At 33.1% G+C, this 72,089-nt stretch overlaps 6 protein-coding genes across 13 annotated transcripts; 3 read left to right on the forward strand and 3 right to left on the reverse strand.

The window, feature by feature from the left end:
* The first annotated feature begins 8,360 nt into the window (after positions 1–8,360).
* Positions 8,361–45,590, forward strand: LOC132947133 (uncharacterized). Of its 8 annotated transcripts, none has more exons than XR_009664838.1 (13): positions 8,361–8,527; positions 9,749–9,775; positions 17,199–17,237; positions 17,787–17,837; positions 18,482–18,544; positions 22,576–22,626; positions 23,137–23,196; positions 23,690–23,722; positions 23,893–23,940; positions 24,119–24,178; positions 24,247–24,287; positions 24,630–24,676; positions 30,100–30,257. XR_009664838.1 is itself a non-coding variant. In XM_061017334.1 (12 exons), exons 1-11 carry the CDS (start codon positions 8,434–8,436, stop codon positions 24,258–24,260), a joined length of 540 nt encoding a protein of 179 aa, XP_060873317.1. In that variant the 5' UTR covers positions 8,361–8,433; the 3' UTR covers positions 24,261–24,287; positions 45,580–45,590. The 8 variants fall into 8 exon arrangements, 4 of the variants coding, with proteins under 4 accessions (XP_060873317.1, XP_060873318.1, XP_060873316.1 ...); XR_009664835.1 differs by lacking the exon at positions 24,630–24,676 and adding an exon at positions 25,711–25,762; XR_009664836.1 differs by having other exon boundaries at positions 24,247–24,283.
* LOC132947633 (uncharacterized) lies at positions 21,474–22,472 on the forward strand. Its single transcript, XM_061017912.1, has 2 exons — positions 21,474–22,086; positions 22,153–22,472. Exons 1-2 carry the CDS (start codon positions 21,792–21,794, stop codon positions 22,221–22,223), a joined length of 366 nt encoding a protein of 121 aa, XP_060873895.1. The 5' UTR covers positions 21,474–21,791; the 3' UTR covers positions 22,224–22,472.
* On the forward strand, positions 38,109–39,583 carry LOC132947907 (uncharacterized). Its single transcript, XM_061018167.1, has 3 exons — positions 38,109–39,266; positions 39,330–39,392; positions 39,449–39,583. Exons 1-3 carry the CDS (start codon positions 38,565–38,567, stop codon positions 39,533–39,535), a joined length of 852 nt encoding a protein of 283 aa, XP_060874150.1. The 5' UTR covers positions 38,109–38,564; the 3' UTR covers positions 39,536–39,583.
* Positions 39,705–40,952, reverse strand: LOC132947789 (uncharacterized). The gene has a single exon (XM_061018021.1). It carries the CDS (start codon positions 40,950–40,952, stop codon positions 39,705–39,707), a length of 1,248 nt encoding a protein of 415 aa, XP_060874004.1.
* On the reverse strand, positions 45,581–49,885 carry LOC132947132 (uncharacterized). The gene is made up of 7 exons (XM_061017331.1): positions 48,157–49,885; positions 47,981–48,091; positions 47,612–47,922; positions 47,249–47,558; positions 47,067–47,171; positions 46,536–47,010; positions 45,581–46,473 (listed from the first exon to the last, which is right to left on the reverse strand). The coding sequence occupies exons 1-7, from the start codon at positions 49,178–49,180 to the stop codon at positions 46,404–46,406; spliced, it is 2,406 nt and encodes an 801-aa protein (XP_060873314.1). The 5' UTR covers positions 49,181–49,885; the 3' UTR covers positions 45,581–46,403.
* A 17,498-nt stretch (positions 49,886–67,383) lies between these two features.
* LOC132946651 (uncharacterized) lies at positions 67,384–70,992 on the reverse strand. The gene is made up of 7 exons (XM_061016696.1): positions 69,264–70,992; positions 69,088–69,198; positions 68,719–69,029; positions 68,356–68,665; positions 68,174–68,278; positions 67,643–68,117; positions 67,384–67,580 (listed from the first exon to the last, which is right to left on the reverse strand). The coding sequence occupies exons 1-7, from the start codon at positions 70,285–70,287 to the stop codon at positions 67,511–67,513; spliced, it is 2,406 nt and encodes an 801-aa protein (XP_060872679.1). The 5' UTR covers positions 70,288–70,992; the 3' UTR covers positions 67,384–67,510.
* Between the last annotated feature and the right edge of the window lie 1,097 nt (positions 70,993–72,089).

A 72,089-nucleotide genomic window follows, 5' to 3' on the forward strand; every position in this document is an offset into this window, starting at 1 on the left:
ATCATTAAACCTCAAATTTAAAAAAAAAAACATTTAAATAGGTAGTAAGAAATATATTTTTATTAGTTTTTAAATCGTTATACTGTATTATGCACAGTTGAAACGAAAATCGAAAACCTGTACCTATTTGAATAACAAACAAAAAACGTTATAGTGTATACGCTTCGGTGAGCGGTTGTTTGGATACGTGTTATAACTGCACAACTACGACAAGTATTCACTTCTGTACATTTGTTATCGCTTTATATAGGGTGTATCTTATGTCGTTGTACGCGGGGGTTTTTAACAATAATGGATCGATGACATAGAATTTCGTTAAAACGAAAAAATACGCGTTTCTTTATTTTTAACAGGTAATTTTTTTTATAAAATGTTCAAAATTTATAAACACGCAGTCGTACCAATAGCAAAATCAAATTTATTTTTTCAAACGGTAACTACTATATATTTTAACGGGTTCTGGTAATTTTTTTTTTTCTGAAAATGTTGATAGTCCAATCATCAATTTTGGTTCGCTAGTTTATTAACTATGGTCCTTTGAAGTTTAGTAAAATATGCATTAATACTTTTAATTGAAATAATTGATATAGGTTTAATTTACAAGAGCAAAATAATTTTTTTTTTCTATTAAAACTAATTGTTTATTATTTTTAATTTATTTTAATTTTTAAGCGCCTACACTAGAACAATTCTAATTAAACATAATATGGAAATATGGAGGACCTAACTGATTTATCTGCAGTGTTCATCGTTTTCTTTTTCAAATTTGTAAATATTATTCGCGACATTATTTTTCTTATTCCTATCAAATATATTTTGTCGCCAGTAGTAAAAATCTGCTCGTTGCCACCTTTTCTTATATAGATCATTCATTCATTTGAATAGGTACTGCAAAAAAAAAATGTAAGCAAAAGTAGCGACTTACTTGTTTGTTTAGTTAGCTGTTAAATGTTTTTTATGATTTACAATAACTCACAGTTATTGTAATATACAATTAATTGTTCTTACAGCAATGTAATAATACCAAAAATCTAATTTATTGATTATGAGCGGCACTATGAAATGAATTTCCAATGATGTGTTTTTTTAAATTTTTTTAAACTTTTTCTGTCCGTGCACACAATAAGTAGTCAAAGTAAGGGTTTGAATTTCAACTTCAGTATTTCGTTCCATCGGAAAGTGAATCTAGTTGGTGCATTGGAGAGGTCAAAATCGTCAACCAACTCTATTGAACTTTTTCCCATAGATTTGTTCCAAATACTTTCCGGAGTGTCACCACGTCGTTTTAATTTGTTTGTCTGGGAGGGGTGGAGAGGGGGTGTATTATTTTTAAGTTTTACAGTTTTTTAGCGTGTCATCTTAACGATTTCTTCACAGATTTGTTCAAATACTCCTCCGAGTGATCTGTTACTGCCAATTGTATTGTTACTTAAAAAGATGAAAATCCTGTTGTTTAAGAAGCCGCGATTTTACTCGTCATTTAGTAACTGAACTGTAATCCTTTTTTATGTTTAAATTTTGTACCTTTATAGGATTTAAAATTTAAAATTAGCTTTTTCATCAATAATTCAATGTGTATGCTTTGTTTATTTAATTCTTATTTAGCACATTGATTCAAATGATAACTGTTATTAGATAATATATGGTTTATTTTATTCAAACAGTTTACGAAAAAAGTTTATTATTATTTATGGTAAATTATTATGAAAAAGCAATTTTTTATTTCATAAGTCATTGTACCTAAGATTCCAAACGTGACATTATTTTTTTTATTAAACTATATTCATATTGTGTCATTGTGATGTCTGATGATATATTTTTACTTTAATATGGAACAAATCGGCATATTTCAGCACCTAAATATCTAGATTTGCTAATGTATTTACTTTAATTCCTTATTCGTGACTCATGTGTAATAATTTATGAAGAATTAAAACATTTTTAAAATTGTTGACATTTAGACACATTGAGCCATTTTGAATTAGACATTTTTAAATTCCATAGCCGTCATTATTCTCAATAAAATTATTCTTAAATTTATTTAAAAGTCATTGTTCATTTGTACCTATCTAGGATTTCAAATTTCAAATTAGCTTTTTCATTACAATTTTATGTGTATTCTTAATTTCCTACATTTTGAAATGTGACATATTTTTTGTTATTAAATCATACACTCCTTATTTATATTTTAATGAAAAGTGAAACATATCAGAATATTTTAGATACATATATCTAGATTTGCTATTTTGCTAATGTGTTAAACATTATTTTGACTCATGAGTAATCATTTCATAGAATTAAATAATTTACTTAGTAAATATATTTTGCATGTATGGTTTTTTGTTGGTTAATTATATTTTAGAATTCATAACTTTTTGACTTTAAAACTTTAATGCAGTAATATTTTACAAGGTTATTCATTCAAAAGCAACTATTTTGAGGGCTTACGAATGCCTTATAATTATTTTCTACTAATTTGTTTGAACATTAGTCGCATTTAATAGTGTAATAAATATAGAAACCAATACAATGTAGAAGACGATTGAGCTCATTTAAACCTCTGGCATGGATCAAAATTCTGCAAGTCTAAAATGGCAGTCATAATCATATTGTGTTGAGAGTATATAACTTGTTGCAAATAAAAGAATTGGGCCGCAGAAAAAAGTACCGAGGGCCGCGGGTTGCCGGTGCCTGGCATACACGATAAGTAGCTGACATGGTTTGGTTTTCATATTATCTGGTTGGAAATTGAATCCAAATAGTACTCTTGATAGGTATTCTAATGGGTTAAACACACAGTATACCCGACACTTACCTGAGTTATAGGAAGGGTTATATGAAACAGTTAGGTATTGGGATTTTTGATGATTGTTGTTTTAGGATTACCATGACATGAGCACATACGATAATTAGTAACAATGGTTACACCTTTGCAGGGTGCCACAATCTCATGATAATTATAACAATATAATGTTTGAAACGTCTCTTTCAAACTCCTAAAATATTACAGGGTCACAACAATTTCACGGTTCTAGCTATATAATATGAATATGACATATACATTTGAAGAGGAAACTTGACAACACAATCATCAGCTCTTATCACGCGAACAGCTTTCACAGATTTACAAATGTAACACATTATCAGATGAACACCAAATGATTTTTGAAACTTTTGGTTTACGATATCCCAATAGTTCAAAAACGTTTGTTTTGAGTTACTGCGAATATTCAAGATAAGAATAGGATTGAAACGGAAAAAAAAAGTTTTTTTTTTAAACGAGCTTGCAAACAAAATATCTTTACAAGTAAAATTCAATCGATATCATTAAACCTCAAATTTAAAAAAAAAAACATTTAAATAGGTAGTAAGAAATATATTTTTATTAGTTTTTAAATCGTTATACTGTATTATGCACAGTTGAAACGAAAATCGAAAACCTGTACCTATTTGAATAACAAACAAAAAACGTTATAGTGTATACGCTTCGGTGAGCGGTTGTTTGGATACGTGTTATAACTGCACAACTACGACAAGTATTCACTTCTGTACATTTGTTATCGCTTTATATAGGGTGTATCTTATGTCGTTGTACGCGGGGGTTTTTAACAATAATGGATCGATGACATAGAATTTCGTTAAAACGAAAAAATACGCGTTTCTTTATTTTTAACAGGTAATTTTTTTTATAAAATGTTCAAAATTTATAAACACGCAGTCGTACCAATAGCAAAATCAAATTTATTTTTTCAAACGGTAACTACTATATATTTTAACGGGTTCTGGTAATTTTTTTTTTTCTGAAAATGTTGATAGTCCAATCATCAATTTTGGTTCGCTAGTTTATTAACTATGGTCCTTTGAAGTTTAGTAAAATATGCATTAATACTTTTAATTGAAATAATTGATATAGGTTTAATTTACAAGAGCAAAATAATTTTTTTTTTCTATTAAAACTAATTGTTTATTATTTTTAATTTATTTTAATTTTTAAGCGCCTACACTAGAACAATTCTAATTAAACATAATATGGAAATATGGAGGACCTAACTGATTTATCTGCAGTGTTCATCGTTTTCTTTTTCAAATTTGTAAATATTATTCGCGACATTATTTTTCTTATTCCTATCAAATATATTTTGTCGCCAGTAGTAAAAATCTGCTCGTTGCCACCTTTTCTTATATAGATCATTCATTCATTTGAATAGGTACTGCAAAAAAAAAATGTAAGCAAAAGTAGCGACTTACTTGTTTGTTTAGTTAGCTGTTAAATGTTTTTTATGATTTACAATAACTCACAGTTATTGTAATATACAATTAATTGTTCTTACAGCAATGTAATAATACCAAAAATCTAATTTATTGATTATGAGCGGCACTATGAAATGAATTTCCAATGATGTGTTTTTTTAAATTTTTTTAAACTTTTTCTGTCCGTGCACACAATAAGTAGTCAAAGTAAGGGTTTGAATTTCAACTTCAGTATTTCGTTCCATCGGAAAGTGAATCTAGTTGGTGCATTGGAGAGGTCAAAATCGTCAACCAACTCTATTGAACTTTTTCCCATAGATTTGTTCCAAATACTTTCCGGAGTGTCACCACGTCGTTTTAATTTGTTTGTCTGGGAGGGGTGGAGAGGGGGTGTATTATTTTTAAGTTTTACAGTTTTTTAGCGTGTCATCTTAACGATTTCTTCACAGATTTGTTCAAATACTCCTCCGAGTGATCTGTTACTGCCAATTGTATTGTTACTTAAAAAGATGAAAATCCTGTTGTTTAAGAAGCCGCGATTTTACTCGTCATTTAGTAACTGAACTGTAATCCTTTTTTATGTTTAAATTTTGTACCTTTATAGGATTTAAAATTTAAAATTAGCTTTTTCATCAATAATTCAATGTGTATGCTTTGTTTATTTAATTCTTATTTAGCACATTGATTCAAATTATAACTGTTATTAGATAATATATGGTTTATTTTATTCAAACAGTTTACGAAAAAAGTTTATTATTATTTATGGTAAATTATTATGAAAAAGCAATTTTTTATTTCATAAGTCATTGTACCTAAGATTCCAAACGTGACATTATTTTTTTTATTAAACTATATTCATATTGTGTCATTGTGATGTCTGATGATATATTTTTACTTTAATATGGAACAAATCGGCATATTTCAGCACCTAAATATCTAGATTTGCTAATGTATTTACTTTAATTCCTTATTCGTGACTCATGTGTAATAATTTATGAAGAATTTAAACATTTTTAAAATTGTTGACATTTAGACACATTGAGCCATTTTGAATTAGACATTTTTAAATTCCATAGCCGTCATTATTCTCAATAAAATTATTCTTAAATTTATTTAAAAGTCATTGTTCATTTGTACCTATCTAGGATTTCAAATTTCAAATTAGCTTTTTCATTACAATTTTATGTGTATTCTTAATTTCCTACATTTTGAAATGTGACATATTTTTTGTTATTAAATCATACACTCCTTATTTATATTTTAATGAAAAGTGAAACATATCAGAATATTTTAGATACATATATCTAGATTTGCTATTTTGCTTATGTGTTATATAATGAGTAAAATAAGTATATAATAAGTATATAACTTGTTGCAAATAAAAGAATTGGGCCGCAGAAAAAAGTACCGAGGGCCGCGGGTTGCCGGTGCCTGGCATACACGATAAGTAGCTGACATGGTTTTGTTTTCATATTATCTGGTTGGAAATTGAATCTATATAGTACTTTTGATAGGTATTTTAATGGGTTAAACACACAGTATACCCTACACTTACCTGAGTTATAGGAACGGTTATATGAAACAGTTAGGTATTGGGATTTTTGGAAATTCCTGTTGTTTAAGATGCCGTGATTTTACTCGTGATTTTAGTAAAATGAACTGTTATCCGTTTTTATGTTTTAAATATACCTGTAATTTCTGGTATTTGCGAGAAATGTACATGCATCGATTATAATTTAATTGCTTACACACTATGTCGTAAGTAAATGTCGACCAAAATTATAAACTACAGACTTATATACATTTTGTTACGTACAAAGTTTTAATATTAAATACATGAGAGTTGTCTGGAAAACACAGATCACTTTGATTTTATACTACGAGTCACGATTTGCTAAATTATTTAAATTGCGTCATCGAAAAATTTAGTTTAAACTTTTACATTACTATAACGATTAGTTAAATGCATCCACTGTGCACCATCCCTAATCAAAACTTTACAAACACGTTTTAAAAGCATGTAGGTATAAAGATTAAGAAAAAAAAATTGGAAAAATGATCGACACGTTATGTTATTTTAATTTAAATACATATTTTGGCTCACTTTTTTCAGTTTTGACTAATAACAACACATAAAAATCTTTGTACCTATTACATTTTCAAGTTTTACCACAGAGGGATATATTTTCATTACGTTACATACATAATATTATAAAATTTGGAATTATCTCGTACTTACAAATTGCTCAAAAATATTAAAAATATTTTGAAGACTATAAGGTGTTATGAGTATTTTAAAAAGTACATATTTTAACAAATAATTTACAATTTTAAAATACTAATTACTTGTTTTAAAATTGAAATATAAAAAAAACTCAGAGAGGATACTATTCTTACTTCTAGATATTTGATAATAAGTAAATTCACTCCAAATGTTAAATTAATGGTTCTACTGAGCGTAAAATTTGCTATGTTACGCACTTGTAAGACGAAGACAACACATACGATTGTGGCGTTCTCTTAATAGATACCATTTTAGTTACCAAATATGTACCAAATGTAAATAATAATATCATAGATGTGAATATTCTGTCTAACGAATATTAAATAGGTATCTTTCGAAGTGATGTCTAATTGTATAACTATGTACAACTGTACAATACAAGTACATTCATACCAGCCATATATTGGTCATACACCATTAAGGTAAATATTTGTATGTAGATTATATTCTTATAAATTGTAACGTCTACATCGTGAGACACGACTACAGGCCCGATGTTCGGGCGAAGTATCCGTCACCCACGTCAATATAGTCAGCAGCAGTCACGTCCATGTATCGTAATTATATTTTCCCCTTAGTCCCCCCTTTCAATGCACGATGTAGAGGCGTCGCAAGACGTGGGTCCTTTTTTTTTTATCCCCATTCGCCTTAGTATGAAACATCCCGTTTGTAACAAGCCTCCACACACACATTTTCCCGGTAACCCCATGAGGACACACCATGAAAATTATGGTGTGCCGCCTCCAGTGGGCCGGACAAAATGTGCTGAAAATTCTTATACTTATTGTAATTGCCATTTGCCATCTTATACTTATATTATATTTGCCATGTGCCATCTTATACTTATATTATATTTGCCATGTGCCACCTTATACTGTATTTTGTAACGAAAGTCTGAAAATGTCATTATTAAATTATTTATTATTTAACTTATGTAAAATACACCCACTTGATTACCTTAAAATTATAACTTATTATATTTTTATTCATCCACCCATTCCCCAAAATAAATCTTGGAGTTTCAATACACCATGTATGACCAAGCCTGTGAGTTCCACCAACTTGACCCTCGGGTCTTACGCGGCGCGGCTCACAGGTCACGAGGAAAGTGTTCCCCTTTCTTCGTGGGTAGTTTTTGTGGAACTAAAAAGCCCAAATCCTTACAAAATAATATTGTAATGTTGTTGGAAATCAAAAACTATTGTCATTATTATTATTACTGTATAACTTCGTACTATTATTGTTTTACTGTATTAATTTTCATTTCGACCAAAGAATTTAAAAAAAAAAATCGTTTTGGTCTAAATTATAATTATATTGATATCCAATTTTTACCAGTTTCAATTTTGAATTTAATACTGGTTTTAAATTATTTTCGGTCTCGATTCTGAGTTTTTATACTAAAATATTTACTATTTTTTTTTTTTGTTTTGGTTTGAAATTATAATACCTAATGGTATCCTATTTTTTTCGGTTTCGGTTTTGATTTTGTTTTTGATTTCGGTTTTTAACGGTTTATACGAGTTTTAAAACCTGGTTTGTTTTAGTCACAACCAAAAAACAAAACATATTTAGCCAAAAACCGGGTTTAATTATTTTTCTTTCGTTTCGACATTTTACAATATCGATCACCGTCTACAAGTTACACTTCTTAGCTACGACGAACGGTCGACTTCTACACAACTGTACTGTGCATATTATGTAAACAACAAAATATTATTTGTTTGCCATTATTTTACAAAATGTTTTATTCTGTTGCATTCTACAAAATACACATTTTTGTTTCGTATTTGCAGAAAAACCCTTTATATATCGTTGTTGGATAACTATAATATCATTTGTATTTTGTGTTATTCACCGCTAACGTTATTATCCAATTATTGTTGGTACCTACAAACATGGTCAAACATATTATTATTAAGCTAACTTTATGTTTTATGGTTTATATTATTGGAAATATAGATGCGGCAGGTGAAGAAGCTCGTAAAGCAAGTGAGTATATTATAATTTTTTTTATTACATAATATTGAGACGAATTCTGTGATAATCTGCTTATTCATATTTTCAAGCAGATAATTGCAATTTGAATTCATAAATATAGTGTTTTTTTAATGAAATAGTAATCAACACGTATTATCAAATAAAATACGATTTCTTATTACATTATACTTTTAACACAAAAAAAAAATCAATATCTATAAACATGCCCAATATTATACTTTTTTTTTACACTAAAATTAAGATTTAAATTGGCAGCTAGAAGCTATGAATTATGGCTTATGACCATTAGGCATTATAGTAGACATATTGTATTCAATTTGTTTAAATATGTAATTTATTATGATCCTAAATTATAAAAGTACCTCTATCATAGTATTGTGATAATTTCTCGATTAGAACAATTACCATTGTCATATTAATAATTAGGAGTATCTTTGCCATAACCATATGATCCCCCTTGTTTTACAAACGTAGATATATTTTAATGGCAAATTTATGTTCTACAGAACTATTTTTCTGTTTTTAATTTTGATTGACACAAAAACAAACTTAACGGTAAGAATATTATTCTGAAACAAATGCCTACCTATATATTGATATTTTAAATTTAAAGCAAGTAGTTAGGCTAATCAATAACTATGTTAATAATGAAAATAATTGTTATGTTAAAAACACAATAGGTATGTCTAGAGTGTACCACTCATATGCGTTTGTCAGCGGTTGTGAATTTCTCTTAGATGTAATTTATTTTCATTGTTGAGCCGGGATAAATATAGTTTATCTAGATAAAGATAACTAAATTATTTATTTATCTAGATAAAGATGAACAAAATTTATTTTTATCTCGATAAATTATCGGATAATTTTTTTATATTGGAGTATGGCACTTTCCGTAGACTCGTAGCAATATAGAATAACTTAATAGTACGTTATCGAAAATGTCGATAGTTATTAGTAAATACAACCTACTTAATAAATTATTTAACTGTCCACCCATAAATTATAATAAATAAAAGCCGTTTAATAAATTAAATCATCTGGATAAATTCATCTAGATAACGGTGGTTTTTATCTCAGATAACTGTTTAAATGAATAATATCTATTTATCTAGATAAGATAAAAGATAAAATAATATTTATCTAGATAATCTCAACACTAATTATCTTGCCCTCGTACCAAATACATTTTTTATATTATATTTACTTATTTAGAATTTTTACTTGCGGTCCAATGCAATAGTAAGTAATTTGATTTTACTTTACAATATACACAACATATTGCTCTTATAAATACATTAAGTTTCGCTTAACGAAATCATATTTCTACAGTATTTATTATAAAAGTTTGTTAGTCTGTAATTTTGATTTTAAAATAATATGTGTAATAAAAATTTGTGTTTTGAAACTCATTATGTGTGCAAAACCTTCTATATTTAACTATATTTAACTCCTAATTAAATGAAGATATTAACAATATTGAATTATACATTACACCACCCATGGGGATAAAAAGACCGGCGCCTTCTACATCAAACCTACCTCCCCTCTTCCTATTTCTCCGAATAACAAAACCTCAAACGTCTTCTCAATATCAAGATCATACCTCACAAGATATAAGTGAAAACGATAACTCAGATTGGATAGTAAAATCAACAAAAAAACAACAAAAAAAACGAAAGAGAACCCCTTCTCTAGAACATTTCATCGCTAGCCTGAATATAAGCCTAAAACCCGCAGAAAAAATTTTTGAAAGAAAAACACGTTCAATCTCATTCATTTAATTCAAAGATATGATTGAAAATGCACAACAATATAATTGAAACAGTCATACAATACTGTGATATACAAAATCCAATCACTATAATTGAAATAGTAAACACGGTATTTATAACGGACCGAATCCTAAAGATTCGCCTATGAAAATTACCAAAAAAATTAAAGACCCACCTCCAATCTTCCTAATAATTTCTCTAAACTCACATAAAGCTTATAACATATCAAACATGATAAATTAATTCAGTAATATAATGGAACCTAAATGGTTTTTACAGTAAAATAATTGACCTAAAACTTTTAGTAAATAATTTAAAACCTAGTATTATATGTCTCCAAGAAACAAATTTAAAACCTAACCACAATGCAACTGTGAAGAACTATCAAGGATATTTCAAGGAAAGACAAACAAACCCAAACCGCGATAGTGGGGTAGTAGCTATCCTAGTTAAAAATAATATAAAATCATCACCAATATCTATCAACTCAGAAGTTGAAGTAATTGCAACATGAATACAGCTACACCATGAAATAACCATATGCAATATATATTTACCTGCCAGTATAGTTTTTTCTTACCAACAAATTATTAATATAATAAAGCAACTACCCTCACCTTACATAATGGTCGGCGATTTTAACAGTTGAAATACAAATTGGGGATGTAATCACACCGATCCTAGAGGAAAAATTATTGAGAAAATCATAGATGATGAAAATATTACACTCCTCAACAATGGAACCTTTACTCGTCAAAATTCGTCCAAAGGAACCTTTTCAGCGATCGACCTATCCTTAGTCTCTTCGTCAATCTCCCCATACCTCTCTTGGGAAGTCAAGATAGAATTTTTTAATAGCGATCATTGGCCAATATTAATTAAAATACACCATAGAAATAACCGCCAGACCCCCTTCAACACAAACAAATGGAACCTAAGAAATCCAAACTGGACGCTCTATTCAGACATAATAGACAAAACTATGTCAGAAAACCAAATTCTTAACAACGAATTAAATACAGATGACATTGATGTAATTGTAAAACAATTCACTTCAATCATAACTGAAGCAGCCCATAAATCCATTAGAAAAACAATAATAAACCCCAAAAAAACTCCCGTCCGTTGGTGGTCCAAAGAATGTAATAATGCTATAAAAAACTACAAAGAAGCACTCAACAGATATAAAAAAACCAAAACAATCCCTGACCACATAAATTTAAAAAAAGCCAAAGCCCTATCAAGAAGAATTATAAAACATCAAAAAACTGAATCTTGGAAAAAACTTATAAATGATCTAACCCCCAATACACCTATTAAAGAAACATGGAAAAAATACGATAAATAGAAGGCATACAATTCAATGATACCCCCCAAACACTGACAAAAGGAGACAAAACATATTACTCCTCTCTAAAAAAAGCTGAAGCCCTTGCTGAAATCTTTGAAAAAAATAGCAGTGATGAAAATTATTCCCCTGAATTTAGAAACTCAAAATCAAAAAATTAAACAGATACTCCAATTACATTTTCAAAGGATGAAAACCATCAAATAAACATACCAATCAATGTACAGGAACTCTATGATGCACTCTGTAAATGCAATTCAAAAAACAGCACAGGCCATGATGAAATACCATACATATTTATTAAACAACTCCCTAACAGTGCCATCTCTATACTACTAAAAATCTTCAACTTAATATGGGAGAAGACGACTTTCCCTACTTCTTGGAAACTAGCCATTATTATACCAATACTTAAACCTAACAAAGATCGACACGAAGTTACATCTTACCGGCCAATATCTTTAATATGCACCCTAAGCAAATTGCTGGAAAAAATTTTTAGCAAAAGATTGTATTGGACTTTAAAACAAACAAATTTTATCAGCAACCAACAATTTGGTTTCCAAAGGAATAAGTCCACCATAAATGCTTTAACTATAATAACAGAAGACATATACTCATCCTTCAACATCAAACAATACGTACTATTAACTTTACTTGACATTGAAAAAGCCTACGATATGATTTGGTGCCATCGAATACTAGATATACTCCAAAGAAAATAAAATTAATGGCAATACACTCGCCTATATCTCAAATTTTCTATTAAAACGATCCGTCTCGGTGAAACTAAACAAAACCCATTCCAGTAACCATAATCTCCAAAACGGCATACCCCATGGATCAAGTTTAAGTGTCACCCTCTTTATAATAGCTATTAACGAACTTCCAAGTATAATACCTTCACCGTTCAAAACTATTATGTTTGCCGACGATAGTACTATTTACTGCAAATGATGAAATATAAACACATCAAAAACAATCATGGAAAACGCCATCAATGAAATCAGCAAATGGGAAAAATCTACGGGCTTCAAATTTGGCCCAGCAAAATCTAAAAGTATTCTATTCTCATACAAAACAAATATAACTCCACCTCAAATATACATGAACAATATTCTAATTCCACCCACAAACAACTTAATAATGTTAGGATTGAACCTAAACAATCAACTAAATTGGTCCAAACACATAAAATGTTTAAAAACTAAGTTAAAATTAAGACTAAATGTAATCAGAGCCATTTCCAATCGAGCATGGGGTACTAACAGCATCATCATAATGATAACATATATAAGTCTAGTACTATCCGTCATGGATTATGGTTCCATAATTTACGGAGCAGCCCCTGAATCAATTTTAAAATCATTAGATCCAATCCACAACCAAGGCATCTGACTGAGAATTGGCGCCTTTAAAACCAGCTCCATACCTAGCATCCTATGTGAAGCAAATACACCGCCACTCGAAATAAGACGAAACATGTTCATCCATAAATTTGCACTTAAAAGACTAGCCGATAAGGACAATGCTATATCACCATATCTTTTCAACACTTCACCTCCTCATTGCACCTAAAAAAAAATCAGCCAATATCTACACGAATTAAAAGATGGCTAGACACAACAAATACACCACTGCCTAAACTGCTATCTAGCGAAACCACATCCAAGGAGGTGAGGCTTGTGAGTTTCGCTGGGCGTCGTGGGGCTGACAGACCGCGGCGCTTGCCGAAGGCCAGGGCGTCCACGTCGCCGGCGGATGGATACTGACTTATAAAGTTTGCTAACACCGTGCCACCGTCCCATTTACGATTGATTACGTGAATCAACCGGTGACACGAGATCCAATCACGGCGTCTCTGACGAACGTCTCGCTGAAGTGCGTGAGATGAGAATCACAGAAGGCCGACGCTAGCTCCTATATGCTTAAGGCGTCGCGTCGGATGATTACTTCTCCGAAAATCTCTCATGAGTACCTTGACCGATAGATGGTTCGCATTAGCTATGAGCAAAGATGCGTTCCTGGCGGGAGAGATCAAACCGAGTGGATGGGAAGGCGTACTGGCGACCTGGTCGGTGGAGGGGCGGTGATCTGGATTCAGTCAATTGTTTGCAAATGACCCAGCTTTGGAGGGAGGACTCCGATGTTGTGCGCCGGAAACAACCTCGACGGCAGGGCGCCATCAGTGGCAAAACCTTGAACGCACCAGCCCCGCTGGGCCCGGCAAACACAGTTTGTCGTCAAAATAAGCACAATTTGTTACCGTAAGACTGAAACCACCGAAGAGTGGGCGGAGTCAGGAACCACATACCTGACCTACGGGCAGGTAACATCTTAGTAACGTTAGGCGAAAGCGAGGGAACGGGTGCTAAGGCCCATCGCTGCCGTACGAACGGCTAAAGAAACTGCGGTGACCGACCGACCGTTACAAACAACACGAGTCCACCAGAACTCTGAAGGCGGCAGAGCGAGGGCAGGTCTGGGGGACTGCTGGTTACACCGGGCCGGTGTTCCCGCGCCCTTACGGGTGAAGCGCCCGCCAGTCGGGGAGGGGCTGGCGGGCCCCTGGAGCGGTCTGACCTAGGTTGCTGAAAGGGCATCGAGGTAACCCCGTGAAGACTTACTGGCATGCTCACCCACCTGTCAAGGACGGCCCAACCGGGTCACGACGAGTCAGGCGGGTAGACTGACCAGTACAAGTACACACCTGCTACCGACCGCGCCAAGACGAGTCACGTTGAGAGACTGGCTGACTAATCTGGTCCGGGAAAGGGGCAGGCGGGGTACGGACTTAACGAAGCTAGCCCTAGAGCTTCGAGTTAACTGAACTGCAATCACAAGGGCTCGGGGCAGGTCATGCTTGGTGCTAGCGAAATGACCAAGGACCTCCGAGTTCCCTGGGCCACCTGTACCTTCCATGGTGGCAACCCGGTGGTTTAGAGCATGCTAAGTCACAAAAGGACTGAAATGGGTAGGAAAGCGGGGGGCGCCCGAACAAGGCTACACCCTCGAGCGCCCTCACGAAAAGCTTACTCATGATTGTGCAGAATCACGCGGAGCAAAAAAGAGCCGCGGGATTCAGACCGCGGCTGACGATGTCCTGCCTGGGTACAGGACTGGGTGGATGACAAACGGCCGGAAGGCGTCTTCGCACCCCCGGGTCACCTAAGGACCCCGTTCCGATCTCAACGCCAGTGGAGGGCGCATCTCCAAACCGAGCTTCCCGGGGTAATAGGAAGCGCCTGGAGGTGGTCTCAGAGACTTACCGGTGGTGACTCATCAGTGAAGGAAAAGAGGACTGGCTAGGCAGTTTTCAGCAGACCAGCCACTCCAACAGTATACCCCAGAGATGGGCAGCTTGCTAAACGCAGGTCCTCAAGGATCGCAGAGCATCTGCTTACACATACGACTGCCCGACCGTCAGCTACGAAAAAGCTCCGCGCTCAAGGTGCAAGCAATCGGAGCGGACTGAATCGCAGAGCGCGGACTCACGGAAAAAACCAATAACCGTGTTCCAGGGGTATTAACGCACTGAGGAAGGGAAGACCTGATAGGCACGTCAAAAGACCTCGACGTGGGTCCCCGAATAAGGACGACCGAGGTGATGGAGGGCACCTTCCTTTTTCACACAGGAACCATCTACCCAAGTGGGGGAACTATACCACCTGCGACAAACCAGTGGGCTTGGGCGAGAGGCGCCAGAGCATGACGAGTGAAGCAGACGCGGACCTCCGTGGGAGCGCTGGTGCTTCTAGCATGAACCTGACTGAGAGCACACGGGCCCGACCAACTCGTGTGCGAACACGTGCGAGGTGGAAGTCCGGCTGGGGGACACCCACAGACAAGCACTCAAACCCGAACATTCGGTACAGACACGGCACCCGGCAAAAGAAAACCGTACCACTCAAAAAAGGTCGCATCGCGTCAGCGTAAGAACTGTCCCGATGCCGATGCTAGTGGGAAAAGAGTCGTTGTGAGTACTCTGGATAACGGATCCATAAATCTCATTTCGTGGGTCGATGGGAGAGCCCTACTGAAAACCCGACTTAGCTAACGCCCGAACGGTATCAGTGCCCATCGAGCTTTGTGGCGTGCGTCCGGCCGACGCGCGCAGGTTCCTCGCGTGCTCGCGCTCGCTGGCCACGCGACCGTGACTTATGTGGATGGCCTCGCGAAGACTGTGGAAGTAGCGCTTTAGTAGAATGGGAGCTATTTGACTGGGTCGAATCCAGCGCTCGCCGACGCGGTTATACGAAACCCACCGATCTATCTCGAACGAGAGCAGCCGGTGGGGGACCGTCAGCCTGGCGCCAGGGCGCCCTGACGTAACCCGTCGGAGGGATGTTTCCGCGTCACCCAAAGGCGTGAAGGAGCCGCCCTCGCGACAGATGGCTAAAGGTGTAAAAACCCCCGAGAGAATGGTCTTATAACTCCCTGTCACACAGTGGTTAGAAATGCCTAAACTGCTCTCCCCTGTTCCCTATATTTACCCTCCTTGGAAAATGAACATAAACATCAACACCTCAATGATCCAAGAAATCCAAAACATAGAGCCGTTCGAAATCCCTAAACATTTTAATGACATTATACTATAGAATTTCTGTAATTACAAAATTAAATACACCGATGGATCAAAATCCAACGTCAAAACAGGACTAGCTATAATAATTACAGATGAAAAAACCTTCAAGTTCTCTTCACTGGAGATTAATTCTATTTTCACCATCTAACTGAACAAAATTGGAAAAATACAATAAATTGTTTTAATATGTCATATCATATTATAGGCGTATAATTAGAGTAATATATAAGATAGAGGCGTCTTCGGAGAAATTAAAAACAGGGCTTGAAATCAGTTTCAAAACCGATTTTATAAAACTGGTATAAACCGGTAAAAATTGAAAAAAAAAATATTGGATAACGGTATTAATTTTCAAACCGAAAATATAATTTAAAAAACATTATATTTTTTTGATAATATTTGTATCTTGAACATTTTGGAAAGTTTACTTTATACAAAAGACCAACACCCTTCATACTACAAGGAATCCATAGATATAACATTATTTAACTTCGGATGGACCGACATCCATTCTCCTCTTGACTTGGCCTGTTCAAAACGAAAAACATAAAATTAGTCAACAGGCACAGGCGTACGGATGAATTGTTTTTATAAAGATTAAACTAATATATTTGTAATCAAACGTATATTCCATATTTCTTTCAATTATAGTATTAATATAATATGTGACTAGTAGCAACAATTAAATTAAACCAAAAATAAAATTCATTTTTCGTAAGCTGAAAAAAATAACACGTGATCTACAAAATGGTAGGCTATAAACACCGTTCAAGTCACAAAGAACCTTTAGATATAATAACCTTTTATTTAACTTTGGGTGGACCAAGATCCATTTTCTTCCACCTGACTTCGCCGGTTCAAAATGAAAAACATAAATTTAGTCAATAGACACAGGCGTACGGATGAATTGTTTTATTTAAATTGTTTTGCTGTTATTTACAATCGAAACTTTTATAGAGCAATTGTTTGAAAACGGACTTATAAAAGGAATACCTGGTACGTTCATTTTTTAAACTAATACAAAGCACTAATTTATTATGACTAACTTTGTTAGAAAACTGTAAGTGTTGGCTGTATCTGTCCACCGTTACGGTATGGTACAGCCATCACTCGTCTCGACCAACTGATTGCACTTATTGCCCTCGATACAAAGACGACGCACACAATTAATATTATAAAATATATGAAGAGTTTGTACAAAAGAAGAATAGTATAATATTATCCTGTACGTTTGCCACTGGTTTTTTTGTATTTAACAAACAGTCCATACAATATACATCCACTTATACATAAAGGTACGCAAACATAATCAGTGATTCTTAAAAAACTATTTATATAATTTTCAAAGATCTTTTTTGAGATTTTACACATTAAAACATATCAATGACTTATCTAGACATTTGATAGCCATACTTAATTATACATATCTTTATGTTGTAATTGCGTTCACAAGTTTGTGTAGTTGATTAGAATGAAATAAAAAATAGTAACAATCTGAGATTAACATATGTGTATTGTGTAATATAATAATTTATCTTGTCATAGACTTGCAGAGATCGCCTAATAGTACATTTAAAGTAGTATTGACTCAATTTTGTAAGTATACATTAGGTATATTAGTTATTTATAATGTGATATTTAAATATTTTATAATGCATATGTTGACTGTTGATGAATAAGTATATTGAAAATTGAAATAGGTATTACAAACACGGCATTCCATTTTAGAGTAGGTACAGGTTCATCAGATTCATTTATATGATACAAATTTGGAAGGCTCCTGTAGCTAATCTTAATTCACTTTTGTTGACACTGTCTATTGGTTTTAGTCTACAATAGGAAGCTAATTAGTACACAATTGATTCATAGTTTAATTTCTATTTAGTAATTAATTTATGAACTTCTATTAGTATGGTTGAGTGTCCTGAACATGATGTGTACGATAATTTGTTTAGTATCTATAATAAGTGAATTGTTCAATGAGAATTTGATATAATATTGTATAATATGTATTACACATGCGAGTTAACTATTTAAAATAACATCCATAATTATAAGCAGATTTGTGTTGCCACTGACTACATATGTTTATATCACCGCTAAGAGATATTGAGTTATGATTCTTAAAAAAATGTTTCATTTAGATTGACTAATAATTAATTTTCAAACTTTGTTGAATATTATAAAAAAAATCAGTAACGAACCGAGATTTACGTGTAATATAATTTTTCCTTTTATAGATACATCATATGGAATCAATACCATAACAGCGACAAACAGAGAGATTTTACCAACTATTCACAGTAAGTATATATTACAAGTTACTTGCACCTAGTGTTATATTTAAATTTTTATAATGTATGATGTGCTTACATATATACGATAAATAATATTACAATAGGTAATAGGTACAAATAAAATACGTACTTATCATATATTAAAAACTGTATTAATGATACATAATACGTATAGCGATCCCTAAATTCATACCTATCTCCTATTACATAGTTCCTATTGTAATTGTTATATTATGACACTTGGGAAGTGTGGTAAACCATCGTACTGAAATTAACCTTGGCATAATACGTGAAATAATGTAACTCAAACGAAGTCGGAATATCATATTAATCATTATTTATTTGTTAGAATATTAATTTAATCACTTATAACAAATGTGCGTGAAATACAATATTATATGAGAGTCTAAAATAAAATGATAGAGGTTCTGTATGGAGTTTCTGCCCAATTACTTGTATTTACTTATCATTTACTCAAAAGACTTATATCACTTGATCCAAGTTTTTTCATTTATGTTTGTTCTGATATTGTTCATAATTCAACAAATAATTTTCAAACACAAGTGCAAGATAATAATCAAAATATTACCAAAGATTTACCTGTATCGCCACTTTTAATAACATAATTATATATAATAATATTCACCCTATACATGTGGATCAAAAAAAAAAGAGAGCTGGTCCACTAGACCAAGAAGAAAAGAAAATTTATAATAAATGAACCACTTATACAATGTAACGATAAACATCTGCCAATTAAATTCACAGATTTATCCACACCATTGTCATTTTACAATTATTTCTTCGAAGAAAAATTATTAGACTTAATTGTGTCATAAACAAGTTTGTTTTCTAATGATGATGTTTTTACCAAAAAAAACATTCAAAAATATTTAGGTATTTGCGTTTTCACTTCAGTAGTTCATATGTCGAGAATTAGAGATTATTGGAGCCAAGAATTGAGATTTGATCCAATAGCAGATACTATGAGCTTGAATAATTTTGAAAAAATTCGCCGGTATTTGAATTTTAATGATAATTGTACAATATTACCTAAAGATCATACTGACAATGATCGTCTACGTAAAATCCGTCCAGTTATTGATCCCTTAAATCATAAGTACCAAAGTATACCTTTTAGTAGGGATCTATGTGTAGATGAACAACAGTGTACTACTAAAGCAAGAATGTATCTCAAACAATATATGCCGATGAAGCCTCACAAGTGGGGCTATAAGCTTTTTATGCTTTGTGATGTAAACTGGTTTGCTCATAAATTTGAAATCTAAACTGGTAAAGAAAATTCACCGAAAAATAGACTGCCAACTGAACCTGATTTAGGGGACAGTGTAAATGTTGTTGTTCGGTTAACCAGACAGGTTTTTAAAAATGTTAATCATCGGGTATATTTTGATATTACCTATCACATATCTCTTTAATTCTTGTTTAAATAGTGGCTCATTTCCATCGTCTTGGAAATCCACCTATATTAATCCAATTCTCAAAAAAGGTAACAAATCATTTATCTCAAACTACCGTCCCATATCAATAATTTCTATTCTCCCAAAAATATTTTCTAAGATAATAAATGATAAGCTTACACCCATATTTAAAAATATTTTAGCACCACAACAACATGGATTTCGCAATAATTAATCATGTCTTACTAATTTAATAACTATTAAACATCATATAATACAATCATTCTCTAATAATCAACAAACAGATGTTATTTATACTGATTTTGAAAAAGCATTTGATAGAGTAAACCACGATTTATTAATTAATAAACTACAGGAAATCGGCTTTGCAAATCCCCTATTATCATGGTTTAACTCTTTCCTAAGTCAAAGAATCCAATTCTTCAAATATAAAAATGTTATATCAACACCTATAAACGTAATTTCTGGAGTACCTCAAGGCTATCACCTTTCCCCTTTCCTATTAAATTTATTTATACATTATGCTGTATCCTCCATTACACACTCCAACATTTTATTATTTGCCGACGATGCAAAAATGTACAAAGCTATTTCTTCCCCCGATGATATTAATCTTCTTCAAAGTGATTTATCTCCATTTAACGAATGGTGCATTTCAAATAGCCTTTCATTAAATATCGATAAATGCCAAATTGTTACTTACTCCAAAAAGCACAACCCCTTGCATTTTAATTACCATATATGTGACATTAACTTACATCGTTCGTCATTGTTTAAAGATTTAGGGATTTTATTTGATTCCAAGCTATTATTCAATGCGCATGTATCAGCGATTAAAAATAAAGCTTTAGCTGTATTTGGTATGATAAAAAGAAACTGTTCCGATTTTCGTGATCCAGTTACTTTAAAATGTCTATATACATCACTAGTCCACTCTTTATTAGAATACGCTCCGTTAATTTGGGACCACAACAATGTAGGAAATAATGATCAACTTGAAAAATTTCAAAATAAAGCTCTCAGATTTATAGGTCATAAATGTAATATTCAAGGAACTCCTCACTCTGGTGACGAAAATATTTAAAAATTATTAAACTTAGAACCTTTAAATGTACGTAGACACTTATCATACAACACCTTTCTCACCAAATTGCTAAATAACAAGATTGATGATTCATTTTTATTAAGTCAATTAAATTTCAAAGTCAAAAACCACTTCACTCGCAACAATCATTTATTTTATTCATTTATATTCCTCATTCATCTAAAAAGTATACGTCATACGACCCCATAAATATTTTAATGTCTTCGGAAAATAGTAAATTATTTTAATAAACATTGACTGTATTTTATTATTATTATTATTATTATTTTTATTATTATAATCATTATTATTATTATTATTATCATTATTATTATTATTCCTATTATTCTATATATTAATCGTTTCATCTATTATTATGTTCTATTTTATTATTTTAAATGATATTATTTTATTGTTATCTATACAAATATATTGTGAAAAATGATATTAATTCATTGGGGACAGTTCGGAAAAATCAAAAACCCAATTCAAGAATACCATCAGATAATATGCTAAATAAATGCAAAAGAAGAAGTTCTTTTGACTATATGGCTACAAACAAAAATACAAATATAAGTTCAGTTACATGGAAAGATAACAAAAATGTCTCCTTACTTTCAAACTATTGTGGATCACTTTCACACACAAAGGTGAAGCGTTTTGATAGGAAAAAAAACAAAATATTGAAGTTAAATGCCCAGCTTTACTAATTGAATATAACTGTTTTATGGGTGGCGTTGATTTATTGGATAGTTTGATTGGGCGACATAAAATTACCATGAGAACCAAAAAGTGGTATATGTGGCTTTTTTATCATATGTTAGATATGACAATAATCACTGCTTGGTTATTGTATAAAAGAGTACAAAAAGAAAATGGTAATAATGCTCCAATGAAACTTAAAGCATTTAGGATTGATAGTGCTACTTGTCTAACAAAAGTTGGGCAATTTCAAACTCCAAAAAGAGGAAGGTCCACATTCATAAGTAATGAAGAAGAGTTCAAAGAAAAAAAGAAAAGAGGTAAAGTTGCAAAAATACCAACTAGTGAGGTTAGACCTGATGGCAATTTTCATTTACCAATTCCAGATAAAAATAAAGAAGTAAAAGACCCCAATGGAGCGGATTCTTGGTCACAAAATTTTATATATGGAATATAAATTTATGTATGAACAAAGTAAACAATTGTAAAGTATGATTATATATATATATATATATATGTTGTAATAACGTACACAAGTATTTGTAGTGGATTATATTGAAGTATAAAAACTGTTGGAATTACAAACAAAACACCCTATACACATTTTTATAATACAAAAGCATATAATAATATGTCCTGTGTAGTGTAGCTGGGTATAAATAGTCGGTGATTTATATTACGCCTCATAACACTATTGTACATCATATAATTGTACTTATCATTATATTATTATGTATATCCAATCTACTACTTAAACAAAAACTATAATAAACTGAGATTTATGAATAATATAGTTTATCTTTTTATAGATTCCCAGTTTACAACAGATGAAGGAGTTGATAGTTTTATAAGAGAATTCGGTAAGTTGACATGTCTCGTTATAAAAATTGTTATATTTTAATGTTTAAAAACGTGTATTGTATTTATTGAATCTATAATATGATAATATAGACGATAAAGGTTGTTCCAGTCAGTCAATAAAAAATCATTTTAAGACCCTCCGCTGTGACAAGATTGTGACTTTAGATGGTTCGATTTTAAGGCTGTACAAATAATGAAAATTCTTAACATCTCCTCAAGGGAACGGTCGGAGCTTCTTTTTTAATAATTGAACTTTTGCCAGTGTATATTGGTTTTAGTGTAGAATAGCAAGTTGTCTTGTAAAGAAATGATTCATAGTTTAATTCCAAGGAGAAAACTGAGGGTCCTACTACATTGCATCATGATAAATTAATACTTAAGATATTATAACATGATTTTTCTGTTGTGATTCCGAGTACGTGCAGTTGATCATTGAGTACCTAGATTGAAATATAAAAACAGTAACAAAATGAAATGTATGAAAAATATAAAAATTTATATTTTTATAGTATTCGATTTCCTTCAAAACGGTACAAATGATATATTTCAAGGCAAAATTACTGCATTAAGTAAGTATAAATTACTAGTTAAATATATCTTATATAAAAAAAATTCAATGCTAAGGTACTGTAGGGTAGGGTACTAAAGGGAATTAATTCACTATGAGATGGTATATAATAAACTGTATTTGTGTTGTATAATTTCTTAGTACTATAACGGTCATACGTACTAAAAATAGTAGAAGGAGAAATTATGTAGGTAGCAGGTAGTTGTAAAAAACTCTTTTTACACCAAAATTATTATCTGCAGCTGTACCTAATATGTACTTAATGTTAGTGTGCCGTTTTCTTCCTACATGGTGTAATTAGTACGATACACAGATTTTCAATTTATCTCTTCCATATTATTATTAAAATATTACAAATCATCATAATAATAATGTTAAAAGCAATGCTAACTGTCCTTCCGGTTGTTTTATTTTATACCTACAAGCACTTTAATAATATATATTTATATGACCTTATGTATACTAAAATTATATTTTATATGATATAATATTAGAGGCGAAAGTGAGTAATGGCCAACTAAATGATTGTAAGTGGTTTTTGTCAATTATTTATAATAATAATTATTGAATGTTTAATGCCTTTATAATTAATGGATATTTATTACTGCGTATAATGCAGGTATCTATGGGTATATACAATTTAGTATTTATAAAGTAATAATAAACACTTACATGAACCTTAATCAAATCATTTCAGATCCACTGAAAACGTTTGTTAATGGTTATAATCCTGGGAGTCATAAAGGTAGATAATTATTAAACTGGTTATAAACCAATAAAACATAAATCTCACACGTTACAAACATATGTATTATTATTATATTATAAATTATAATATATTCTCTAATACTATGATTCGGTAGGTACTATATTATTATATTCAACTAAAAATAAAGAATTGTAATTTTTTTATTTTTTCAAAGAATATTTAAAAACAACAACAGGGTTTTGTATAAAATACAGCCAATATCCTAATTTTAGGGGTAAGTACTAGTAAAAGATATTTTAGTTTTGGATCTTAATAATTGATTGTGTATTTTCGTATTTTAAGGACCAGGTTGTTAAAATTGAAACAATAGTAGTGCAAAGTAGGTAAATATAACTTTAATAATATAAACTACCTAGGTACCAAATATTCACCAAGAAGTTGATAAATTTATAGCGTATGTTCAATTTGATTGATCTACTATATAATAATATACAGGATGTGTTACAGGAAGACCTAACAGATAAAATAACTTTTCTTCTTATCATTATTTGTATTTTTTTACTAGCTCAACCCATGCACATCGTTGCCCGCTAAATATACCAACTCTTTATGATTCAAACTTTGTTCAATTCGTTATTTAATACTCGGTGTATGGTGTTCAAAGATAATCTTAACTTTTCAGTAGCCCGGAATAAAAATTCTGATTCGCAGTTGTATATTATCAGGTAGGCAATCTACCTGCGGTAGATCGCGGACCCCGTGCTCTTTGTTCGTAAGTGTATGATTTAACTCTAAAGTTTCAAAGTTATATCAAGTTTGTCGTATTTTATCTAGGTGGATTAATATAATATAATATTAATTCAAAATACTAACCTAACCTATTGCGTTACTGTTGTATTTTTGATATCCAAATTTTCTACTTTTCCAGTGGGTTTTCCTAAAATGTTCTTTCATAGAAACTTTTTTCGTGATATACTCTTTCGTTTAAGGAAAAAAATTAAGAACATCTGATAAGTAGTTTCAGAGTTTATCCTGTACAAAAATTTTCATTTCACATTTATATAGTAAGAAGATATATATATATATATAAATTGACAAAAAATAATAATTAAATCAACAATTATGCCCGTAACCAATATGAAGCAGTAAACAATACACTATTTATCTTTTAATTTGAAACTAAATTTTTTATTATTTAGTTTATTTTTTTCTGGACAGATGGCACTACTGTTGTATTTTTTGTATAATTTTTCTAATTTTCCGGTTGATTTTTCTAAAATTGTATTACATAAGAACCTTCTCATGACAATAATTACGATCACAACAAAAAAAGAATTAGCTAGCACGGTGTAGCCGTTCACGCGTGATGCGATGACCAAGGGAAACAGGGATCCATTTTTATACATAGAAATATACTATATAATTTAAAGTCACATGCGTTACACGTATAGTATAACATTTTGATTTAAATTTTTTTGAAAAATTAATATAAGCCAATTTTTTTATCTTATTATAAGAAAAAATATGATGGTGAATACATTTATCGAAGTCAAGTCCCTAGTTTTTTTTTCCAGAATTTATTTAAATATCAATATTTATTTTTGAGTAAATTAATTAAAGAAGTTTTTTTTTTGGCAGGCTTTCTTGTTACACTTTGTATATTTATTATTTATGTACTCATGGAAGATTTATTAAACTAGTTCCAATGAGAGTTGATCAGTTTTCGATTCCCAGTTTTTATGATAAGATAATGAACCTATTTAAATTAAATTAATTTAAATTTCGTAATTTTGTTGTGATTTATAGCACCTTGTAAGTTACAATATTTTTTATGACATAGGAGGGCTATTTCGTCTGGGTAAATAAATTTATTCAACGTGGTATTGGACTTGGTATTGGGTCACTCATGTATAAGTTGAATAGTAGGGGAGCTAAAACAGAGTCTTGTAGCAGGTCCTTGTTTAGGGTTTTTTGCATACTTTTTCTATCACCTATAACTACTGTGATAAATTGATTGCTCAAAATGCATGATACCACTTATTGTTTTGCATGGTATAATCTGTAGGAGTTTAGTGATAAATCACTAGTCAGTAGGGATATCGGCCCGTAGATTATAATGTCATTATCGGCAGTGGCGTGGCGAGAATCTTTCAAACCCTAAGCAAATTATTTATATAACAACCCCCCCCCCCCCCCCCACCGAAACTATATATAATTTTCTGTATGATAATTTTGAAATTTTGTTATAAGAAGTCATGAATAATTTATTATAAATGATATTATAATAATAAATTATACATAAAATAGTAAAAATAAAACTAAAAAGTGGGGAAAGTGGATGTCGCTCTGCTGTACAGTAGGTTACAAAAGGGTCACTGTATAATGGATGGTATTAAATTTGAATTCAATGATAAAATATCATTGTATAAGATAAACGATTCTGAGCGGAGACGGTATGTCAGTCTAGGTATATGACATATATTATACTTATCTATGGTACTAAAAAAAAAATGTTCCTATAATAAATTCAAAAATTAATCATATCAAAATATCTATTAGGTACTTATAACGCGTTTTACATCAACCGTGATACTATCATAGATATATAATAGTATACTTTAGAAGTTTCAAGTGCCCACAAATAATATTATACAATCACAACAAAATAATTAAAATAGTAAGTTATTCTATGTTTTTTTATATGTAATTTCGTCCAGATTTGAACTTAAAAAATCAAATAACTATAAAAATGACTATATAAATAAACTCTGTTTATGTATTTTTTAGATTTTTTGGTAACAGAATTATCTACATACGTGAAAACTTATTTTAAATGTTCAATCCTTAGTTATAAAAGTTAACCATTTTATACATTTTTAACTACAAAATAATTATTCAATTTTAAATTTGATAAATCTTGTCAAAATTTGATCTTTAAATGCTTATAAAAAAAAAAGTATTAATGTATTTTTAATATTATTCAACTGCTATTGTAACAACACATCAGGAGCCTTGTATTAAATTTTCACACTTTTGGCCCAACAGATAACACTTTATTGATATTCATAGAAAAAAAAAAAAAACTAAATAAATTTAAATATGAAATTGTCCTTAAACAGCTCAAAACAAGTCAAAATATTTTGAAAATTTTATCAAGTATAAGAATTGATAAAATAAACATTCAGTGAAATGTTCATTTATCTACATTTACTAATTTTTGAATAACAACAAAATAAAAAAATCGCTACACGAGAAATCAAGTGAATATCCAATGTTGTAAAAATTTGAATTCCAAACGCTCATACAATTTTAATTTGATTTCTTCTAGGTATTTTTTTTTTTTTGATAAAGGTAGACAAACTTATGAATAATTTCTTATTATATTTTCAAATCTTAGATTTAAAATCAAAATGTTTTATGAACTTCTAACTCAAAATAATTTGAGAATTTTCGTAATTTTAATTTTTCACGTAAAAATACCCGTTTTTTACGGCACTTTTGAAAACTACAGGGAAATTTTTACTTTTGGCCCCCCAAAGTACCAACTAGATTCACTTTTCTATCAGAAAAGATACTGTTGAAGAAATTACAAGCACTTTTACTGTCCTGAAAGGTGATGACTGACACAAAAAAAAATAAAAAACACAGATCATTGTAAAATCAAAACATTCATCGTTCCACTCAGAATCAAAAAACTAATAAAATTGGAAACTGAAAATGTCCCCAAAAAGTTCAAAACAAAACAAAATTTTTTGAAAATTGTATCGTGTAAAGAAAATGCTAATTTATAAAAACAGTTAAATTTCATGTATCTACGGTCGTTTGTTAAAGTTACACTAAAAACCAAAGTTAAATTTGCGTAAAATTGCCAGTTTTTCCTTAATTTTTCTTTTATTTTTCACGGCACTTTTGAAAATAACTGGGAATTTTGAATTTTGACCTTCACAATGCAACAACAATATTCACTTTCCCATCGAACAAGATACTGAAGTTGAAATTCGAAGAATTATTTCGACTACTTATCGTGAACCAAAGACACAAAAAAAAACACACATTGTAAAATTAATACTTTCATCGTTTCACTCAGAATCTAAAATATCAATTAACTCTGATGACTTTTGAAGTACTTTTTATGCAGTAAACATAAGCCTTGCTTATATTATGTAAGTGTATTATTAGAAAATAGATTTTATAATGCATTAATTAGAATTAGAATTGAATACATAAATTCTAAATTATGTGAAATATCTTAGCAATAAGCATTAGTGATTCTAACCTGTTTTGACCGATGGTTGTTCTTTCCACCCCCCTGAAGGTTCACCACGCCACTAATTATCGGGTTCCCTGGTTTTAAAACAGCCAGGATTTTTGTCTTTTTGAATTGCTTAAGAAATCTCACAGAGCATAGTATATTTGTGAAGATTGCTGCTAACCATTGTTGACCTAAGATCCACAATTCTTTAGGAATTCTGTGTATACTTCATCAAATATCGCTGCTTTAACAGTTTTAACTGCTTGTATTGCTATTTGAATTTCAGGTTCAGTGAAATCGTTCGCAAAGTTTGTTGTAATTTCCGTGTTCGTTTTCAGTTCTTTTTAAATTCCTTTTTAGTATTTCATGTTGCATTTTTATTAACTTTTGCCCTGGATAGATCGATAATGTGGTTTGCAAAATTATTTGCCTTGATTTTCACAGCAATATGTTTTCACTTTGAGTTTGGGTGTCTTTTTCTTAAGAGATTCCATGCTTTTCTACTCGACTTTTTGAAATCAATATTTCCTACTGTCTTAATTCATTTTTTACTAAATGTTTTATATATGGAGGAGAAAAGATCGTCAGCTATAAGGTTATCATCAGTTTCTTGGTACTCATTGTATAGATTCCCACTTTTTTGGCTCCAACTCGGGAAATATTCTTTTGTGTGTCCTCTGGGTATATGTTTCTTAGCTGTCCCATTCGTAAGGTCTGTAAAACGATTGTAGTTTTTGGCTTCTGGACTTATCCATCTGATACAGTCGTCAAGCTGTTTACTAAATGCTTCCCAGTTGGCTTTATTAAAATTCCATTTGGATTTCGGGAGTGATTTTATAACTGGGATCTATATTCCGATGTTCAAAACCACAGCGTGGTGTTGGCTGTAGGGGAAATCGTTAAATATTTCACTTCTAATTGCTATGATATGGTCTTTATGGTCTTTTGTTGAGAAACATAGGTCTGGATTATAGTCTCGTTGCCACCTCCCTGATCTAAATATACATTGATATGTACCTAAATGTGGTTTGTATGTGTTAATGATACTTAGTTCATTAATTTTAAATGGATGGCTGTGATGTTGCTGCGATCATAAGTAGATACGTGTTTCCAATCTGGTATGTCATTTCGTATATATGTAGAGGTACCATAACTTCTATTGTATGTGGCGGCCGCTAAAGAGTATCCAGAAATAGATCTTCTTTGTTGTTGTTGATCTGCGTTAGAAGTAGGACCGAAATGTTATTTTCCCCTGCAAATTTGGATAGATACTCACTCTTGTCCCGACTAATACCTTCTAAATTTAATTGTAGGACTCTTAACTGAGGGCCTAGATCCCGGGTCAGTTGGCTCTGAAAAAAGCAGTTTTCAGAAATAGGGGAGATGTTGTTGTTGTTGTTGTTGATGTTGTTGATGTTAGTGTTAGGGGCCGGTAGATCTATAAGGACAGTTTGGCCGCCAATTTGATAGATCTTTAGCCGTTATATAACGTTGCTCAGGGTGTAATGCGAGGAGGTGATCTATCTATATACCCCGGAAGTCTTGTAAATTAGTGAAAAGTCTTGTAATATAGACGGAAGTCTTTGGATGCAGTCGGAAGACTTGGCATTTAGGAGAATGTCTATTAATGTAGTGGGAAGACTTGTATTTTTGTGAGAAGTTTTTGAATTTAGTCGGAATACGAGGAAATTAAAGCGAATACTGTTAATTTAGTGGGAAGTCTTTGAATTTAGTTGGATGTCTTGTAATTTAAGGGGACGTCTTGTAAAATAGACGGAAGTTGTTTAATTTAGGCGGAATAATTGGCATTTAGGAGAAAGTATATTGCAGGTAACTTATATATATACGCAAGTAAACTATCAATTGCTACTATAATATTATGTATTTAGTCCATAATTAAAATAACTACATTATATCAACTGTTAATTAATTTTATTTTTTAGATAAACATACAGCTTCATATTATGAATATTGAACTAGTTAAATTATATCGGCATGTTACACTAATAAAAAAATTATATTATTATATAACTTAACTACATAAGAATGATCTAAATGCATTTATAATGATACTAAATATAAAATAGAGAATATAATGTAATATGATTTTATTTTTTTTTTTTTTGAGGATTGACTTTAATAATTAATTTTTATTTGATAAATAGTTAATAATTATGATTAGATTAGAGTGACATATGTATTGTATTTGATACAAAACTAATTTTCTATTTGCATATAAAAGAAACATGTAGTAAGGCACTATATATTACTAAAATATCTTCATTTTCTTTTGTCTAGTTTGTTATTATAATACGGTAAATAAAATTATATTTGGCTGGATCTATAATATAGAATATTATTGAATATATATGATGCTACTGTATCCCAGTGCCTTCTCGTGGGTCTCATATGTGACGAGGTTGATATTTAGTCAATTTAAATAGATTATTCACAGCATCAGTACCTACACATTTTCCCAACGTATCGACTGAACCACAATTTTTAACAATTGATGAACAGGTCTGTTGGATACATGCCTATCAACGTCGAAGAAATATTGGTGGAGAACTACTGCACCTGTAGAGCCGTCTTTAGTTCACGTTCACGTCATGCTTTCGTTACACTGCTTTTAACCAATACCAAGTGTGTGTTACGCACTGTCACTTCTGTTGATAATACATTGATAATAACGTACCCTCAAGTTCCTTTTTTTTGTCGTAAAAGCACCACGTCATTTATTTTTTTCAGATCATTTTCTTTTTTTCTTTTCTTTCTGTGTAAATCGTCGCCGATTTACGTGTGTGCGTTTTCGCCACCTCTCTCTGTAGTCAGCTGTACGTACATGTTTGTATATTATGTGGACGTTATTTTTGTCCACCGTCACCAGCACTGAAACGGGCTCTTCCGTTCTCGTGTGTGATTTCTCACCGCCCTCTCAACGCGCGACGCCAATGATTGCACGTATGGTCACATACGTATCCACTCCAGTATCCTTGCCAGGTTCGATGGTCCCGGGTGTCACCTTCCGGATAGAGTGAGCCAACGAGTCACATGAGACTGATGATTAATTTTTTATAGTTTGTAAACAAAATGTAATTCCAACTTTTCGTAAGCCCGATGTTGGGTGTATAATATTTATATACTGCTTATTTGTCACCCCACCACCCTTGTAGGGTTACATGTATTTATGATTGTAAAATTATGTTGGTATATTAGCTTTATAATTACAGTCCATCGAATTTTTCAAAAACACCTGTCCCTAATCTGTTCACTGTTTCTATTCTAACATTTCTTTTTCCGGAGAAAATCACCTCGCCTCTTGTTTACTGGGATTTGTCTTGAGCAAATAATATCAATTATAATTATTAATAACGATCGTACAATTTCGTTGATAGCTACGCATAGGATCTTATGACCCCATTACAAACAAAACATACATATTATATAAAATCTCAACTAAACAGGTTAAGAAAATCAGACAAGCAGTGAACAAACATTTTTAGGAATGAGCAATAATTGATACCGATGAAAAATTATAGTAATGGAGACCAAACATCGAGACAACAGTGTGGACCTTTGGGTGGTCGGATTTTATTTCTGAAAACTGCTATGAAATCGTCGTTTATATTACTAGTGATCGATCTCGGCATTTGTTTTTAAGCCATTAAAGGTGGGGATATTTAACATTAAGTTTTTTTTTTTTAAACATTGTAAAGGAATAGCTTTACGTACTCAATTCATGTATTAGTATATAAGTATTATTCTACTCGGAGATGCAGTTCTCCTTGAGTTGTTATGGTCTCCTAGACGTAACCTCATAGTTAGAAACTACATCCTATTTTGGCAAACTAATCAAGGGGAGCGGCCAACAACAAGTTACGAGCGGCGGTTGCGAGAATAACAACTTATACATACACCGCCCCGTCCATGCGCAGGATCCATCAAAGGAACCGACATCATATATAGGAGGGCTGGGAACACAGTAAAGACAGATGTACCTGGACCAGCAATGCAGAAGCGACTCACACGCCACTAGCCATATACAGGACGACGACGACTACTACTACTATTACCACGACGATACTATACATTTTATATTTGTTCTAATAAAACATTGTATTATAAATCTAATTTGGCTACCATTATTTCTATATCATCTACATAGTGAATCCCTGAAGGGGCAGCACGTAACAACATTTATAATAATAATAATTTTGATACTAGAAACAAATCCCACGATCAATCACTTGTAGAAAAATCAATTAAATATAATCTTTTTTCAGAATTAAAATCCATCCGTTCAATGAATGCCGTACAATTTTGTCTAGCTTATAAGCATTTAAGACATTAACAATATCGTCAATATCTAAATGACCTCGTCTGCCAACGCTTATTGACGTTACGGACAATATGAGAACAATTATTTACTCCCACCTAATACCAAAGCGGCAAATCTATTATTTATAAACGCATCATGATAAGCCACCGCACCGACGACCGGCACCTAAACACGAATAACGATAATATTTAAGAATGCCTGCGATATTTATACACTAAAAATATAGAAATTGATTACGAATATAATCGTTGAGTTTTAATATTTTTTACATGTTTTATCGGCTATCGTCTATCAGCCTATCGCTATGCAGCTATTTATTACCATACTAATTTGTAGCAACCAGTAATAACCCATCGATTCTGGCGTCTGTCGTCTGTCGTCTGTGTGTTGATATTTTTTCTAACAATAAATATATTCTTCTTACTCACTATACCTACTAACTGTCTTACGTCTTAAAAATATAATGGACGAGATTATAAATTGGCGCAAAGGTAAAAAAATCTTAGACTCTCCTGTCGAAACGTAAAAAGCACTGAGGAAATATTGCAGCTTTTGGAGTGATAAGCATAAGTGAACGTTTTAGACAGCTCGAAGAATTAACACGTGGTATGGAAATACCAACAATTAACCAAAAAACATACAAAATTGAGCATGATTGATTTGTGACGGATTTGAGGAAGCCGAGGTTAATAGTATGTATAAATCAGGTAAAACTGAAGCAGAGTTGGCTATTATGGCATAATATATAGATGCTGATGGAACGCCTCTAGTGACAGTTGTAGCCGATTGTAGCTGATGTAAACGGCCATATAAGACAATGTACAATTCACCATCCGAAATAGTAACTATTTCTAATAATATACATTATAAACTATAAATCTATTCTCTACTACAGAGGCGAATGCAGAAAGGTTTCGGAGGTCTCCCGAAAATTGAGTATAAAGAGATTACGAAAAAATCACCTGACTAACAAATGTATTAGTAATACATATATAATGAATACTAACCCCCTCTCCCCCTTTAATAATATTTATTAAGTCTATTGTATGATTAGATTTGGATAATTGGAAGCCTTTAACACTTTATATATAAAAAATATATAAATTATTTAAGATACACAATTTATACATTTTCAGGCTGCATTAGTCGGATATCGTAAAAGAAAAGTACTGTTTATGGGTGTTAGAAATAAGTTTTGTGCAATTTGTGCCAGAACAAAGAGAAAATTTAAGACGCCGTCCTTATAATAATTTAACTGTAGAAAAAGTAAAGAGTAGGAATCATATCAATATCATATCAAGGCCGTTATTCCGCAGCCACGCTTATGATAAATACAAATCGTCCTTCCTATAATTTACACAAAACTTTACTTAAATGAAGTCCAGGTATAAAAAACCCATCATAAATTCCTGAAACGCGTCGATTGAAGGAACGTATTTGTCACAATGAATTAAGATCTAATTCTTATAGGAAAAAAATAAAGTTTCGAAATTTTGATCTTGATTCAGCATATTGTGACAAATATCAAAAATCTGATATGAATGACGAACAATATTATGAAGAAAAAGAAAGAATATTAAAATCAATACAGGAAATGGCTGATTGTCGGGATCAAATACAAAAATAAACTATAGAACAAAGTGCATCTAGAAAATGGTTTGAATATAGAAGAAATATTATAACGGAGTCAAGTTTTCATCGTATAATTTGTTAACGTGCAGATACTGGATGTGAAGGAGTTTTAAAAAGTATGTTTTATTCATCTGACATTGACACAAAATGTATGGAAAATGTCCAAGAACACGAACAGACGGCAAGATTAGCACTAGAAACATTGTTGGATGTTAAAATTTATGAAAGTGGTTTATTTATCGATAATGAAAATTACTTTTTAGAGGCAACACCTGACAGTTCTAATAGGAAGTGATACATTGGTTGAGCTGAAATGACTTTTTTCAGCTGCTAATTTAACATCTGAAAATGGAATTCGACAAAGAAAAATTACGTTTTGGAAAATAAATATAAGTCAAAACATATTTGAAATAAATACCGACCACAAATACTACTACCAATTTCAAGGTCAATTACACGTAACTAGCAGACAATTTGATATAGTTGCATATTGGACGAAAATGAGTATTTAATACAAAACAATCAAACGTGATGATAATTTTTGGAAAACTAAAATGATTCCTAAATTAGAAAAGTCTTTTTTCAATTGTCTTTTATCTGAATTAGTGGACCCTAGACATCCAAGAAGCATGCCCATTTGAATTCCGTCTTACATATTGAAAGCAAAAGCAAACAAGAAAATGAAGTAAAAATTTAAAGACCTAAACTATATGTGTATTGTGTAATGTGTGTAAAAATATTTTTTTGTAATTATTATAACTAAATATTCTTTTTATTGCATTTTTAAAACAACTAAAGATAAAAGTTAATAAGATAAACTCAAATAGTTGAATTACCAATTAGTATTGGTATAAGAATTTATATTATTATATAACTTTTCATATATCAATATTATATAACTTATGTAAGTAATTGAATAAGAATATTTTTTACATTTGTTTTTCCCAAGTGAATAATTGCAAATTTAGTTTTGTATAAATTAAGTCTTTTTTTATAATTAGCAAAAAACCTATAAATGTACATTTTCAAGTTTTATAGATGTATTTATTACAGTAAAATAAATAAATAAATATGAAGTATCTAGGTGTTTACTGTTATGTATTCAATACAGCTAATATTTAAATTGGTTTTACAATATTTAGTATTTATATTATAACTATGTATGTTATGTGAAAAAGTAATATTAGATACAAACTACAATTATTATAATATAACTATAAATTATAATAATAATATGTGATTAAATATAAAAGAAGTGTTCGGTATTCGAGGATAATGTGGACTGTATAATTAGGGTAAAGGTGATAATAAATTAAGCTCTAGGTTTTCGTTTGTTGTGTTTTACGAACTACTATTAAAGCTAAAAAGCAACAAATAAATAATTGGGGCACAAATGAGTGCTGGCCAGCAGGGAATAACTACTAACAAATTGACATAGGTTTAAGGAATAAATAATAAATTAAAAAACCGTGTTGTTGAAGACGGCGGTGGCGCTGCACTGACGTTGATAGGCAACGACAGTGACAGTGATAGTGGCAATGACGGTGATAGTTATGGTGATATATGACGACAAACGGTAAAAAACAACCAACGAAAGAACAGAAAAACAACAAGACGGCGAAGGCGACCGAAGTCTCGACGCTCACACACACCACTAGTGGTTCTGGTAGGAACTTATCGTGATAACGCGGTATCGGTGTCGGTGCGAGGCTTGTCGTATCTCTTATCAAACAAACCACCCACTTTGAAGACCTGGTCTTCAATTAGTGATGGTTAAAGGACACAGTTTCACCGATGTCCGAGTGTAGATTTTTCCTGTTGACAGCTTTACTTTTGCCACTTGGACGATCCCGTCAGCTCCTGGATGAACCTCTACCACTCGGGCTGTAGACCATGTCAGAGGGGCACTTTGTTCGCTCACTAAGACTAGGTCAACCACTTGGAGGTTGCGATTGGGATGGGTCCATTTAGATCTCTCATACAGGGATAGTATGTACTCTTTCTGTCACCAGATCCAAAAATGTTGGTGAATTTGTTGTATTATTGACCAGCGTTTACTCCTACTTATCTTGCTAATTTCAACCTGACCGTGGGGTGCAGGAACGGATATCAATGGTTAGTTAGAAAGTGTTCTGCCGTGAGAGCTTGGAAATCATTCGGCTCAGAAGACAATTGAGGAGAATTGAGGGTTGACTCGAATCGATGCACCGGTGCAGCACGTTTGGCCATTTTTACCTGTTTAGTATTCAAAATCCACACAACGTTTGGGCACTCTATATCCCTAAAAAGATACCACGTTTGGGCACTAAAATGTAAAATGTGTATACCTTTATGTATATCAAAATAATATAGGTAACAATGTTTATAAAGTGTAAATTACTATTTATTTTGTAAAATAATCAAAATAATATAAGTACAAATAAAATAAATAATAATGTAGCTACAAAGTGTTATAAAATACGTAAGTTATTTATACTCGTGTTAAATACAAATAGCAATATTATATTAATCAAAATAATGGAGGTATCAAGTTTTATATATATAAAAAAAAAAAATATAATATGTAAATTATAATATTTATATTTTATTTCCTTGATAACCAATTTTCATAATTTTTAAGTATTCAATTAGTATTATGTCTCCTTTGTCATAACCATTCCAATTATATTAATCACAAATTTCCTTTTAAGTTCAGCCTCTTTTCTAGTGTAATTGAATTGATTTTTTTTTATACTTTTTATTTGTAGATATAGAGTGATATAGAGATAGAGTGCCCAAACGTGTTGTGATTTTGTGCCGAAACGTGTTGCTATTTGGGATTAGGTGCCCAAACGTATTGCAGCCCGATGCAGTACAGTATTAAAATCTTCATAGGTCAGGAGCCTGTCTTGAATAATTTGTAGTAAAAGGTTTTGGTTGATTTTACGGCAGCCTCCCATAAACCACCCATGTGGGGGAGGGGGGGGGGGGGGGCTGGAGGGTTGAAGTGCCAATGGATTTGATTATCTACCGCATTTTCAACACAGCGAGGTCCTTTCAGTATGGATTTACTTCTTGTAGATATCTGTTCGTTCCTATGAAATTTGTTCCACAATCGCTATAAATGTCTGTGCATCTCCCTCTTTGTCAAATAAACCGATTAAGTGCGGCTATAAACAATGGAGTCGATAAGTCGGAAAATAGTTCAATGTGAACTGCTGTTGTTACCATACATACAAAAATACAGATGTACGCCTTTGTGACCTTTATTTTTCGAATCATTGCTTCATTACCTGGATGGGTCCAGCAAAATATACTCCAGTTAGTAGGATAAAAAAGAGAGTTCTGGAACCCCAGCCTGCTGGCTCAGCCCTATACCTGATTGCTCAACCCGCGAAACCCGTTGCTCAACCCATATACATCTATACACCTCTGCTCAACCCATATCACATACATACACGACATTCCCCCGCTACCCCGCTCTTCATATACCCCCACCACCAATCACGCACTTGTATGATATTCCCCCCGCCACTCTTCCCTATCAATTAGCCGCGGAAAATAATTTGAAAATTTTTTTGCCGAACCGGGATTCGAACTCGAACAGGTCGCTTCCCATACGACAACCACACCACTGCGCAACTTACTCGCTTATGATTACAAGTTATATTCTATCTCATTTAACTGGTGTTTACGACAATCGTTCACATACGTACGAGATGTATAATTTCCCCCACCACCACCACAGCCACTATACCTTACAAAGGGCCGCCGCGAACGCGCGCGAGCCCGCCACCGCGTTATCATACCTATGTTTTCAGTTATCACATCTATAAATACCTACATACGCACTTACGTACAAACACACATACATACATATATTATAATATAGTTTACATATAATATTCCACTGATATTTCTAACAATAAACATTCTATAATTTCCCCCCACCACCACCACCACCAACACCACCAACGCTACACCTTACAAAGGGCCGCCGCGAGCCCGCCACCGCGTTATCATATCTATGTTATCAGTTATCACATTGACGTTAGCATAATCTTTAAATGTTTTCGCACGCATGGCATTCGAGAATTATTACAAAAATGTTTACCGTTTGTAAACGTAAACAACTTTAACGAACATGTAGCTTCCTGCATAGCATACAGAAATATAATACACACACACACACATAAAGGCACATTCCTTTGTAAACATCATCAGCGTTAACAGACCTGTAGCTGCATGCATTACCACGATAACTCTGTAGGGACTATTCGATGTCCCCCCACCAATTAATATTTAATATAATCGTCTAAGAACACAGTTACACTTCATAAAATCAGTCGCTCTTCATCATTCCAAGTGTCTACATCGCTCCGAGTGTCTACTCCGCCCGTGTGCTCGTCTCGTATTCAACGTTTAAATCATAATTATTTTTCAGTGTTTAAAATTAAAATGGCTGGTCCAATCGAAAATATGGCAGATATTTACAAGAAAACTTTTAAATATACTCCACCGTCACCACCACCCAAGCTCATCGATTGCAGTAATCTAACCATCGACTTCACAGCTCGTAAATTTTTAAACATTGGGATAGATCCTACCGATGAATTCAAAACCGTGATTCATATTATAACATCTTCGCGGTATGTAAATATTCCTATCGATTTTCTACAAAGTATATTCAGACTTATGGGGAACATTCTATCATTCATACTCGATCGTCCAGAAAAATACAAACGAAATTTATTTTTGGATAACGACGTAATTTCAATGTCTAGTATGACATATCACTCGGAGAACACACTTGTTTTAGAATCAAAAATTCAAGACGGATGTCGTGTTCTGTTAAATCGAACGGATCTTTTGACCTTACAAGATTTAGAATACACCATTTTTGAGATTATCAATAGAAAATCTATTATAATTAAACCGATTGTAATACACCAAATTGATCTAATCGCTTCATTCTTAAAATCAAACGTAGCGTTAGAAAATTCTAAGACTGATATGAGAACTCATGTGAGGAACATCGATAATAATTATCTTTCAATACATGTTATTGGCGAGAACGACTACATTTTCAAAAATCAACTAAAATTATATGCAACTGATTCGATCGTTCAAAAATGGATGGAGAAAATAAAAAAATATGAGGTACTAGCAATTTTCCTTTTAGCTTATATTATGTTATGTTAATAAAATATTTTTTATTTACAGGGATACAATGACGAGTGTTCCATAGCTTTTTCACCACAATCGTACTTCAGTTCATATCCGCAGGTAATAATCATTTTTAAATCCGACATAACATATTTTAATTAAAAAAAAAATTACAGGGAAATCCAGCACAAGAGAGCCACCTCGAAAACATTCAGGAAGGACGTTCGGAAAACGATGGGCCATTTGGACCACAATATAATTAATTTTTCTGTATTATTATTTTTCTTATTGTGTAAAATAAAAACAAGCGTGATATTTAAAAACAAGTTTTTTTTATTTATTAATAATGATAAGGTTACAATATATATATATATTTAGCATAAGGTTACAATATTTTACATAAGAGGAAAAAAAAAAAAATTATATACATTTTTACAATTTTCTAACTTCGCCACTAAACGGGCTATAATTTATAATCTGGTCATGTAATATTAAGCAATACGCTGTAGTTTTTTCCGGAATAACGGTATCAGTTTCAAATTCAATACGTAGGTCTACGGTTGACGACTTCACATTATCGTTTTGACACGATAAATCAACAACGATGATTGGTGAATAGTTTTGAAAAATATGTTTTGACAATAAAGGTTCACTATACTCTTTCTCATAATATGATTTTTGAAAGTCTGCATAGGCCTTATACAGTATACTTGTTGTATTATTTTTAAAATCAGCACGAAAGTCTTCATATGGATACACTTCAGAATTTAAGTGAACCTTAAGATTTTTTAGTTGACAGTGATCAAAGCGTCCAGCGTCTATTTCAATATTTTTTTTTCGATCTGTTTGTAATCCGAATAACACAAACCTCGGTTTTTCTAACAAGTTGCTGAACTTTACCGTCCACGAATGTGAGGTATTTCTAGGGAGAATAGGATATTCGCAGAGATCCCAGGTTCTGAACGCACATGATAGTGTTTTACACGAATCTACCACTTTTATCAACCTTAATTTTTCTTTATCACTAACTCTGATAATAGGCATTTTCCACACCACCCTAGTAAGTTCAATTGTAATTTTTCTATTTTTTGAGACTGCTTCGGTTGCGCCCTCGCCAACAACGTGTATCGCATCCAGGTCGGTAGATGCGCGATTTAAAATCAGCTGTTGATTACAATTAAGTAATATTATTTTATAGTCTTCACAAAATCCGAATAAATGTTTTAGAGGGATACACCCGGTAAATACATTGTTGCTCATAAAGTTTTTATTATCTTCACCATCCATCGCCGAGTCCCAAGCAGCGTTCTCCAACGTATTCAAATCGTTTGGAGTATACGAACAATATGCTTTCAAGCAAGATGCAACTCCAGGTGTTTTTAATTTTTGAATTTCTATTCCGTTTATTTCATAGCGCATTTCGGAGAATAAAAATGCCAATCCATTATTTGAAAAACGTACATCTCCCACTGCATCGGACGGTTTATTTACTCTCCCCTCTATATAAATATAGCTTTCGCATGGTAGAGTGTATGCATCCATATTTAAAACACTTATCCTAATTTCATCGTTATTCGATAAAGACATGTTTGAGTATGGAGTGAACGAATGATAATGCTTTTGTGTTATTTTACACTCATCGACATAATCGACCCCAACGTCTAAATACGAGTCGTCCATAATTATTTTTTATACTTGCAACGAACGTAGAAAATTTAAATTATTTTTCGTGAGCTTGATCTCGCCTTTTTTCGGTCTAGATGTTGACTTCTTCACGACAGTCGGTAAACTAACTGGTTTTTTGATTGTAGATCTTTTTATATTAAACTTCAATGCCATTTCCACTCGTTATTTGTAATCGAATCGTAATTGGTTCACCACGCAGATTTATTAGACAATCGTTCTGATCTTTTAACACGATGTATACTCTAGATATTGAAGTCGTATTGAGAGCATAAAAAACTAGATGTCTAGGTACTTCGATGATTTTATAACCTGGTGGGACAGTTGGATAAAGTTCATGTATGATCTGGCTCGGTGCTCCATCACAGAATGAACCAGTAATCAAGTTGCACTCTACTTTTATACTATTGATTTTCATTATCTTAACTGTACTTTCAGATTCATGATTAATACCAGAAGTGTATAAATAATTTCTAAAACCCAATAACTTCGCTATACTATTCTCAACTGATAAGTCTACGTCATGACTACACGAGACTATACACTTTAATGTGGTATTGTCTGCTTTTAATTCAAACCAGTCGATATAATCGGGCATATTTTTTTTTATAACAGTCTCTAAATTTTCAAACTCATACGAGCCTGTGGGTATAATAACTTCCTCTCTTTGTCCAATCATATTACGGAAACCGATAGTATTGCAACCGGGTTCAATGTTCGGTATCGAATTATTTGTCTGTAGACTCAAAAGACATATTTGTGCTGTGCTTTCTACTTCTAGCGGTGGAAAAATGTCGCATGACAATTCACTCGAGTTCCCGTTTAACGTTATCGTATACATGATAAAAATTTTAAACACAAGTGTCCACAGTTTGTAGTATTATATTTCTGCTCTCTGCTGTAATTGAAATTTATGTCACATCCGTGAAAATATCGTTGTACTTCTAATGGAGGTGGTAAATTTCCAAAACTGTCATAATATTCAACTTGATTTCCGATTTTTCTATACGCTACCCAGTGAGTACCTGTACCGTTTTCCGTATCCAAGTTAACAATCGCTGATTCTACTCGTTTACGACGTACGGGTAACCTATCTCGAGTAAACACGCCGATGAAATGAGGTATTTTATTCAAACGTGCAAATTTTATAAGTTCGAAATCGTACAGCGCTCTTCTGGGTAACGTAGTTATTAGTTTTTTTTATTTTTTTTAGTTTTTCTAGTTTTTTTCGTTTTCAAATCCCCTCCACTTTTATATGGTGCAAGATATAGACTTGATCCGATTTTATACGAGTTACCTTTATACGGCGCGATGTATAATCCACCGCCCAAATGAGATTGCGTATTTCTTTTAAATTCATTCGCAACCTTGACAACGTTGGCAACACCGCCACTCAGTGCTCCTAGTGCTGATAAACCGGCGAAAATCGGGATTAACGGCAACACTCCACCCTTTTTTGGTATTGATATAACCCTTGGAACTTTAGTCTTTTTATTTTTGAATGTTTTTCGTGCGACGGTTATACACTTTTTACTTAATTTCATCAGGTTTTTTTCACCGATATTTTTCTTTATTACGTTTTTAGCTGCTCTGATGGCTGCTTTAAACCCACATCCAGCCCCGATTTTACGTTTCACTTTCATGGCGGTAGTCACGCCCCAAGCTACAGCCTTTTCTTTTAAACTCGAATCTTTAGACTTGAACCTATCCCAGGCTCGTTGCTCTAATATATAATCGGCCTCGTTGCGATCTGTGATAGAGTTACTAAGATCGTATGCAATATCGTGTTCTCTACACGCAGTGTCTAAAGGATTTACCCCTTTATCTCCGCGAGCTAATCGTTTTTTCAAATTTGTGCCAGGTTCACAATATTGATAACCTATAAAGAAATATTATTTTTATTATTACTATTACCACGTTAATATACGTGTATTTACTCTCACCAGGTACGTGAAGCTCTAATGGTAATTTATTTATAAGCGTGTTTATAAGACCAGCACCTTTATTCTTGGTCTTTCTTCGAGCGAGTGACATCGTGTACTGATTACGCTCTTAGTGTTACAGGGATATTTATTTAAAAAATGAAATTCATTAAACAAGATATACAACTCACAGTTGAAAACGTGGACCCACCTACTTCGTATAAAAAACAAAGACATGGTGTGCTTCTACCTAATACGATTAGAGCGCTTATCATGGGCCCTTCAGGCTGTGGGAAAACTAATTTAATATTCACATTATTAACACATATAAATGGTATACGATTTCACAACGTATACATATATTCAAAAATATTGGATCAACCAAAGTATAAATTATTGAGTGATATTTTATCAGGTATTAATGGAATACAATTATTCACGTTCTATGAAAACGAGCAAGTTATCGAACCTGAAAAAGCTTTACCAAACTCTGTGTTTATTTTCGATGATATTATTACTGAAAACCAGAAGATTGCAAGGACTTACTTTTCTAGAGGCCGCCATAATTTAGTAGATGTTTTCTATTTGGCTCAGAGTTATTCAAAAGTACCTAAACAACTTTTACGTGATAACGCAAATTTTATTGTTTTATTTAAACAAGACGAGACAAACCTAAAGCATGTTTACAACGAACATTGCTCTGGTGATGTGTCATATCCCGAGTTTAAAAACTTTTGTACTTCATGTTGGTGTAAAGGAGGATTTGAATTTATTGTCATAAACAAAGACAGTGAACGTGACAATGGTCGCTATCGTCACGGATTTGATACATTCGTTGTTATATAAACTATTGTTTTTTTATAAGACACTTCATTCACAAATATGTCGTCTAAAGGTGAGGTACTCGGAGAATTGATTAAAGCTAAAGAAAATATTAAACGTAAGTATATTGCATTAAAACATGGAAAAGCTGATATTCAATCTTTTGTATCACAAACACTTCAGCCAATAATCGAACCTCTGAACAAATTAGAGACTTCCAAAGTCGATAATGATATGGTTTCCAACGCATCCGACAACCGGTTTACAAATTTTCGTAAATTAGAAGACCAAGAAAAAGATAAAGTATATGGCCCAAAAAAATATTCTAATGGCATTATCAAATTAGGTACAGAAGTAATACAATTTAAAAACGGTGCAATAGTTGTGAGAGAAAACTCTTATCCACTGACACAGGGGCTTAGCGAGTTATTGTGCTCCAGATATCCAATGCAATACTCCGCTAATGACTTAAATACGTATAAAGAAATACTGATTCATACTTCGGCACATTTAACACAGGACGGGACAAAAATTAGGAAGGGTGGTACAAAGTATGAGCAAATTATTAGCAAGCTATTCACCTCGGGTTCGGGTGTGAAATTACAAGCGCATAATTAAGTATATTGGAATGATCCAAACGAGTTGGTTGATAGGTTACGACTTCTTTTAGCCTCACAAGCTGCCGGTAATACAGGGCTTTCCAATGAAATACTTTCAATTTACGAAGAATTGTATGAAACGGGTTTAATAAAACGAATTCCAAATGTCTAAACGCGATATAGCAAACGAACTACACAAACCAGCAAGAAAAAATTATACAAGGCGAAGAGTTAATGTGTATGGTAAAAACGATCTATGGCAGGCAGACTTGGTGGAAATGATACCTTATTCTAAAAAGAATAAAGGCTATAAATATTTTCTAACTATCATAGATTGTTACACGAAATACTCTTTCGCTATACCTTTAAAGTCGAAAACGGCTAAAGAAGTTTCAAATGCAATGTCAAAAATACTACTCAAGCGCTCGCCAAAACTATTACAGGTCGATAACGGTAAAGAATTTTACAATGCGACATTCGATGCGTTGATGAAGAAACACAATATACATAAATATTCTACGTATAGTACAACGAAGGCCTGTATCGTTGAACGTCTTAACAGATCAATTAAAGAAAAAATGTATAGGGAGTTCACTGCACGAGGAACACATGAATGGGTTTCTATTTTACAATCTATGATTAATGAATATAATAATTCAAAACACAGAACAATATCTATGACACCCAGACAGGCTGATAACAATCCTTCTTCGGTAAAATTAAAGCAACGTCCGATTCTTAATGGAAAAATTAAATTTAACATTGGTGATAACGTCCGTATCAGTATATATAAAGGGGTATTTACAAAAGGTTATCTACCGAGCTGGTCCACAGAAATATTTAAAATAACCAAAATAAACAAGACATCCCCCACTACTTATCAACTACAAGATTATACAGGAAACCCGATTTTAGGTTGTTTCTACTCTGAAGAAATTCAAAAGACCAATCTCCCAAACGATTATTTAGTCGAGAAAATTATCCGTAGGAAGGGAAAACAGATGTTCGTAAAATGGCTAGGGTTTGATAATACGCACAATAGTTGGATAAATACGAGTGACATTAGAAAATAGCATCAGTCGAGCTCTAGGTATGAACGTGTTCGGATGTTCACAGGCTGGTGAAACGAGAAAATTTGTAACAAATCTCGAACAAACCATCAAATCATATTGTATAAGACTAGATAAATTTGGAAATTTACTCGAGGAAAATCATAAGTCTATTCAAACACAAGAAGAACAAGTTGAAACACTTCAATTAACGTGTGATGATATACAAGAGCACCTTATAAAAATCAAAGCATTGTTACAAAATATCAAAGAAAATACAGACAAGTTGAAACAAATTCCTGAAGTACTGTCGTCCAAATAATAATTATGTCTACTGCCATCATTGATTTCCATTGCATTCTCGGGAGGGATAATAAATACATGATAAAAGAAATGTCTATAGTAGATGTAGAAACATGGGCCACTCAACATTGGATTTTTAAAAATTCAAAATCAATACAGGATAACAAGAGTCGGAAAACTAACAAGTGGTTGGAGCGTAATTATCACAAACTATCTTTGGAATATGGGGATGTTGAGTATGAAGAACTAGGTAGAGTACTGAATTCACTAAAGTTCAGTTTCATATACGTTAAAGGCGATCAGAAAAAACAACTTCTTTTAGAGTATATTCCTCACATCGGGATCATCAATATTGACGACATGGGGTGCCCTCCACTAGACCAAATATGTGATGAAGAAACTTTACCATGCTGTATTTTTCATATGGATTTCAATCCTAAACAATGTTCATTTTATAAAGTATTTAGCCTAAGAAAATGGTTTGTAAATAATTTGTAAAAATAAATATCATATTTATTTATTTTTTTTATATCAATGAGTTATTTCTTTATACTATACTATCCTATCCTATCCTATACTATCCTATCCTATCCTAACTAGAATCAATTCAATAATAATAATAATAATAAATATAATATCCACATAATATCTACAGAGATATTTTACAAAATAAAAAAAAATAATAATAATATCTACAGTGATATTTTACAATATAAAAACAAATCATCTATAATAAATAAAAAAAAAAAAAAACTATCTGTCTATCTCGGCTTCCGGAAGTTGTATTAATTCGGCTTCTGCTTGCTCTAGTGTTCTGGTGTCCCTATACAATTCAGAAATATTTAAAGTACAATAAATTAAAATATACAATTATTTCTAACTCACTCTATAGAGTAGTGACCGTGAGCCAAGGTATGTATTTGATCCTCAAGTATAACCCTCTTGTCATCGAAACTATTATAAGTTAATTTGGTTGATTTAATAGTCTTCAATCGATGATTGAACGACCGGATAGAGACATTCTCCGTCATCACATCCAAAGTTGTATCACCAAACAGACAGCGATAATGATCGTTGAAATTCATATGGTTTCTGACTACATGCCCGCGGATTCCTTTCGCCCTGATCTTCTCCTTGCCATTGATCTTATATGAATAAGACTTTGCTCTGAGCCCACAAAAATGCGTCATAACCTCTGAATTTGTTTCATCGGAAAACAAACCAGGGATTTTCTTTCGCTCAGCAATGTAACATGGATGATCTTGTGGTAAGTCTGATGTATCCATTCGATCGAGTAAATTGGAATTATTCTCCAGGTCTTTGTAAAAATCATCGGTTTGAATATAGTATACCAGTGAATCTAAAATTACAATATAAATTAATATATGAAAATTAGTATAGTTTGAAAACATTTACCTGTATCAGTATACATGAGCTCAATTTTATCCCTATAATGAGCCTGCATAACGTTATAATGATAATCATACATGACGGTCTTGGAAATTTCCAGCACTGCAAAACCTGGTGAAAATTAAAAAAAATATTAAAATATGTTTGATAATAGTAAATTAGTTGTATATATATATATATATATTTACCTATATATATTGGCTTGTTAAACATGATAATTTTGTTTTCTAATGAGACAGCGTTGAGGGTTTCGTCATACGTAGTACAGTGTTTGAATGTAGTAAGATTTATAAGTTTTTGCAAACGTTTTTCACTACAAACAAGCTCCATTTTAAAACGTTTCCTTAAAGATTCCATGGTTTTTCCAAAAACGGCATTGTTTAAGAGTTTGAAGAAATCCTTTTCAAAGTCGTTCCTCGCTTTTTTCCGCATCTCAGTGTTTAATTCTATGTATTTTTTAAGCCAGTCCGACTGATTAAACTGCACAACTCTGTGAACCTACAATAAAACAAAATATGCAATAAATAAAATAAATAAAATAAATATGCTACTTTTTCCACAACGAGTCCGTTGGCTATAGCCTGCTGCAGGTTCCGATAATGAATCACATAGTTTTTCTTCGATTCTAAAGTCGCCATAAGTTTTTTAACTTTTGAACCAGGTGGAATACTATTTTTCGGTAGGAATGGCAGATCATTATGCTTGTCGTGAAGTTCTTTTGGATATGATATATCGACCTCATACATCCGCCCGATTGGTGATCTATCGTTTAAATCATTTAGACCCTCTAGTTTCGGCTCAACCCACTTAAATCCTCCGTATGGCATGAATTGTGACATTGCGTAACCGTACAAGTTGTTACCTGCAATTTAAGTAATATAATAAATTTAATATTAAATTAAATATAACATTATACTCACAATCCTGATAAACAAGCCATGATTTTGGTTGTGTTGGATCATAATCTGGTGTCTTTTCATTATTCGCCTTTGCATATCTCATGCTCGCCTGGGTCAAGCCGCCACGAATTCCTATAATAAAAACAGATATTTTATCACATTATTTTTTATTTTTTTAATAAATAACCTGACCTCACCTTTCTCGAACATTAACAAAATATCATAATCCGAAATCAGTTCAAGTTGTTGACCCGTGTATTTCAGCATACAGTCAAAACTAAATCCCGGTGCTGTGTAGTAAAATGATGGGTCCAGATGGTAAGTTCTTATACAGAGATCTCGGAAATTTTCAAACACATCAGTCAGCAGCAGCACGTCGATTTTTAAATAAAGATCAGAGTATTCCCCGAGTGTTTGACAGTTGAAATGATTCCAAACTGTATTTGCATGCTCAAAATCCTCATGTTTTATATGTGATTCGTCCAATGTACTGTAAAAATATTTTTTCGCCGGTAAACTGGTTTCTTCAAGCTTATCCCATTCATCTGTGTAGTCATACGGGTATACCCCCTTACGAGTAACTAGTGGTAAATCTTGTGTAGAAAAATGTTTTGCACTGTCTCTAAACTTTTCAAATCCTGGTGTAATTAAATTTTTTGAAAGTGTTGATAAACTGGAGGCCATAAATCTTAGTGTGTCGATAAATCTTAATGTGAAGAAGTTGCTAATGTATTTTGAAAACGTAATAAATTTTTCTTCGCTGTTTGGTATTACCGAGATAGAGTTTGTATCATACCCGAGACGAGTGACAATAAAATGTGCATCATAATTTGATAAATTATGAAAAAATACTGGTACGAAGTTAGGTGTTTGAAGTTTAAGATTACACGTATTGCATAATGACTGTCTAAATTTCCCTGATAAATGACAATGATCAGCCACTTTATGATTTTCATGAGAAAATTTGGTTTTGCATAAATTACAAGTATTACATGTTTCATGTGTTCTCCGCTGTTCAATAGTGAAAATTATAGGGGTGTTTGTTTTGAGTAGTTTTTCAATTTTTTGACCTATATTCACAATACTATCTATAAAATGTCTCGCCACGTCTTTATTATTTTCATTTCCACGGTAAATTACAGGCGATGTCGGAATTCCGAATTTTTCAAGCAGTTCCACTGGTATTTCTTCATTTGCTTTAACCATAAACCCATAGCTCATGGGCTCATGTTCTTGAAAAGCTGTTGTTTTTTCTCCAATTTTCTCATCACTTTTCTTTAGAATTGCTTCGAAATCCGCGTAAATTACTATAGGATGACGTTGCGTTTTATCCCATGCAGTAAACTCGAGTATTGATCCGGGTTCAGGTAACTGAGGTAGTATGGGCTTGTGTTCCCCACATATTAATTTATGTTGTTCAAGTCCTGCAACTCCGTTTAATTTATATTTGTATTGTTGTTTATCGAATGATGTAAAGCACCGTTTGCAGAAAATTAACTGCCCATTATGTTTGGTTTTTAGAGTGCTAATGAGTCTTGAAAAATTAGAGATGTAACTATAGTGTGTGTTATCGTCCTGGTCTGAAATTAGTAAAAGATCGAAGTGATCGGGTTTTTCTTCATGTACTACTCTTAGTGGAAATACTTTATATTCCGGAAATTTCGGTGGTTGAAATTGTTTATCGATACCGTAAACATTGACAGAGACGTTTGGATTATTTTTTTCAAAAATTTTAATCTGATTTAGTGGTGTTGGAAATGATAGATTTGTAAAATTATATTTTTCTTGGTGTTTAAAATAATTATCACCAACACGATGTTTATTATTTCCTGTAACATGTTTTGCTAGGATCGCCCATTTGAAGCATTGTGAGTCTAAGTTCTGCGGATTAATCACAGCTTTTTTATTTTCTATTGCGCCTGGTAGTTGTATGTATGATGAGCCACCTATAGGTTTATATTTATACACACCTAACATTAAACCATCTATACATTGTAATGTGAAACCACTACCCTTGCTTGTATACTCGTCTTGCTCTTTCATTAATTTAGCGAATGCCTCTTCGACAATTTCCTGTACTCCGGTATCACAGAAAATCGCCTTAGCCGATGTTTTAAAAGCACGGTTTTCCGATGAATATTCCACATTCGGTATATTATATGTCGCCTCAAGCTTTAAATTAAACTTGATCGGATTTTTACTCACAATTGATTTTAGTAAATTGATTAGTTCGGATTTAATCGAATCAAGAAAGTAGATATAGTTTTGAATATTGTTGGTATTTTTCACGTAATACCAGGTAATTGTATGATTAGATGATGTAGAGATTTGTGTAAATCCCGAAGACTTTACGAGATTTAAACGTAATTTTTTTAGCCTAACAGCCGACGTTGTATTTGCACTGGAGACACGTTTGCCATTAACGAGCGTAGTGTATGAATCTTTTATTTTTAAAAAAAAAAACTAATTAGTTTATAGCACGCTTATAAAAAAAAAAAAAATGCTAACCTTGAGAATCATAAAGTCCGAGATTCTCAACGGTGTCTAGAACTTCCAAGCATTCAGCGTCATTCACGTTACTCCAAAATTCGTCCATCGTGTTATCTCGTTCTGGTGATAAGCGATTATTTTGTCCGAAAAGATCAATGTCGTCTAGAACCTCCCAGCATTCATTCGCGTTACTCGTCAATTCGTCCCTCGCGTTATCTTGAATGGGTGATAAGCGAACGTTTTGTTTATCTCGTGCAGTTGATACGCAATCTTTACGAACGGATGATGGACCAGGCTGTAAGTCTGGTACAAAAACGTGTGGCGCGATTTGTACTATACCTGATAAAACATTTGAAATATAATAATAATAAATATTTAAAGTGGATACAAAAATACATACCATGAGCATTTTTCAAATGTTTATTGAGACTGGCCTTATAACTGAACGTAATACCACACCTAATACACGGGATACGCTCGGCGTTGTGATTTTTTTCGTGTCTAGTTAGATTACGTTTTAAAGTGAATTCCGAAGGACATTGTCGACATTTAAACATTTCGAGATGTGTTTTTCGGTGAGCGATCAAATTTGACTTGTATACGAATTTCAAAAAACATTGCTCGCATTTAAACATTTTAAAATAAATGAACAAGAAAAATTAAAACGTTATATTATGATAATATTACATGCGTAGTATTGACACAGAGCGATCGAGAGAGATATAGGTTAATATGGTACGACAAAATATCATCAACTACGGGGAGTAATGAATAGCGACTATTCATTCATTCATTCAAAAAATCCCTACCTAAGACCTGCCGCCTCCGCCGCCGCCGCCGCCGCCGCTGCCACCACCGATACTAGTTATACAATGCAATACAGGGTCGTCAGTTTATTGTATATATCGGGTGTGTTAATATCCTTATGGTAGAGTGTTCAAGCCGCCTGTTTTAAAAATACTATAAAATCGAGTTTAAACGTATAATGAAAGATTGTATAGTTACCTTTTCTAGATGCGGTATACAAATTGCATGCAAGGAAATATATTTAGGAACTAGACATAAAAAAAAAAAACCATAATTAGGTTCAATTCGGATAGCCATTATTCCAGTTTTCGAAGCGACTTGACCCGAATGTAAACTCCCTTAAATTTAATAAACTGTTAAAACTTAAATTACCTAATTCTACATCTAAATTATATGCTAAATTATTATTATCACTATTAATATGTGCATGACTATTTACATTATTTACAGCTAAATCTAAATATTCTAAATTATTAATAATACTATCTAAGTTAGGTCTACATTTTAATTCTAAAATTTTGTACAGTAAAAGCCCCCAATAATTTGTTCCCACAGTCGTCTCTCTTAATTCTAAATGTTTTATATTGTAATCCCTACATCGTCTAATTTTTAATAATACACCCGCCCAATATTGTCTTATTATACCTTGTGGCCATATCACACTTCCGTATAACAGATTATTGTTCCAGATCCGGTGACCACGGTCGCATTGTAATTCATATGTTTGTTGAAATATTTTACGGAAAAAATATTCAAAGTCACAAATAGAATATCTAACTAATTCATACTTAATAAAATTTAAATTCGAGCTCAAATCTAAATTAAATTTACCCCAAACAAAGTCACGCCACTCGGGTCTCCGCGACATGTGGTACATGGTATGGAATTTTTTTTTTTTTTCCTTGCATGCAAAACAATTTTCATTAAAATGTCGGTGATTGTTTAATGACACCTCACAGTGAGGTGTCATTAAACTTTCTAGAGAGGTACGGAAATACCTCTCAATTACTTCTAAGACTATAAAAAAATTAAAAATAAAATTCTTAAAAATATAAATAATATAAATATTAAAAAATAATGATACTTACTCGAATCAGCGTCCATAGTGTTAAGTTTCGTGTAGGTTCTCGTATTGAACAGTCGACGAGAAGCTCTGGATACGACTAATTCGAGTTCGAAAGATATGTTTTTGATGAGAAACAGTATTATCATACAAATGTAATAATAATAATACAATAAGAGATTACTTATGTTAACACCTTCATTTATCAAACATAGATACAAACCTAGTAATAGTTCATGAACTGTTGAGATCACACATTTTTTTAAAATTATTACTATATATATTAATGCGGAGGAAGATCTTAAACCTCTAGACAACAAACTAGTGGTGTGTAGTATCAGTTGTATGGTATAGCACATTTTCCTATCAGGTGTGTAGGATGTGTTTGGATACATGTTTTTCAAATAAATCTCTAATTCATGTGCACCACTATTTTTGGCTATGTATATTGCACGTCCTAGGAAAATAGAAATATTGTATGCCTGTAGCAAAACTTTAGGTCGTATTACACACGTTATTCATCTCGAGTACTTCCCATATGATATGTTCCATTTGAAATAAATACGAGACATTTTCGGTACTTAGCTTAATACAAACGTATTCAAGTTGATATATATATATATATACCTGAATATTATAAATATGTAAATACGTAAGGGGAGAAAAAAAAGCGTGGTAAATAGTTATAAATAAGCGTTTATTAGTATCTGTATAAACATCGTTTACTTATCTACAATTCACTTATCATGTTAAATATTCGAGACGTTAATAATTCTATTTCTGCTGCATCTAAGTCTACACGCATAAAACCTTGCATTTTTTTTAACTCACTCGTTCCTACCCATATCTGTAGGCGGCGCCCACAAGTTTCGCATTTTTTAAATTCTCTTATTATACCTAGCATGGTTGACGGTTGACCTGTATACTGGTGGAAAAGTTTTTTTTTCAGAACTTAACATAATTTTATTTGGGTTCATAAAATTAAAGATTGTCTGGCAACGGTTATTAATCCTACTACAGAAATATTTCGTGGTATGTTCCAACCAGTCGTCAGTCTCTGTGACGTATTTTGTTTCTAAATATAATGTTAAAATCAATTCCGTTTCATTTTTATTTAGATTTGTGACATATAATATATAAGTTAACTCTTTAAATGTATAACAAAAATAATTTGCTCTAATTATCGGTAATACGCGTGTTGTGCGGGCTATTCCTAAAGCTATTGACAGGGGGTTAAATCTCAACTTTCTAATAATTTTACGAGTCGTAGCAATGAAATTATTATGACAATTGGTTCTCTCGCACCATAATAAATTTTCGTGTACATTGTTAGTTGAAATAAAATTATTAACCTGTCTCACCAATTTAATGTCAAAAATAAATGGATCCTCATGATTATTAAGGTTAAAATATTCAATGTGAGTTTTCGCTAATTTTAAATAAAAACACATAATATCCTGTAATTGATATGCATCCATTGTCAGTGCTAATGATACTATGGGTGATCTATATTCTTCTTCTTCATCTTCGGAGGAGGATGGATATACGATTTCGTTTGATATCATAGTCCTATAAAAAATAGGTATCAGAATAATTTATATAAAAAAAAAATAGTGGTACTCACCGGAAAAATTCAGTTGGGCGAGTCATATTTCAAAATAATGATATCAGTGTGTTGAATGTTTATTGTTAGAAATATCAGTAGAATATTATATGTTCAAGTCACTGTGATAACTGATAACGCGGTGGCGGGCTCGCGCGCGTTCGCGGCGGCCCTTTGTAAGGTATAGTGGCTGTGGTGGTGGTGGGGGAAATTATACATCTCGTACGTATGTGAACGATTGTCGTAAACACCAGTTAAATGAGATAGAATATAACTTGTAATCATAAGCGAGTAAGTTGCGCAGTGGTGTGGTTGTCGTATGGGAAGCGACCTGTTCGAGTTCGAATCCCGGTTCGGCAAAAAAATTTTTAAATTATTTTCCGCGGCTAATTGATAGGGAAGAGTGGCGGGGGGAATATCATACAAGTGCGTGATTGGTGGTGGGGGTATATGAAGAGCGGGGTAGCGGGGGAATGTCGTGTACGTATGTGATATGGGTTGAGCAGAGGTGTATAGATGTATATGGGTTGAGCAACGGGTTTCGCGGGTTGAGCAATCAGGTATAGGGCTGAGCCAGCAGGCTGGGGTTCCAGAACTCTCTTTTTTATCCTACTCCAGTTCTACTAAATGGCTTTAATTGGAAAATACGGAAATATTGTAGGTTCCCCATAATAGGTTGAGACAGGTGAGGTTTTGCGCGGAAACACGGTATGCATCGATGAATTCTTTGTTTTATGACACTTCGGGACGAAAGGATCCAATAATTTTGACGTAGTAAATATTGTACCGTTTGGGGTCCTGGATGTCCGTTTTTCCGGAGGGTAGAGTCGATTAGGAGTTCAGTCAAGCGTGCAGACTTTGGCAACAATAAGGGATGTTTTTCATTGTAAGGAATTTCGGCATATCCTAAACGACCGCCCATTCTCAGCAAGTGGTCGTCATCTAGAACCGGTGTTAATTTTCTTAAATGCCTCCGTGCTGGTTTGTCCATGAAGAGGTCTTTTATCTCGTCGGAGAAATATACGTTTTGAGTCTAGCATACTAAGTATCGAAGTGCTCTGTCCGTTTCATCTGTAGTAGGTGGAGAAGTGATCGGTAAGAACTGTTTTTTCCCAAGACGATCTCGAAGTCTTAATCAATAGACGGTGAGTCTTAAAACTTTTGGTTAATTGTCTGATTGATAAAGAAGCCGGCAGTCTTCCTCTTTTCCTCGGGACAAAAGCGTAATAGGTTTTTCTTCCTTTTCTTCCTCTGAAAAACTAATAGGGCTCTATGTACTCTCCACAGGCCATTTTCTTTCAGGTTGTCGGAGAAACAGAGGGCCTTGCCACCATATGTCGTGGCTGGAAAAAAGGTCAGGTCTGAGCCCACGAGATGCGCAGTCTGTTAGGTTATCATTGGTTGGTACGTGACGCCAATTTGCCACGTGAGTCAGTTCTTGAATTTTGGATTCACTCAATTGGCTACTAATGTTTTCAGTCGTGAGGTCGAACTTCTTATCCAATGTAGCGTTACTATGGATTCAGACCACGCGGTAACTTTTCCTATATTGATTACAGACAAGTTACTTTGAGCAAACGCAAGGAGACGAGTTAATAGCCAAGCACCACATTACTCTAGTCTCGGAACAGATATCTTCTTAGCCGGTGCTATCTTTGATTTTCCCATCAAGAGATGACACTATACTTTTGTGCCAGTATCAATCCGTAGGTACACGACCACCGCATACGCTGCTTCAGAGGCATCACTAGAACCATGTAACTCGTATGTAGCATTTGGATGGATAACCATGCGAGGAATTTGCAGGGTAGCTAGAACGGGTAGTTCTCGGTGGTATTGGGTCCAAGAGGTCATTGCTTCTTCCGGTATGGTTTTATCCCGATTTACTCCAGAGGCATTTCATTAATCTTTTTAAATCCCTTTTAACAGGGGTGAGAAGGCCGAGAGAATCATGGATACCCGCAATTTCTGATATTCTGATAGGAGTGCTCGTTTACTGAATTTTACTGGACAAGGTTAATATTGGTAGCTGAGTGAATCCACTTTCTGGTCCCACTTTAAACCAAGAACTTTTGTGTAGCCGGAATCATGTTCTTCGAACGTAATTGGAAGTACTTGTTGATGTCTTAGCGGAATATGGGTTAACAGTTGCTTACAGTTGCTTGACCATTTTTGCAGTTCGAACCTACCTTTTTCAAATAATTTGATTAGTTTTTAAGTTATTTCTAGCGCTCCATTTAGATTACTTGTACCTGTTACTATGTCATTGACATAGAGATCCCGATGAATGATATATTTTAATGTTTCATCGTTAGACGCTTCATCGTCGACCAATTTATGTAGCGTACGAATCGCAATAAATCTCGTGACAATCTTATTTTCCATAGAGCATGAGGTTCTTCCCATTAAGAGTCATCCAAACACTGTAGATAAAGCTATTGGTTGATCGGTATTACCAACTCTTTTATCTCTTAAGATGAGTTGCGAAATGGAAACTAATAGGTGATCGACTGGCAGTGGTTTGTCGTAATCAGGGTCTGCTAAACTTAACCCAATGGTTTGGGGCCAATGTTCCGTGAAAACGCGTTCTGATGGTATTGGACCGGTTATGCGAGGTAATATTAAAGCGTTAACATTAAACTGTGGATTTTTGAGACCTACTGGCCGTACGTTAATAGTGGTACTTTCTTTAACGACTGGAACCTGGGTACCGGTGAGAGCTTGTACCACAATATCTCAATTTTCTCGCTGAAGTTCCAGCAATTATACACAGCCTTCTGTCTCGAAACTGCTTTGGCTGACACTATCTAATAGAGCGTGGTTACGTTGACGGAGTATCCATGTTTGGTTTGCACAACCACGGTAGCCGTTGCCAAAAGAACTGATGTATGAACACAAGTTTTCGGGTTTTTGCAGTCTACCACTCTGTGTGCACTGGACCATTTGAAACTGTTGAAGTACACAGATATACAGAAGTTAAAAGGTAAATAATAATATAATCGGATATATATAATATAATAATAAGTATAATGATACGATGTACAATAGTGTTACGAGGCGTAATATAAATCAACGACTAACTATGTATACCCGGCTACACTACGCAGGACATATAATATGCTGTAGTATATAAAAATGTATAGTCAGCGTCTGATGAACTACAGTGTGAATATATTACTTATACACTACATTATATAGGGTGTTTTGTTTATAATTCCAACACTTTCCCTTAAACAATATACCCTTATACATCAATATTTATAACTCCTAACATCTCCCTTAGCTCATTGAACCGCGTTCGTGGAGTTGGTTTTGTCATAATGTCCGCAATCTGCTCCTTGCTGGATATGTACTCCAATGAAAACAATCCCTCATTGAACTTTTCTCTTATATAGTGGTAGCGAACATCTATGTGCTTCGTTCTTCTATGAAACTCTGGATTTTTTACGAGTTTAATCGCACTTTGATTGTCTCCATACATTGTTGGCACCGTTTTTGGCTGGTCCAGCAATTCACCTAAAAACAATTTTAACCAAGTTAATTCTTGTACTGCTTGACTTAAAGCTATGTACTCTGATTCAGTTGTGCTAAGGCTAACACACTGTTGACGACGTGAACTCCATGCTATACTTCCAGATCCTAATGTAAATACTGACCCTGATGTTGATCTTCTTGTATCCAAGTCACCTGCATAGTCAGCATCACTGTATCCTTTTAACATGAGTTTTTGTCTAGAACTAAATACCAATCCAAAATTAATAGTTCCCTTTAAATATTTTAAAATTCGTTTCACTGCTGTCCAGTGTTGTTCCTTTGGATCCTCGATGTATCTACTAACTAGATTTACTGAAAAAGTTATGTCCGGTCTTGTAATCTGACTGAGATATAATAAGCTTCCGACTGCTTCACGATATGGGACTTTACTAGTTAAATTAGTATTTTGTTGCTTGTCATCTAATGAATGTTGAGGGTCTGCTGGTATTTGAACTGATTTTGCTTCAGTCATATTGAACTTCTCCAATACTCTTTTACAATACAACCCTTGGTGCATTACAATTGATCCATCAGATTTTCGCTCAATTTCTGTACCTAAAAATTGATTCAATTCTCCTTCGGTAATATTGAAATGTTGTCTCAAATATTCAATTAATGCATGTACATCCTGACTCGATGTAGCTGCAACTAGACCATCATCAACAAATATAGCGACGATTAATACTTTGTTATTTTCTCTATTAACAAAAACACAGGGATCTGCTTTTGTTTCTAATAGATTAAAGTTAAGAAGAAATGTTTTGAACTTTATGTTCCAACATCGTGGTGACTGCTTTAGGCCATATAAACTGCGTTGAAGTCTGCACACCATTTTGGTACCATCGTTGAACCCTTCTGGTTGTCTCATGTAAATTTCTTCGTCCAAATCTCCATATAGAAAGGCTGTTTGAACGTCAAATTGTCGAAGTTGTAATTGTTCTGCTGCTGATATAGCTAATATAGACCGAATTGAATCAAACTTTACTACAGGACTAAAGGTTTCATTAAAATCAATACCGAACATTTGACTATACCCTTTTGCTACTAGCCTAGCCTTGTATCGATCAACATGTCCATGAACATTATATTTTGTTTTATACACCCAACCACAATTTACAATAGTTCTGTCCTTAGGTAAACTTACGAGCGACCATGTTCCGTTTTGTTCAAGAGATTCCATTTCATTGTTCATGGCTTCTATCCATTTTTCTGAATTTTGTGACTCCACAGCTTCCTTGAAATTCACTGGATCGGATTCGACTACGAAAAAGGCTGAATTATCATAACGTAATGGTTTCTTAATATTACTTCTGTCTCGCAAGTTGTACACGTTGACATTTGATCCATTTTCTTGTTCATGTTCTTGTTTTTCATTGTCATCTACACTTATTGACCCAAATTCATTTTCCATGACTTCATCTCCTTCTGATGTATTGCTGTGTTCTAAAGAGCCGTCTTTGTGTAAGCTAAGAACATCAATGTTATTACTATCATTTAAATTATTAGAACATTCTACACGTTGGTCATTTACAACACTTTCATCCTTGAAAATAACGTCACTACTAAGTGACACCTCGTTATTTTCTTTATACCAAATACGATACCCTTTTGAAGTTTCTGAATATCCAACAAAGTATCCTTTTCGACTTTTTGCATCCCACTTCTTTCGTCGTTGTTTTGGAACTAAACTATATGCATTTATTCCAAATTCTACAAACTTTTCTATTTTAGGAAGTTTATCAAACCATAACTCATATGGAGTTTTACATACTTTCCCTGAATTACCAGTATAATTGAATGAGAACACTACTGTATTGACTGCTTCTGCCCACAGTGATTTTGGAAAATTCTTGGCATATATCATTGTTCTGGCTGCCTCACAAATAGTCCTCATTGAACGTTCAGCTCTTCCATTTTGTTCAGAAGTATAAGGTACACTTGTTTCATGCTTTATTCCAAAAATATTTAGAATTGATTGAACTTCAGAATTCTTATATTCTAATCCACAGTCACTTCTAATAGTTTTAATAACATTTTTAGTTTGAGTTTTAACCATACTCAGAAAACAATTAAGTTTTTCTTTAACCTCAGATTTATGTTTCATAAAATAAACATAAGTATATTTAGAATAATCATCTTTAAAAATAATGAAATATCTTTTACCTCCTAATGAATTCTCTTCCATGGGTCCACATACGTCGCTGTGTATTATTTGCCCTGGTTCAATAGTTATTGTTTCGCTCTGAGTGAACGTCTCCTTATGCTGTTTGCCATAGATGCATGGTTCACAGAATAACTGTCCTTGTATATCTGTAAATTGTATTTGATTGTGTTTTAAATACTCACGAACATGTTTGACATTCTGATGACATAGTATTTTGTGCCAGTGTTCTAATGTTAATTTCTTAACTGCAACGTTAGCACAGTGTCCAATTTCCTGTGAAATATCTGTTTTGATTAGCATTGAAAACAATTTATTCTCACGAACACCGACTGCAATTACACGATTATCCATTTTAAATGTACAACCTTTACTGTCTGTCACCATTGTAATTCCTTTATCAAGGCATGCCCCACAAGAAAATAAATTTACTTTTATATCAGGTACATATAAAACATTTTTTAAGTAGCCTTTTATCCACTTATTGTTAACATAAGTATGAATATTTATGTTACCTTTTCCGACTGCCATAATGTGCTTACCATCTCCAATACGTACAGGCGAATGCACATCAAAATTTTTATAATCGACGAACCACTCTTTCCGATTTGTCATGTGGTCGCTCGCACCTGAGTCCACATACCATTTGTCTGAGTCGTCGATTTCTTCAATTTTTCTTTGTACACCAATAAGCGCCAAACCGGAAGTTGATTTCTTTTCTTCTTGTTCCCTTTTGAATATCCTGCAGTCCCTTTTCCAGTGTCCTGGTTTTTTACAGTGGTTGCATTTTCCTGGTTTTGTATTATCATTTTTGTTCCCGTATTTTTGACTTTTAATATACTTGCCTTTGTTTGCAGTCAAAGCAATACTTTCAGCACCATCGTTACGGACCTCCTGTCCTTGCACTTGTCGTGTTTCTTCCACCATCAATCGAGTGGTTAACTGTTCTAGCGTTCTATTTGTACTATTCATTGAGTCCCATGCACTGTAGAAGTGCCTATAGCTATCAGGTAATGTCATCAAAATTTTTGTAATCAACATTGATTCTGAGATAGGTTCTCCCAATTGTTTTAGTTGTCTACTTAGATTTTCTAGTTTCGAAATATGACCGGCTATATTGTCCTTAGGATCCATTGTATAACGATAGAATTTTTGTTGTACTATTGTTATGCTTGTGTCCGACATTTGTTCGTACACACTAAGTAATTTGTTCCACATACCATTTGCTGTGTCACAGTTCATAATGTATTGTAGAGGTTGTTCATCTAGCGAAGTGACGATACATTTTTGAGCCTTATTATCTGCCCTTTTCCATATTGAAAAATCAACACTATGCCTTTTTCTCGCTTCATCTTCAGTTTCATTACCGATTTTTGCTAAAATTGGTTTCTTTGATTTTCCTGTTACTACATCAAATATTTCAGCTGCATTCATGATAACCTTAATTTGAAATTTCCACATGTCCCAATTTGATGCATCTTTGAGTTTGTTGATTTTATATTGTTCGTTCTCCATATTTAAACAAAACGTAGATGTACACTATCTGCACACTAAGAAACGCACGCACACTACGAAACGCACGCACACTACACTGCACTTACTTCGCGAATTATTATTGCTGTACACTGTCTGTACACAAAAAACACGCAATTCGTTAATCAATTATTATTTTACTAATTATTCACGACTTTATTATAAAGACCTTACTCTGGGCCCATAACCTGTTGAAGTACACAGATATACAGAAGTTAAAAGGTAAATAATAATATAATCGGATATATATAATATAATAATAAGTATAATGATACGATGTACAATAGTGTTACGAGGCGTAATATAAATCAACGACTAACTATGTATACCCGGCTACACTACGCAGGACATATAATATGCTGTAGTATATAAAAATGTATAGTCAGCGTCTGATGAACTACAGTGTGAATATATTACTTATACACTACATTATATAGGGTGTTTTGTTTATAATTCCAACAGAAACATCTAATCAACTATTTGATGATTTTATGACGTTTGGTCAGTGTTTTATCCTTAAACAAAGAAAAGTTTATGAGTAAGTGTCCTGGTTGTACTTTGCACACTTGACAGGTAAACGATTGATTTTCTCGCCAGCTTTTATTCTTCGATGTTTGTTGTGCTGTGTGTTGTTGACCAGGTTGGCTCGTGAGCAAAGTTGTAGTTTTATTCTGCTTGAAGGGTTCTTGTGGATGGTGACTTTCAGTGACGGTAGCTGACTTACCCCTCTATATAAATATAGCTTTCGCATGGTAGAGTGTATGCATCCATATTTAAAACACTTATCCTAATTTCATCGTTATTCGATAAAGACATGTTTGAGTATGGAGTGAACGAATGATAATGCTTTTGTGTTATTTTACACTCATCGACATAATCGACCCCAACGTCTAAATACGAGTCGTCCATAATTATTTTTTATACTTGCAACGAACGTAGAAAATTTAAATTATTTTTCGTGAGCTTGATCTCGCCTTTTTTCGGTCTAGATGTTGACTTCTTCACGACAGTCGGTAAACTAACTGGTTTTTTGATTGTAGATCTTTTTATATTAAACTTCAATGCCATTTCCACTCGTTATTTGTAATCGAATCGTAATTGGTTCACCACGCAGATTTATTAGACAATCGTTCTGATCTTTTAACACGATGTATACTCTAGATATTGAAGTCGTATTGAGAGCATAAAAAACTAGATGTCTAGGTACTTCGATGATTTTATAACCTGGTGGGACAGTTGGATAAAGTTCATGTATGATCTGGCTCGGTGCTCCATCACAGAATGAACCAGTAATCAAGTTGCACTCTACTTTTATACTATTGATTTTCATTATCTTAACTGTACTTTCAGATTCATGATTAATACCAGAAGTGTATAAATAATTTCTAAAACCCAATAACTTCGCTATACTATTCTCAACTGATAAGTCTACGTCATGACTACACGAGACTATACACTTTAATGTGGTATTGTCTGCTTTTAATTCAAACCAGTCGATATAATCGGGCATATTTTTTTTTATAACAGTCTCTAAATTTTCAAACTCATACGAGCCTGTGGGTATAATAACTTCCTCTCTTTGTCCAATCATATTACGGAAACCGATAGTATTGCAACCGGGTTCAATGTTCGGTATCGAATTATTTGTCTGTAGACTCAAAAGACATATTTGTGCTGTGCTTTCTACTTCTAGCGGTGGAAAAATGTCGCATGACAATTCACTCGAGTTCCCGTTTAACGTTATCGTATACATGATAAAAATTTTAAACACAAGTGTCCACAGTTTGTAGTATTATATTTCTGCTCTCTGCTGTAATTGAAATTTATGTCACATCCGTGAAAATATCGTTGTACTTCTAATGGAGGTGGTAAATTTCCAAAACTGTCATAATATTCAACTTGATTTCCGATTTTTCTATACGCTACCCAGTGAGTACCTGTACCGTTTTCCGTATCCAAGTTAACAATCGCTGATTCTACTCGTTTACGACGTACGGGTAACCTATCTCGAGTAAACACGCCGATGAAATGAGGTATTTTATTCAAACGTGCAAATTTTATAAGTTCGAAATCGTACAGCGCTCTTCTGGGTAACGTAGTTATTAGTTTTTTTTATTTTTTTTAGTTTTTCTAGTTTTTTTCGTTTTCAAATCCCCTCCACTTTTATATGGTGCAAGATATAGACTTGATCCGATTTTATACGAGTTACCTTTATACGGCGCGATGTATAATCCACCGCCCAAATGAGATTGCGTATTTCTTTTAAATTCATTCGCAACCTTGACAACGTTGGCAACACCGCCACTCAGTGCTCCTAGTGCTGATAAACCGGCGAAAATCGGGATTAACGGCAACACTCCACCCTTTTTTGGTATTGATATAACCCTTGGAACTTTAGTCTTTTTATTTTTGAATGTTTTTCGTGCGACGGTTATACACTTTTTACTTAATTTCATCAGGTTTTTTTCACCGATATTTTTCTTTATTACGTTTTTAGCTGCTCTGATGGCTGCTTTAAACCCACATCCAGCCCCGATTTTACGTTTCACTTTCATGGCGGTAGTCACGCCCCAAGCTACAGCCTTTTCTTTTAAACTCGAATCTTTAGACTTGAACCTATCCCAGGCTCGTTGCTCTAATATATAATCGGCCTCGTTGCGATCTGTGATAGAGTTACTAAGATCGTATGCAATATCGTGTTCTCTACACGCAGTGTCTAAAGGATTTACCCCTTTATCTCCGCGAGCTAATCGTTTTTTCAAATTTGTGCCAGGTTCACAATATTGATAACCTATAAAGAAATATTATTTTTATTATTACTATTACCACGTTAATATACGTGTATTTACTCTCACCAGGTACGTGAAGCTCTAATGGTAATTTATTTATAAGCGTGTTTATAAGACCAGCACCTTTATTCTTGGTCTTTCTTCGAGCGAGTGACATCGTGTACTGATTACGCTCTTAGTGTTACAGGGATATTTATTTAAAAAATGAAATTCATTAAACAAGATATACAACTCACAGTTGAAAACGTGGACCCACCTACTTCGTATAAAAAACAAAGACATGGTGTGCTTCTACCTAATACGATTAGAGCGCTTATCATGGGCCCTTCAGGCTGTGGGAAAACTAATTTAATATTCACATTATTAACACATATAAATGGTATACGATTTCACAACGTATACATATATTCAAAAATATTGGATCAACCAAAGTATAAATTATTGAGTGATATTTTATCAGGTATTAATGGAATACAATTATTCACGTTCTATGAAAACGAGCAAGTTATCGAACCTGAAAAAGCTTTACCAAACTCTGTGTTTATTTTCGATGATATTATTACTGAAAACCAGAAGATTGCAAGGACTTACTTTTCTAGAGGCCGCCATAATTTAGTAGATGTTTTCTATTTGGCTCAGAGTTATTCAAAAGTACCTAAACAACTTTTACGTGATAACGCAAATTTTATTGTTTTATTTAAACAAGACGAGACAAACCTAAAGCATGTTTACAACGAACATTGCTCTGGTGATGTGTCATATCCCGAGTTTAAAAACTTTTGTACTTCATGTTGGTGTAAAGGAGGATTTGAATTTATTGTCATAAACAAAGACAGTGAACGTGACAATGGTCGCTATCGTCACGGATTTGATACATTCGTTGTTATATAAACTATTGTTTTTTTATAAGACACTTCATTCACAAATATGTCGTCTAAAGGTGAGGTACTCGGAGAATTGATTAAAGCTAAAGAAAATATTAAACGTAAGTATATTGCATTAAAACATGGAAAAGCTGATATTCAATCTTTTGTATCACAAACACTTCAGCCAATAATCGAACCTCTGAACAAATTAGAGACTTCCAAAGTCGATAATGATATGGTTTCCAACGCATCCGACAACCGGTTTACAAATTTTCGTAAATTAGAAGACCAAGAAAAAGATAAAGTATATGGCCCAAAAAAATATTCTAATGGCATTATCAAATTAGGTACAGAAGTAATACAATTTAAAAACGGTGCAATAGTTGTGAGAGAAAACTCTTATCCACTGACACAGGGGCTTAGCGAGTTATTGTGCTCCAGATATCCAATGCAATACTCCGCTAATGACTTAAATACGTATAAAGAAATACTGATTCATACTTCGGCACATTTAACACAGGACGGGACAAAAATTAGGAAGGGTGGTACAAAGTATGAGCAAATTATTAGCAAGCTATTCACCTCGGGTTCGGGTGTGAAATTACAAGCGCATAATTAAGTATATTGGAATGATCCAAACGAGTTGGTTGATAGGTTACGACTTCTTTTAGCCTCACAAGCTGCCGGTAATACAGGGCTTTCCAATGAAATACTTTCAATTTACGAAGAATTGTATGAAACGGGTTTAATAAAACGAATTCCAAATGTCTAAACGCGATATAGCAAACGAACTACACAAACCAGCAAGAAAAAATTATACAAGGCGAAGAGTTAATGTGTATGGTAAAAACGATCTATGGCAGGCAGACTTGGTGGAAATGATACCTTATTCTAAAAAGAATAAAGGCTATAAATATTTTCTAACTATCATAGATTGTTACACGAAATACTCTTTCGCTATACCTTTAAAGTCGAAAACGGCTAAAGAAGTTTCAAATGCAATGTCAAAAATACTACTCAAGCGCTCGCCAAAACTATTACAGGTCGATAACGGTAAAGAATTTTACAATGCGACATTCGATGCGTTGATGAAGAAACACAATATACATAAATATTCTACGTATAGTACAACGAAGGCCTGTATCGTTGAACGTCTTAACAGATCAATTAAAGAAAAAATGTATAGGGAGTTCACTGCACGAGGAACACATGAATGGGTTTCTATTTTACAATCTATGATTAATGAATATAATAATTCAAAACACAGAACAATATCTATGACACCCAGACAGGCTGATAACAATCCTTCTTCGGTAAAATTAAAGCAACGTCCGATTCTTAATGGAAAAATTAAATTTAACATTGGTGATAACGTCCGTATCAGTATATATAAAGGGGTATTTACAAAAGGTTATCTACCGAGCTGGTCCACAGAAATATTTAAAATAACCAAAATAAACAAGACATCCCCCACTACTTATCAACTACAAGATTATACAGGAAACCCGATTTTAGGTTGTTTCTACTCTGAAGAAATTCAAAAGACCAATCTCCCAAACGATTATTTAGTCGAGAAAATTATCCGTAGGAAGGGAAAACAGATGTTCGTAAAATGGCTAGGGTTTGATAATACGCACAATAGTTGGATAAATACGAGTGACATTAGAAAATAGCATCAGTCGAGCTCTAGGTATGAACGTGTTCGGATGTTCACAGGCTGGTGAAACGAGAAAATTTGTAACAAATCTCGAACAAACCATCAAATCATATTGTATAAGACTAGATAAATTTGGAAATTTACTCGAGGAAAATCATAAGTCTATTCAAACACAAGAAGAACAAGTTGAAACACTTCAATTAACGTGTGATGATATACAAGAGCACCTTATAAAAATCAAAGCATTGTTACAAAATATCAAAGAAAATACAGACAAGTTGAAACAAATTCCTGAAGTACTGTCGTCCAAATAATAATTATGTCTACTGCCATCATTGATTTCCATTGCATTCTCGGGAGGGATAATAAATACATGATAAAAGAAATGTCTATAGTAGATGTAGAAACATGGGCCACTCAACATTGGATTTTTAAAAATTCAAAATCAATACAGGATAACAAGAGTCGGAAAACTAACAAGTGGTTGGAGCGTAATTATCACAAACTATCTTTGGAATATGGGGATGTTGAGTATGAAGAACTAGGTAGAGTACTGAATTCACTAAAGTTCAGTTTCATATACGTTAAAGGCGATCAGAAAAAACAACTTCTTTTAGAGTATATTCCTCACATCGGGATCATCAATATTGACGACATGGGGTGCCCTCCACTAGACCAAATATGTGATGAAGAAACTTTACCATGCTGTATTTTTCATATGGATTTCAATCCTAAACAATGTTCATTTTATAAAGTATTTAGCCTAAGAAAATGGTTTGTAAATAATTTGTAAAAATAAATATCATATTTATTTATTTTTTTTATATCAATGAGTTATTTCTTTATACTATACTATCCTATCCTATCCTATACTATCCTATCCTATCCTAACTAGAATCAATTCAATAATAATAATAATAATAAATATAATATCCACATAATATCTACAGAGATATTTTACAAAATAAAAAAAAATAATAATAATATCTACAGTGATATTTTACAATATAAAAACAAATCATCTATAATAAATAAAAAAAAAAAAAAACTATCTGTCTATCTCGGCTTCCGGAAGTTGTATTAATTCGGCTTCTGCTTGCTCTAGTGTTCTGGTGTCCCTATACAATTCAGAAATATTTAAAGTACAATAAATTAAAATATACAATTATTTCTAACTCACTCTATAGAGTAGTGACCGTGAGCCAAGGTATGTATTTGATCCTCAAGTATAACCCTCTTGTCATCGAAACTATTATAAGTTAATTTGGTTGATTTAATAGTCTTCAATCGATGATTGAACGACCGGATAGAGACATTCTCCGTCATCACATCCAAAGTTGTATCACCAAACAGACAGCGATAATGATCGTTGAAATTCATATGGTTTCTGACTACATGCCCGCGGATTCCTTTCGCCCTGATCTTCTCCTTGCCATTGATCTTATATGAATAAGACTTTGCTCTGAGCCCACAAAAATGCGTCATAACCTCTGAATTTGTTTCATCGGAAAACAAACCAGGGATTTTCTTTCGCTCAGCAATGTAACATGGATGATCTTGTGGTAAGTCTGATGTATCCATTCGATCGAGTAAATTGGAATTATTCTCCAGGTCTTTGTAAAAATCATCGGTTTGAATATAGTATACCAGTGAATCTAAAATTACAATATAAATTAATATATGAAAATTAGTATAGTTTGAAAACATTTACCTGTATCAGTATACATGAGCTCAATTTTATCCCTATAATGAGCCTGCATAACGTTATAATGATAATCATACATGACGGTCTTGGAAATTTCCAGCACTGCAAAACCTGGTGAAAATTAAAAAAAATATTAAAATATGTTTGATAATAGTAAATTAGTTGTATATATATATATATATATTTACCTATATATATTGGCTTGTTAAACATGATAATTTTGTTTTCTAATGAGACAGCGTTGAGGGTTTCGTCATACGTAGTACAGTGTTTGAATGTAGTAAGATTTATAAGTTTTTGCAAACGTTTTTCACTACAAACAAGCTCCATTTTAAAACGTTTCCTTAAAGATTCCATGGTTTTTCCAAAAACGGCATTGTTTAAGAGTTTGAAGAAATCCTTTTCAAAGTCGTTCCTCGCTTTTTTCCGCATCTCAGTGTTTAATTCTATGTATTTTTTAAGCCAGTCCGACTGATTAAACTGCACAACTCTGTGAACCTACAATAAAACAAAATATGCAATAAATAAAATAAATAAAATAAATATGCTACTTTTTCCACAACGAGTCCGTTGGCTATAGCCTGCTGCAGGTTCCGATAATGAATCACATAGTTTTTCTTCGATTCTAAAGTCGCCATAAGTTTTTTAACTTTTGAACCAGGTGGAATACTATTTTTCGGTAGGAATGGCAGATCATTATGCTTGTCGTGAAGTTCTTTTGGATATGATATATCGACCTCATACATCCGCCCGATTGGTGATCTATCGTTTAAATCATTTAGACCCTCTAGTTTCGGCTCAACCCACTTAAATCCTCCGTATGGCATGAATTGTGACATTGCGTAACCGTACAAGTTGTTACCTGCAATTTAAGTAATATAATAAATTTAATATTAAATTAAATATAACATTATACTCACAATCCTGATAAACAAGCCATGATTTTGGTTGTGTTGGATCATAATCTGGTGTCTTTTCATTATTCGCCTTTGCATATCTCATGCTCGCCTGGGTCAAGCCGCCACGAATTCCTATAATAAAAACAGATATTTTATCACATTATTTTTTATTTTTTTAATAAATAACCTGACCTCACCTTTCTCGAACATTAACAAAATATCATAATCCGAAATCAGTTCAAGTTGTTGACCCGTGTATTTCAGCATACAGTCAAAACTAAATCCCGGTGCTGTGTAGTAAAATGATGGGTCCAGATGGTAAGTTCTTATACAGAGATCTCGGAAATTTTCAAACACATCAGTCAGCAGCAGCACGTCGATTTTTAAATAAAGATCAGAGTATTCCCCGAGTGTTTGACAGTTGAAATGATTCCAAACTGTATTTGCATGCTCAAAATCCTCATGTTTTATATGTGATTCGTCCAATGTACTGTAAAAATATTTTTTCGCCGGTAAACTGGTTTCTTCAAGCTTATCCCATTCATCTGTGTAGTCATACGGGTATACCCCCTTACGAGTAACTAGTGGTAAATCTTGTGTAGAAAAATGTTTTGCACTGTCTCTAAACTTTTCAAATCCTGGTGTAATTAAATTTTTTGAAAGTGTTGATAAACTGGAGGCCATAAATCTTAGTGTGTCGATAAATCTTAATGTGAAGAAGTTGCTAATGTATTTTGAAAACGTAATAAATTTTTCTTCGCTGTTTGGTATTACCGAGATAGAGTTTGTATCATACCCGAGACGAGTGACAATAAAATGTGCATCATAATTTGATAAATTATGAAAAAATACTGGTACGAAGTTAGGTGTTTGAAGTTTAAGATTACACGTATTGCATAATGACTGTCTAAATTTCCCTGATAAATGACAATGATCAGCCACTTTATGATTTTCATGAGAAAATTTGGTTTTGCATAAATTACAAGTATTACATGTTTCATGTGTTCTCCGCTGTTCAATAGTGAAAATTATAGGGGTGTTTGTTTTGAGTAGTTTTTCAATTTTTTGACCTATATTCACAATACTATCTATAAAATGTCTCGCCACGTCTTTATTATTTTCATTTCCACGGTAAATTACAGGCGATGTCGGAATTCCGAATTTTTCAAGCAGTTCCACTGGTATTTCTTCATTTGCTTTAACCATAAACCCATAGCTCATGGGCTCATGTTCTTGAAAAGCTGTTGTTTTTTCTCCAATTTTCTCATCACTTTTCTTTAGAATTGCTTCGAAATCCGCGTAAATTACTATAGGATGACGTTGCGTTTTATCCCATGCAGTAAACTCGAGTATTGATCCGGGTTCAGGTAACTGAGGTAGTATGGGCTTGTGTTCCCCACATATTAATTTATGTTGTTCAAGTCCTGCAACTCCGTTTAATTTATATTTGTATTGTTGTTTATCGAATGATGTAAAGCACCGTTTGCAGAAAATTAACTGCCCATTATGTTTGGTTTTTAGAGTGCTAATGAGTCTTGAAAAATTAGAGATGTAACTATAGTGTGTGTTATCGTCCTGGTCTGAAATTAGTAAAAGATCGAAGTGATCGGGTTTTTCTTCATGTACTACTCTTAGTGGAAATACTTTATATTCCGGAAATTTCGGTGGTTGAAATTGTTTATCGATACCGTAAACATTGACAGAGACGTTTGGATTATTTTTTTCAAAAATTTTAATCTGATTTAGTGGTGTTGGAAATGATAGATTTGTAAAATTATATTTTTCTTGGTGTTTAAAATAATTATCACCAACACGATGTTTATTATTTCCTGTAACATGTTTTGCTAGGATCGCCCATTTGAAGCATTGTGAGTCTAAGTTCTGCGGATTAATCACAGCTTTTTTATTTTCTATTGCGCCTGGTAGTTGTATGTATGATGAGCCACCTATAGGTTTATATTTATACACACCTAACATTAAACCATCTATACATTGTAATGTGAAACCACTACCCTTGCTTGTATACTCGTCTTGCTCTTTCATTAATTTAGCGAATGCCTCTTCGACAATTTCCTGTACTCCGGTATCACAGAAAATCGCCTTAGCCGATGTTTTAAAAGCACGGTTTTCCGATGAATATTCCACATTCGGTATATTATATGTCGCCTCAAGCTTTAAATTAAACTTGATCGGATTTTTACTCACAATTGATTTTAGTAAATTGATTAGTTCGGATTTAATCGAATCAAGAAAGTAGATATAGTTTTGAATATTGTTGGTATTTTTCACGTAATACCAGGTAATTGTATGATTAGATGATGTAGAGATTTGTGTAAATCCCGAAGACTTTACGAGATTTAAACGTAATTTTTTTAGCCTAACAGCCGACGTTGTATTTGCACTGGAGACACGTTTGCCATTAACGAGCGTAGTGTATGAATCTTTTATTTTTAAAAAAAAAAACTAATTAGTTTATAGCACGCTTATAAAAAAAAAAAAAATGCTAACCTTGAGAATCATAAAGTCCGAGATTCTCAACGGTGTCTAGAACTTCCAAGCATTCAGCGTCATTCACGTTACTCCAAAATTCGTCCATCGTGTTATCTCGTTCTGGTGATAAGCGATTATTTTGTCCGAAAAGATCAATGTCGTCTAGAACCTCCCAGCATTCATTCGCGTTACTCGTCAATTCGTCCCTCGCGTTATCTTGAATGGGTGATAAGCGAACGTTTTGTTTATCTCGTGCAGTTGATACGCAATCTTTACGAACGGATGATGGACCAGGCTGTAAGTCTGGTACAAAAACGTGTGGCGCGATTTGTACTATACCTGATAAAACATTTGAAATATAATAATAATAAATATTTAAAGTGGATACAAAAATACATACCATGAGCATTTTTCAAATGTTTATTGAGACTGGCCTTATAACTGAACGTAATACCACACCTAATACACGGGATACGCTCGGCGTTGTGATTTTTTTCGTGTCTAGTTAGATTACGTTTTAAAGTGAATTCCGA

The sequence above is a fragment of the Metopolophium dirhodum genome, chromosome 6, assembly GCF_019925205.1.
Source record: "Metopolophium dirhodum isolate CAU chromosome 6, ASM1992520v1, whole genome shotgun sequence".
NCBI classification, from domain to species: Eukaryota; Metazoa; Arthropoda; class Insecta; order Hemiptera; family Aphididae; genus Metopolophium; species Metopolophium dirhodum.

Bases quoted from the DNA above. Each gene is read 5' to 3' on its own strand.
- LOC132947133 (XM_061017334.1), top strand. From the start codon at position 8,434: ATGGTCAAACATATTATTATTAAGCTAACTTTATGTTTTATGGTTTAT. The intron at 23,197-23,689 runs GTAAGTATAAAT...ATATAATATTAG, and splicing joins AGGCAAAATTACTGCATTAA to AGGCGAAAGTGAGTAATGGC. The intron at 23,941-24,118 runs GTAGATAATTAT...ATTTTTTCAAAG, and splicing joins TAATCCTGGGAGTCATAAAG to AATATTTAAAAACAACAACA.
- LOC132947633 (XM_061017912.1), top strand. From the start codon at position 21,792: ATGGGTGGCGTTGATTTATTGGATAGTTTGATTGGGCGACATAAAATT. The intron at 22,087-22,152 runs GTAAAGTTGCAA...TACCAATTCCAG, and splicing joins CAAAGAAAAAAAGAAAAGAG to ATAAAAATAAAGAAGTAAAA.
- LOC132947907 (XM_061018167.1), top strand. From the start codon at position 38,565: ATGGCTGGTCCAATCGAAAATATGGCAGATATTTACAAGAAAACTTTT. The intron at 39,267-39,329 runs GTACTAGCAATT...TTTTATTTACAG, and splicing joins AGAAAATAAAAAAATATGAG to GGATACAATGACGAGTGTTC. The intron at 39,393-39,448 runs GTAATAATCATT...AAAAAATTACAG, and splicing joins ACTTCAGTTCATATCCGCAG to GGAAATCCAGCACAAGAGAG.
- LOC132947789 (XM_061018021.1), bottom strand. From the start codon at position 40,952: ATGGACGACTCGTATTTAGACGTTGGGGTCGATTATGTCGATGAGTGT.
- LOC132947132 (XM_061017331.1), bottom strand. From the start codon at position 49,180: ATGAGCTATGGGTTTATGGTTAAAGCAAATGAAGAAATACCAGTGGAA. The intron at 47,559-47,611 runs GTAGCATATTTA...GTTTTATTGTAG, and splicing joins ACGGACTCGTTGTGGAAAAA to GTTCACAGAGTTGTGCAGTT. The intron at 47,172-47,248 runs GTAAATATATAT...AATTTTCACCAG, and splicing joins TAACAAGCCAATATATATAG to GTTTTGCAGTGCTGGAAATT.
- LOC132946651 (XM_061016696.1), bottom strand. From the start codon at position 70,287: ATGAGCTATGGGTTTATGGTTAAAGCAAATGAAGAAATACCAGTGGAA. The intron at 69,199-69,263 runs GTGAGGTCAGGT...TTTTTATTATAG, and splicing joins TTTGTTAATGTTCGAGAAAG to GAATTCGTGGCGGCTTGACC. The intron at 68,666-68,718 runs GTAGCATATTTA...GTTTTATTGTAG, and splicing joins ACGGACTCGTTGTGGAAAAA to GTTCACAGAGTTGTGCAGTT.